This window comes from Lampetra fluviatilis, unplaced genomic scaffold, assembly GCF_964198595.1.
Source record: "Lampetra fluviatilis unplaced genomic scaffold, kcLamFluv1.1 SCAFFOLD_140, whole genome shotgun sequence".
Lineage (NCBI taxonomy): Eukaryota > Metazoa > Chordata > Hyperoartia > Petromyzontiformes > Petromyzontidae > Lampetra > Lampetra fluviatilis.
The window spans coordinates 149414-221502 of NW_027620713.1; the positions used below are offsets into that span (position 1 = coordinate 149414).

Consider the following 72089-nt stretch of genomic DNA (forward strand, 5'->3'; position numbering starts at 1 on the left):
TCAAGGACCATGTGAGACTAGGCTCTAAGGAAAGCAGTCTCGGGTGTGGACCAATCAACTTCAAGGACCATGTGAGACTAGGCTCTAAGGAAATCTGTCTCGGGTGTGGACCAATCAACTTCAAGGACCATGTGAGACTAGGCTCTAAGGAAAGCTGTCTCGGGTGTGGACCAATCAACTTCAAGGACCATGTGAGACTGGGCTCTAGGGAAAGCTGTCTCGGGTGTGGACCAATCAACTTCAAGGACCATGTGAGACTAGGCTCTAAGGAAAGCAGTCTCGGGTGTGGACCAATCAACTTCAAGGACCATGTGAGACTAGGCTCTAAGGAAATCTGTCTCGGGTGTGGACCAATCAACTTCAAGGACCATGTGAGACTAGGCTCTAAGGAAAGCTGTCTCGGGTGTGGACCAATCAACTTCAAGGACCATGTGAGACTAGGCTCTAAGGAAAGCTGTCTCGGGTGTGGACCAATCAACTTCAAGGACCATGTGAGACTAGGCTCTAAGGAAAGCTGTCTCGGGTGTGGACCAATCAACTTCAAGGACCATGTGAGACTAGGCTCTAAGGAAAGCTGTCTCGGGTGTGGACCAATCAACTTCAAGGACCATGTGAGACTAGGCTCTAAGGAAAGCTGTCTCGGGTGTGGACCAATCAACTTCAAGGACAGTGCACATACATTATCAAAGTTGTGTGTTTTGTTTGCATTACGACTGCAGGTATTGTGGTCTATGCAAGCATGACTCCTTGTAAAAAAAGGTGTCAGTTTTGTTGCCAGATAGAAGGGTAATAAAAACAATTATCATATTTTTACTGGCAAATGAGGTTCCAATGGTGTAAATGTCTACCAAGACATGTTTTTGTTAATTTATATTATACTACCAGGACATGTTTTTGTTATTATATTATACTACCAGGCAGAGGTGTGGACTCGAGTCATGTGACTTGGACTCGAGTCAGACTCGAGTCATGAATTTGATGACTTGCGACTCGACTTGGACTTGCATAACAATGACTTTGTCCCACCTCTGCTACCAGGACATGTTTTTGTTATTATATTATACTACCAGGACATGTTTTTGTTTATTTATATTATACTTTCATGGCATGTTTTTGTTATTTATATTATACTACCAGGACATTTTTTGATTTAAAGCTTTCGTGACTGCAGGGATTCATCTTCTTGGTTCTTTCGGTAAAGTCACGTAAAAGGGAAATAATAAAATAATAAAAATAAAACATAACAAAATACAATTCTCACGACGTTTCGGCCACAACGCAAGCAGCCGTCCTCAGGTGAAGAGCAGGTCTGTCGAGAAGACAGAGTCTGAATTATTGTATTATATTTCGATTTAAAGCTTTCGTGGCTGCAGGGATTCATCTTCTTGGTTTTTTCGTTATTTTATTATGTTTTATTTTTATTATTTTATTATTTCCCTTCTACCAGGACATGTTTTTGTTTGCATGTTTCACCACGATGGGCGTGTGTGGTTAATGCGGCAGCAGACGAGATTCCTTGCCCCCAAAAAAAAGATTTCTGTTTGCTGTTTTAACATCTTAACACGAACTGTTTTATTGCCATAAAGGTTAAAACCGACGCTCAGACAATGTTGTTGCCGATGATGTCTCAATGTTGATGCGGCCTATCTACCACTACTGCTACCAATAAGGTCCACATCTCCTCTTGCGTTGGTCTTCAGCATCGTACAATGGTTGCCAAATGTTCATGTGCGGTACCCTCGGAGGCCCGAATCAGTGAAGTGTCGGGAAAGGAGTCTTTGTCATCTCCCACGGAAACTCTCCCAGCGTCTCCCTGCAGTCTCCCACCATCTTCCAGCATCTCAACGCGTCTCCCAGCGTCTCCCAGCGTCTCCCCCAAGTCTCCCAGCGTTTCCCCGCGTCTCCTAGAATCTCCCACCATCTTCCAGCATCTCCCGGCGCCTTTCAAAATCTCCTCGGAGTGTCCCAGCGTCTCCCGGCGTCTCCCCCGCGTCTCCCAGCGTCTCCCCCGAGTCTCTCAGAATCTCCCAGCGTCTCCCAGCGTCTCCTCGGAGTGTCCCAGCGTCTCCCACCATCTTCCAAAATCTCCTGGCTCCTTTCAGAATCTCAACGGAGTGTCCCAGCGTCTCCCGGCATCTTCCAGCATCTCCCGGCATCTGCCAACATCTCAACGGAGTGTCCCAACGTCTCCCGGCATCTTCCAGCATCTCAACGGAGTGTCCCAACGTCTCCCACCATCTTCCAGCATCTCAACGGAGTGTCCCAACGTCTCCCGGCATTTTCCAGCATCTCAACGAAGTGTCCCAGCGTCTCGCACCATCTTCCAGAATCTCCCGGCATCTGCCAGCATCTCAACGGAGTGTCCCAGCGTCTCCCATCATCTTCCAGCATCTCAACGGAGTGTCCCAGCGTCTCCCACCATCTTCCAGCATCACAACGGAGTGTCCCAACGTCTCCCATCATCTTCCAGCATCTCAACGGAGTGTCCCAGCGTCTCCCACCATCTTCCAGCATCTCAACAGAGTGTCCCAACGTCTCCCACCATCTTCCAGCATCACAACGGAGTGTCCCAGCGTCTCCCATCATCTTCCAGCATCTCAACGGAGTGTCCCAGCGTCTCCCACCATCTTCCAGCATCTCAACGGAGTGTCCCAACGTCTCCCACCATCTTCCAGCATCTCAACAGAGTGTCCCAGCGTCTCCCATCATCTTCCAGCATCTCAACGGAGTGTCCCAACGTCTCCCACCATCTTCCAGCATCACAACGGAGTGTCCCAGCGTCTCCCATCATCTTCCAGCGTCTCAACGGAGTGTCCCAGCGTCTCCCACCATCTTCCAGCATCTCAACAGAGTGTCCCAGCGTCTCCCATCATCTTCCAGCATCTCAACGGAGTGTCCCAACGTCTCCCACCATCTTCCAGCATCTCAACAGAGTGTTGCAACGTCTCCCACCATCTTCCAGCATCTCAACAGAGTGTTCCAACGTCTCCCATCATCTTCCAGCATCTCAACGGAGTGTTCCAACGTCTCCCACCATCTTCCAGCGTCACAACAGAGTGTCCCAGCGTCTCCCATCATCTTCCAGCATCTCAACGGAGTGTCCCAACGTCTCCCACCATCTTCCAGCATCTCAACAGAGTGTTCCAACGTCTCCCATCATCTTCCAGCATCTCAACAGAGTGTCCCAGCGTCTCCCATCATCTTCCAGCATCTCAACAGAGTGTCCCAGTGTCTCCCATCATCTTCCAGCATCTCAACGGAGTGTCCCAACGTCTCCCACCATCTTCCAGCATCTCAACAGAGTGTTCCAACGTCTCCCACCATCTTCCAGCATCTCAACAGAGTGTTCCAACGTCTCCCATCATCTTCCAGCATCACAACGGAGTGTCCCAGCGTCTCCCATCATCTTCCAGCGTCTCAACGGAGTGTCCCAGCGTCTCCCACCATCTTCCAGCATCTCAACAGAGTGTCCCAGCGTCTCCCACCATCTTCCAGCATCTCAACGGAGTGTCCCAGCGTCTCCCATCATCTTCCAGCATCTCAACGGAGTGTCCCAACGTCTCCCATCATCTTCCAGCATCTCAACTGAGTGTCCCAACGTCTCCCACCATCTACCAGCATCTCAACGGAGTGTCCCAACGTCTCCCACCATCTTCCAGCATCTCAACGGAGTGTCCCAGCGTCTCCCACCATCTTCCAGCATCTCAACGGAGTGTCCCAACGTCTCCCACCATCTTCCAGCATCTCAATGGAGTGTCCAAACGTCTCCCGGCATCTTCCAGCATCTCAACGGAGTGTCCCAGCATCCCCCACCATCTTCCAGCATCTCAACGGAGTGTCCAAACGTCTCCCACCATCTTTCAGCATCTCAACGGAGTGTCCCAGCGTCTCCCACCATCTTCCAACATCTCAACGGAGTGTCCCAACGTCTCCCACCATCTTCCAGCATCTCAACGGAGTGTCCCAACGTCTCCCGGCATCTTCCAGCGTCTCCCGGCATCTTCCAGCGTCTCAACGGAGTGTCCCAATGTCTCCCACCATCTTCCAGCGACTCAACAGAGTGTCCCAACGTCTCCCACCATCTTTCAGCATCTCAACAGAGTGTCCCAACGTCTCCCATCATCTTCCAGCATCTCGACGGAGTGTCCCAACGTCTCCCACCATCTTCCAGCATCTCAACGGAGTGTCCCAGCGTCTCCCACCATCTTCCAGCATCACAACGGAGTGTCCCAGCGTCTCCCACCATCTTCCAGCATCTCAACGGAGTGTCCCAGCGTCTCCCACCATCTTCCAGCATCTCAACGGAGTGTCCCAGCGTCTCCCACCATCTTCCAGCATCTCAACGGAGTGTCCCAGCGTCTCCCACCATCTTCCAGCATCACAACGGAGTGTCCCAACGTCTCCCATCATCTTCCAGCATCTCAACGGAGTGTCCCAGCATCTCCCACCATCTTCCAGCATCTCAACGGAGTGTCCCAGCGTCTCCCACCATCTTCCAGCATCTCAACGGAGTGTCCCAGCGTCTCCCACCATCTTCCAGCATCTCAACGGAGTGTCCCAATGTCTCCCGGCATCTTCCAGCGTGTCAACGGAGTGTCCCAGCGTCTCCCACCATCTTCCAGCATCTCAACGGAGTGTCCCAATGTCTCCCGGCATCTTCCAGCGTGTCAACGGAGTGTCCCAGCGTCTCCCACCATCTTCCAGCATCTCAACGGAGTGTCCCAATGTCTCCCACCATCTTCCAGCGACTCAACAGAGTGTCCCAACGTCTCCCACCATCTTTCAGCATCTCAACGGAGTGTCCCAGCGTCTCCCATCATCTTCCAGCATCTCGACGGAGTGTCCCAGCGTCTCCCATCATCTTCCAGCATCTCGACGGAGTGTCCCAGCGTCTCCCACCATCTTTCAGCATCTCAACGGAGTGTCCCACCATCTTCCAGCGTCTCCTCGGAGTGTCCCAGCGTCTCCCGGCATCTGCCAGCATCTCCCCTCGCGTCTCCCCAACCACCACAACCACCACCACAACCACCACCACCACCGTAGTCGACATCATCATCACCACCATCATCATCATCTCCCGGTGGGGCGGGGGGCAGGGGGGTGTGGGCAGGGGGGGGGGGGCAGCACCTCCCGTTGCCTTCCAGCATCTCAACGGAGTGTCCCACCATCCCCCACCATCTCCCAGTATCTCCCGGTGCCTTTCAGCATCTCAACAGAGTGTCCCAGCGTCTCCCACCATCTTCCAGCGTCTCCCACCATCTTCCAGCATCTCCCGTTGCCTTTCAGAATCTCAACGGAGTGTCCCAACGTCTCCCACCATCTTCCAGCGTCTCAACGGAGTGACCCACCATCCCCCACCATCTCTCAGTATCTCCCCGCTCCTTTCAGCATCTCAACGGAGTGTCCCAACGTCTCCCACCATCTTCCAGCGTCTCAACGGAGTGTCCCACCATCCCCCACCATCTCCCAGTATCTCCCCGCTCCTTTCAGCATCTCAACGGAGTGTCCCAGCGTCTCCCACCATCTTCCAGCGTCTCCCACCATCTTCCAGCATCTCCCGTTGCCTTTCAGAATCTCAACGGAGTGTCCCAACGTCTCCCACCATCTTCCAGCGTCTCAACGGAGTGACCCACCATCCCCCACCATCTCTCAGTATCTCCCCGCTCCTTTCAGCATCTCAACGGAGTGTCCCAACGTCTCCCACCATCTTCCAGCGTCTCAACGGAGTGTCCCACCATCCCCCACCATCTCCCAGTATCTCCCCGCTCCTTTCAGCATCTCAACGGAGTGTCCCAGCGTCTCCCACCATCTTCCAGCACCTCCCACCATCTTCCAGCGTCTCCCCAACCACTACCACCACCACTACCGTCTTCTCTATTTGAGTTGTGGCCGGCACCACCACCACCACCACCACCATCATCATCATCTCCCGGTGGGGCTGGGGGTGTGGGTGGGGAGGGGAGGGGCAGCGTCTCCCACCGCCGCGTCTCTCAGCGAGGAGGCCCGGGGGGCAGCAGCTGCACGTGGGTGAAGGGGAAGAAGCCGCGTCTCCCGGCCACCTCGCCCTCCCATTGGCCGCTGACGTCCACCCTCACCACCTTGACCACCTCGCCCACCTGGAGGTGGACACAAACAATGAGTGACTCAGAGGGGGGGTGGTAGGTGGACTCAACCACGTGTCTACATTAACACCGAGGTCACAAAATTTCGATTTCGAGCTGTTGGTGACTGCTACGGATTCATTTTCTTGGTTCTTTCGGTGAAGTCATCACAGAGGAAGGCAATTAACAAGTTGGTGCCAGGGTCTCCGTCCCAGTCGCTGGGTCTCTCCCAGAGGTCGCAACCGGGTACCCGATACCCGTACCCTATCCGATACCCGTACCCTACCCATACCCGCACCCTACCCCATACCCGTACCCTACCCCATACCCGGCTACCCGATACCCGCACCCTACCCCATACCCGTACCCTACCCCATACCCGTACCCTACCCCATACCCGTACCCTACCCATACCCGCACCCTACCCGATACCCGCACCCTACCCGATACCCGTACCCTACCCCATACCCGTACCCTACCCCATACCCGTACCCTACCCGATACCCGCACCCTACCCGATACCGGTACCCTACCCGATACCCGCACCCTACCCGATACCCGTACCCTACCCGATACCCGCACCCTACCCGATACCCGCACCCTACCCAATACCCGTACCCTACCCCATACCCGTACCCTACCCGATACCCGCACCCTACCCCATACCCGTACCCTACCCGATACCCGCACCCTACCCGATACCGGTACCCTACCCGATACCCGCACCCTACCCGATACCCGTACCCTACCCGATACCCGCACCCTACCCGATACCCGCACCCTACCCGATACCCGTACCCTACCCCATACCCGGCTACCCGTACCCGGCTGGGTACGGGTACCCGTTTGCGACCCTGGTGCGGCCGGGTAGGGTAAGGAATCAAAACCCGTTTGCGACCTCTGGTTGGTGGGTGAGTAAGTGGGTGCGTGGGTGAGTGAGTGGGTGAGTGAGTGAGTTCGTGAGTGGGTGAGTGGGTGAGTGAGTGAGTGAGTGAGTGAGTTCGTGGGTGGGTGAGTGAGTGAGCGGGTGAGTGAGTGAGTTTGTGAGTGGGTGAGTGAGTGAGCGGGTGAGTGAGTGAGTGGGTGAGTGAGTGAGTGAGTGAGTGAGTTCGTGAGTGGGTGAGTGAGTGGGTGAGTGGGTGAGTGAGTGAGTTCGTGAGTGGGTGAGTGGGTGAGTGAGTGAGTGAGTGAGTTCGTGGGTGGGTGAGTGAGTGAGCGGGTGAGTGAGTGAGTTTGTGAGTGGGTGAGTGAGTGAGCGGGTGAGTGAGTGAGTGGGTGAGTGAGTGAGTGAGTGAGTTCGTGAGTGGGTGAGTGAGTGGGTGAGTGGGTGAGTGAGTGAGTTCGTGAGTGGGTGAGTGGGTGAGTGAGTGAGTGAGTGAGTTCGTGGGTGGGTGAGTGAGTGAGCGGGTGAGTGAGTGAGTTTGTGAGTGGGTGAGTGAGTGAGCGGGTGAGTGAGTGAGTGGGTGAGTGAGTGAGTGAGTGAGTTCGTGAGTGGGTGAGTGAGTGGGTGAGTGGGTGAGTGAGTGGGTGAGTGAGTGAGTGAGTGGGTGAGTGGGTGAGTGAGTGGGTGAGTGGGTGAGTGAGTGAGCGGGTGAGTGAGTGAGTGGGTGAGTGGGTGAGTGAGTGAGTGAGTGGGTGAGTGGGTGAGTGAGTGGGTGAGTGAGTGAGTGAGTGAGTGAGTGGGTGAGTGGGTGAGTGAGTGAGCGGGTGAGTGAGTGAGTGGGTGAGTGGGTGAGTGAGTGAGTGAGTGGGTGAGTGGGTGAGTGAGTGGGTGAGTGAGTGAGTGAGTGGGTGAGTGGGTGAGTGGGTGAGTGAGTGAGTGAGTGGGTGAGTGGGTGAGTGAGTGAGCGGGTGAGTGAGTGAGTGGGTGAGTGGGTGAGTGAGTGAGTGAGTGGGTGAGTGGGTGAGTGAGTGGGTGAGTGGGTGAGTGAGTGGGTGAGTGAGTGAGTGAGTGGGTGAGTGGGTGAGTGAGTGAGTGAGTGGGTGAGTGGGTGAGTGAGTGAGCGGGTGAGTGAGTGAGCGGGTGAGTGAGTGAGTGGGTGAGTGGGTGAGTGAGTGAGTGAGTGGGTGAGTGGGTGAGTGAGTGGGTGAGTGGGTGAGTGAGTGGGTGAGTGAGTGAGTGGGTGAGTGGGTGAGTGAGTGAGTGAGTGGGTGAGTGGGTGAGTGGGTGAGTGGGTGAGTGAGTGAGCGGGTGAGTGAGTGAGTGGGTGAGTGGGTGAGTGAGTGAGTGAGTGGGTGAGTGGGTGAGTGAGTGGGTGAGTGGGTGAGTGAGCGGGTGAGTGAGTGAGTGGGTGAGTGGGTGAGTGAGTGAGTGAGTGGGTGAGTGGGTGAGTGAGTGGGTGAGTGGGTGAGTGAGTGGGTGAGTGAGTGAGTGAGTGGGTGAGTGGGTGAGTGAGTGAGTGAGTGGGTGAGTGGGTGAGTGAGTGAGCGGGTGAGTGAGTGAGTGGGTGAGTGGGTGAGTGAGTGGGTGAGTGAGTGAGTGAGTGGGTGAGTGAGTGGGAGAGTTTGCGACCCTGGTGCGGCCGGGTACGGGCACGGGGGGTAAGGAATCAAAGCCCGTTAGCGGCCTCTGCTCTCTCCGCTCGCCTCGGCTCAATCGCCGGGAGCGGCTTCACCTTGAGCCTGAGGGCGCTCGTGTCGTAGGGAGTCGGAGTGCGATCCTGCACCACCCTCGCGTAGACCGGCACCCTCACCCCCAGCAGGCCTCCACCGTGGCTGCCGCTGTGGCCTCCGCTGACGCCGCCGGCTGCACCGGCTGCACCGGCTGTGGGAGACAGCGGTGGTGGTGTCGGTGGTGGTGGTGGTGTCGGTGGTGTAGGTGGTGTCGGTGGTGGTGGTGGTGTCGGTGGTGTAGGTGGTGTAGGTGGTGTAGGTGGTGTAGGTGTCGTTGGCTGTGAAACGGGGTGTCCGGGAAGGTTCGCGGCGATAACCGCTGCAGCGTCACTCTGTATAGCTCCAACAACAACAACACCAACACCACCACCAACACCACCACCAACACCACCACCAACACCAACACCACCACCACTAACAACACCACCACCAACACCACCACCAACACCACCACCAACACCAACACCACTACCAACACCACCACCAACACCACCACCAACACCACCACCAACACCACCACCAACACCAACACCACCACCACCACCACCAACACCACCACCATCATCACCACCACTGCCTCCGACTCCACCACCTCTTCCGCCACCTCCACCAGCACGCTGCCAGGTTGGCAGTGTAGCGCGCTAACCGCTGCACCGGCACTCCGCATAGCTCCAACACCACCACCAACACCACCACAATCTCCAGCACCTCCTTCAACAACACCACCACCACCTCCTCCAGCACCATCTCCACCACCACCACCACCTCCTCTACCGCCTCCACTACCGCCGCCACCACCTCCACCCCCACCACCTTTACCATCTCCTCCATCTCCTCCACCATCACCACCACCTCTGCCACCACCACCTCCACCACCTCACCACCCAACCTCCCTACCCTCCACACCTCCACCACCTCCACCACCTCCACCACCTTCGCCACCACCACCACCACCACCTCCACCACCACCTCCACCACCACCACCACCTCCACCACCACCTCCACCACCTCCACCACCTCCACCACCTCCACCACCCACCCACCCTCCCCTCCACATCTCACCACCCACCCACCCTCCCAACCTCCACTCTACACCTCCACCACCTCCACCACCACCACCTCCACCACCTCCACAACCACCACCACCACCCACCCTCCCTACCCTCCACACCTCCACCACCACCTCCACCACCTCCACCACCCTCCACACCTCACCACCCACCCACCCTCCACACCACCCACCCTCCCCTCCACACCTCACCACCCACCCACCCTCCCTCCCCTCCACACCTCCACCACCTCCACCACCACCACCACCACCACCTCCACCACCTCCACAACCACCTCCCACCCTCCCTCCCCTCCACACCTCCACCACCACCACCACCACCACCCACCCTCCCTCCCCTCCACACCTCCACTACCACCACCCACCCTCCCTCCCCTCCACACCTCCACCGCCACCTCCACCACCTCTCCCCTCCACACCTCCACCGCCACCTCCACCACCTCCGCGCCTCCATCTCGCTCCCTCCTCCTCCTCGCCCCGCGGCCGGACCGCCTCGCCCGCGGCCCCTTGAGGCGGCGGCGGCGGCAGCGGCAGCAGCTCCACGTAGTTCATGGGGATCTGTCCGACTCGACCGCGCTCGTTAGCGGCGGTCCACCACTGGCCCTGGGCGGGCCCGGCGGCCACCACGGTGAGCGTCTCGCCGCGCCGGAACGCCAGGTCCTCCGTGTCCTTCCCGTCAAAGTCGTAGAGGGCCCGCACCAGACACCCGGGACCGGCCCCAGCGGCCAAGGCTGCCGCTGAACTGGCCGCGACGACACCGCCGCCACCGCCACCGCCGCTGCCACCGCCGGAGTTACATCTCGATCGGCGCGGCAGCGTTGCCTGCTTGCGGGAGACGCTGGCAAGTCCGTCGATGGACTCCAGGTTGCCACCACCAACGCCACCACCGCCACCACCGACGCCACCACCAACGCCGGCAACAACGCCACCACCAACGCCACCACCAACGCCACCACCGATACCGCCGCCAGGCCAGGCACCGTTGTCCCGGCCGCCGTCGTTGAGACCCCTCGGCGGGCCGTAAGCCTGTCGCTCGCCTGGAATGGTGGCGGTGGAGGAGGAGGAGGCAAGGTCGTTGTTGTGGTCGTGGTGCTGCTGCTGGTGCTGCTGGTGGTTGTTGTTGTTGACGGCGGTGGTGGTGGTGGCGGTGGTGGTGCTGCGATGGGGTCGCGCTTTGTTGTGGCGCCGTAGGGTGCCGGAGCCTGCCGTAGGCCGGGGCGAGGCGGCGTGGGGGGAGAGAAGTGAGTGAAGTTGACACCGAGTGGTGATTCTCACCGTGTCGCGATTCATAATAAAACTGCGTTAAAACGAAGTCTCTATTTTCATTATTAATTTTAGCGCGGGGTTTCAGGCCCACTCTGAGTTGCACTTTAATAGAAGCGAGCTTGGCCCAGAGGTCGCAAACGGGTTTTGATTCCTTACCCGTACCTGGCCGCACCAGGGTCGCAAACGGGTACCCGTACCCGTACCCGGCCGTACCCGTACCCTACCCGTACCTGGGTATCGGGTACCCGATTGCGACCTCTGGGATGAAGCCATGTTGCAGGCGCGGGTGGGTTGATTCTAGGAACTTGAATCGTGAGAAGAGACAAGACGTTGGGAAATGAGTGACAAACGGTGACTCACCAGTGACTCACGGTCTACCCGGCTACCCGTACCCGGCCGCACCGGGGTCGCAAACGGGTACCCGTACCCGGGTACGGGTAGCCGGGTATCGGGTAGGGTACGGGTATCGGGTACCCAGTTGCGACCTTTGAGCTGGCCTATCGCAAATCCAAGCAGCTCAATCAAGGGGCTGAAATCATCGTCGTGATCATCACCTCCTGTCACAGGTGCCAGCAAAAGTGGAGCCGTCACCACCGTCACCACCGTCACCACCGTCACCACCGTCACCAACGTCACCACCATCACCACCACCGTCACCACCATCACCACCGTCACCACCGTCACCACCGTCACCAATGTCACCAACGTCACCACCATCACCACCATCACCACCACCGTCACCACCGTCACCACCATCACCACCGTCACCACCATCACCACCGTCACCACCGTCACCACCGTCACCAATGTCACCAACGTCACCACCATCACCACCACCACCACCACCACCGTCACCACCATCACCGTCACCATCTTCACCACCGTCACCAACGTCACAACCATCACCACCGTCACCACTGTCACCACCGTCACCAACGTCACCACCGTCACCACCGTCACCACCGTCACCAACGTCACCACCGTCACCACCGTCACCATCGTCACCACCGTCACCGTCACCACCGTCACCATCACCACCGTCACCACCGTCACCACCGTCACCATCGTCACCATCGTCACCAACGTCACCAACGTCACCAACGTCACCAACGTCACCAACGTTACCACCGTCACCACCGTCACCACCGTCACCAACGTCACCAATGTCACCATCGCCACCACCATCACCACCGTCACAACCATCACCACCGTCACCAACATCACCACCGTCACCACCGTCACCACCACCACCACCGTCACCACCGTCACCACCACCACCACCGTCACCACCACCACCACCACCGTCACCACCACCACCACCGTCACCACCATCATCACCACCACCACCACCACCACCGTCACCACCGTCACCACCGTCACCACCGTCACCACCGTCACCACCGTCACCACCATCACCGTCACCACCACCATCACCGTCACCACCACCACCACCACCGTCACCACCATCACCAACGTCACCAACGTCACCACCGTCACCACCGTCACCACCATCACTAACGTCACCACCATCACCACCGCCACCACCGTCACCACCGTCACCACCGTCACCACCATCACCAACGTCACCACCATCACCACCACCACCACCGTCACCACCACCACCACCGTCACCACCACCGTCACCACCGTCACCACCGTCACCACCACCGTCACCACCACCGTCACCACCATCATCACCATCATCAACGTCACCACCGTCACCACCGTCACCACCATCACCACCATCACCACCATGACCACCGTCACCACCACCACCACCACCACCCACCGGAGCACTCCGACCGCGCCCGCCTCTCTGCCACTTCCTGCACGTTGCTCCCCCCCCCAGCCCCTCCTCCTCCTCCTCCCGCACCGGCACCACCACCCGCACCGGCACCCGGCACAAGCAGCGTGGTGGTGTCCAGCCGGTGACGCCGGTAATGCTCCACCAGCTCGTCCAGGCTGCCGAAACGCCGGTCGCCCATCCGGAGCTCGCCGCCGGCTCGGTTGATGATGTAGTGCGAGATCCGCGCCGTGCGGTGATGCTGCTGCTGGTGGTAGCCGGTGACTGGTCCCGGCTGCACCGGTGACGCTTCGGCGACACTCAGCGCCAGCTCGCCGGGGCAGGAGCGGCTGTCGCGCACCAGGAACGCGCCGGGGACCGCCGGTGCCAACAACGCCTCGGCTTCGGCACGCGACAGCGGGCCCACGTACCACGACATGGTGGTGGTGGTGGTGGTGGTGGTGGTGATGGTGGTGGTGGTGGTGGTGACGGTGGTGGTGGTGGTGGCGGTGGTGGTGGTGGTGGGGGTGGTGGTGGTGGAGGTGGTGGTGGTGGAGGTGGTGGTGGTGACGGTGGTGGTGGTGGTGGCGGTGGTGGTGGTGGGGGTGGTGGTGGTGGTGGTGGGGGTGGTGGTGGTGGAGGTGGTGATGGTGGTGGTGGTGGGGGTGGTGGTGACGGTGGTGGCGGTGGTGGCGGTGGTGGAGGTGGTGAAGGTGGTGGCGGTGGTGGCGGTGGTGGTGGTGACGGTGGTGGGGGTGGTGGTGACGGTGGTGGCGGTGGTGGCGGTGGTGGTGGTGACGGTGGTGGTGGTGGTGGGGGTGGTGGTGGCGGTGGTGGTGGCGGTGATGGTGGTGGTGGTGAAGGTGGTGGTGACGGTGGTGACGGTGGTGACGGTGGTGGTGGTGGTGGTGACAGTGGTGGTGGTAGCGGTGGTGGTGGTTGCGGTGGTGGTGGTGTTGGTGACGGTGGTGGCGGTGGTGGTGGTGGTGGCGGCGGTGGTGGTGGTAATGAAGGTGGTGGTGGTGGTGATGGTGGTGGTGAAGGTGGTGACTGTGGTGACGGTGGTGACGGTGGTGACGGTGCTGACGGTGGTGGCGGTGGTGGTGACGGTGGTGACGGTGGTGACCGTGGTGGTGGTGGTGACGGTGGTGACGGTGGTGGTGGCGGTGGCGGTGGTGACGGTGGTGGTGGCGGTGTTGGTGGTGACGGTGGTGGTAGTGGTGACGGTGGTGACGGTGGTGACGGTGGCGGTGTTGGTGACGGTGGTGACGGTGGTGGTGGCGGTGGCGACGGTGGTGGTGACGGTGGTGATGGTGGGCAGATACCCCCAGCTAACAGATACCAGCTGTTAGCTTCCAGCGACAAGCAGCTACCACCACCTACCACCTACCACCCGCCTACCTACCTACCTGGTGTAGTAGTCCAAACCCCATCCACGCGTGAGCCACCAACTCAAACTAGCACGGACAAAGTAACACAGACAGAGGACGACACAAAGTGGGAATCGCACAGACGGACACGCATAAACAAGCAAAGATCCCCCGTGTAGCCTTAACAGACTGCAGGGGCAAGTGCTGTTAGCGAGCACCTGTTAAGGCCGGAACGGCACACGGGGGGGTGGGTTGCCAGCACCACGCCCGGCCGCCTTTGTCTCCCTCACACATCGCACCAGGGACTCATTTGAGGCTGAGTCGACCTAGGGGAGGCCCAGGGCCGGTTCAGATAATCGTCACTGGTGTTGGCCGTGAGCGGGAATCGAACCCGGGTCGCCGGGTTTGTAGCGCAGCGTAGCGCTAACCGCTACACCACCACTCCCCACTCTCACATAGACAACAACAACAACAACCGCCATTCGCCACTAAGTGGCGGTGACGTCACCACGACGCTTGTGCCAGGCCATGTGCACCCTGAGGCCACGTGAAGTGTCGAACGCCCGCTGACAGGAGGTCACGGGGCAGACCCAGGTGCCACGGGTCGACTGACCGAGATGACCGAGATGACTGGCTGATGCACCACCTGTGCCCCCTACTGTGCCAACTTGCTGTGCTTTAGCCACCCGGCGCTCCGTTCGTTGTTGTGAGCGTCGCTCCTCCGCCCTCCGTTGTTGTTGGAGGGTGACTGCCTCCAACTGCCCAGTAGCGTCCTTCACGAGCCTCCTCCACAGAGGCCGATCTTGACACCGCTGGTACCAGTCATCGGCAAGTCCACTCAGCTCCACGTCCTCCTGTACCACATCACTCCATCTCTTCTCTAGCCCGTGCCGCGCCCGTTTAGCCCCCTCGATCCGGCCGAACAAAAGCTGTTTAGGCATGCGGTGGCTGGGCATGCGGGCTGCATGACCCAGCCAACGCAGCCTTGCCTGCCGGAGGAGCTCACCGATGGGACTTTGCCCAGATCTTTCAAGGACTTGTGAGCTCCTCACACAATCCAGCCTGGTTAAACCCAGGATGGATCGTAGGCAGGCCAGCCTAAATGTTTCTAATTGGCGAAAATGTTGGATTAGGGGGGTCCACGTTTTGCAAGCGTAGAGAATGCAGGGAATTACTGTGGCAGAGAAGACCCGAAGCTTCGTGCGGAGCGACAGACCAGGCAGCTTCCACACAGCAGCATTACGCAACTGATGAAAAGATAATGCCACTCAACTGATTCTGAGTGAGACCTCTGCTGTCAAACCCAAGCAAGTCATGAGCACACTGCCCAGGTATGGGAAACTCTCCACTCTCTCCACAACTGCCCCATCACCAATTGGGAGTTGTGGGGGTGGAGTGTCCGATGGTACAAAATACCCAGTCAGGTGCTTAGTTTTGGTGGGGCTGATGGTAAGGCCCCACCTCTTAGTGGCAAGCTCCAGTCTCAGCAGCAGCGTCTCCAACTCCTCCTCTGAATGAGCAGCTATTACCAGATCATCGGCATACATAACGTGGTTGACCAATAGGGAGCCATCACTTGATCGCACCCGGGCATCGATCAGCCTCCCATTGTATCTGTACCAGATGGAAATTCCTCCAGAACAGCTATGGAAGGCTTCACGAACTACGTGGTCGAAATAGATGTTAAATAATGTGGGAGCCAGAGGACATCCCTGTCGCACCCCAAAGTAAACAGGGAATGGCTCCGACTCCCGGCCACGTAGTTTTACCCGGGCCCGCTCACCGTCATGAAGGTCCTTAATGATTGTTAGCAGAGGGTCAGGGACACCGAAAGCACGAAGAACAACCCAGAGCCCAGGCCTACCGATGGTATCATAGGCCTTGACCAGGTCAATAAAGCAGAGATGTAGGTCTTGTTGGAATTCCCTACACCTCTGCTGTAGCAGACGGACAGAAAATATTGCGTCTGTGCAGGACCGCCCTTTCCTGAAACCGCATTGGGGCTTCGCAAGCCTCTCCTCAGCGTGCCTGGCAAGGCGATGTTGAATAATCCTTGCCAGGACCTTTCCCAACATGCTGAGGAGTGAGATGCCCCTGTAGTTGTTACAGTCTGTGCGGTCCCCCCTCTTGAAGAGGGGGACCACCAGGGCATCCTTCAAATCCTGCAGAACCCGTCCAGTGGTCCAGACTGTTGTTATGATATCACGTAGGGCAGTCTGTGCACAAACGCCACCCTCCCTCAGCATTTCGCTTGGGAGATCATCTCTGCCCGGTGCCTTTCCTGGTCCCAGACTCTGGATCGCCTTCAGTACTTCCTCAACAGATGGCACCTCAGCCAGCCACTCACAGGGGGTGACTTCTTCTTCCAATATTTGAGGCACCGCAGCCTCAGCAGGGTTATCCCCACTTTGCCCCATGATGTTTAACAGGCTGAGGGATTTCCCCTCCCCCAAGACCTCACAGAAATGCTCAGCAAATCTGAAAATCACACACACAACACATCCACACACACACCACACACACACCACACACACCACACACACCACACACACACACCACACACACACCACACACACAGCACACACACCACACACATCCACACATACCACACATACCACACACACACCACACACACACCACACACACACACACACACACACACCCACACACCCACACACACACCACACACACACCACACACACACCACACACACACCCACACACCCACCACACATATGAAAACCTGTTCCTGGGGGTCAGAGATTGGATCACTGTGCTTTCCCCTAATGATGGTGATAGGTGTGGCGCTGCAGGTAACTTTTTTGATGGAGTTAAATAGTGATTTGTGATCGCGGGAGACACTGAGGCAGACTCCATCTCCTCAGCAACCCGCGACCACCACCCATCCTTGCAGCGCCTCACGGCTCTCCGAACCTCCGAGCGAAGGCTGCGGTACAAGCCTCCTCATTCTCTGACGTGGGATGCTGTAGACGATGAGAATGGGCCTGACGCTTTTTCTCAGCCAGCCTGAACACCTCCTCTGTCAGCCAGGGTCTCTGGGGAGGTCTGGTCCGTGTACCCAAAGCAGCCATTGCAGCTGCCTGAGTCACAGTCCTAAACCTCGCCCATTTCCCCTCGACATCAGGAGGAGTGGGGGACGATGCCAACTCCAGCCGCAAGCGATGATGAAATTCTCGCTTGCAACTTTCATCAGCTAACTGAGACCAGGCCACTGTGGGTTTGAATGGGGTCCTGGGTGTACACCCACCACCGGAGTGGAAGAATGGCAGGCGCATCTTACAGATGACAAGTCGATGGTCAGAGGCCAGATCAGCTCCACGGTAGGTCCTGGTGTCAAGGACATGGGCCCGCATCCGCTGGTCCGTCACTACGTAGTCCAGCAGATGTATTTGCTTAGACCCGGCGTGCATCCATGATGTTGTGTGGAAGCGCCGATGCCAGAACAGCGTGTTGGTAATTACAAGCCCATGGGCTACCGTTGTTATTGAGCTGATCTGGCCCATGCCTTCCAATCACTCCAGACCAGGTGCCAGCATCATGACCAACTCGGGCATTGAAGTCACCCAACAGGATGACTCTATCCTGAGGGGCCACTTTAGCCAGCACCTGTGACAGGAGATTGTAGAAGGCATCTGACTCATCGGCCTTGCCTGCATCCCTCCACGGATGTTCGTCTTCGGTGGGGGCATAAGTAACCACGACCACCACTCCTCGCCTCTGGTTAATGGGAAGGCGCGCCCAAAGTAGCCTGGGGCTTACAGCTTCCCACACCTCACCGCCACGCTCCCACGCCCCCTTCATTCTTTTGTTCAGAAGAAGAGCCACTCCCTGTTGTTTGGCAGTCTCCTGCCCCGAGTAGAGGACTGTCCACCCCTCATGGTGGCAGGAGTCAGAACCGGTCCACCGGACCTCCTGAATACCAAAGAGACCCAGGCGGTACCGGTCCAGCTCCCGACAGAGGAGTGGCAGCCTCTAATCCGCAGTGAGCGTTCGAACATTCCACGTGGCCACCCACAGTGGCTTTTCGTTGTTTCTGGAGGAGCCCCGAGGGTGAAGATTCAATCTCTTGGCTCCGCCAAATGGGTTTTGGCCAAGAGACGTCATAGACGCCTGTCCCCCCGGGGCCTCCGGTACAAGCTTATTAATAGGATATTTTCTCTACGGTTTAGTGGTATTTGGATTGAAGGTGGAGGGGTTACCAGCCCCTCACACCCGTCCAAAGCCCTGAGGGGAAAGGTCAATCAACAATTGTCCATATCGCCACGGCACTGCTGCCCACCACAGCGTTGCCGTCTGGCAGCAACGAGGAGGCAGGTGGTTGTTTTGTCAGACCAGACTCACACACACAGACTCAGAAACACACAGACTCACACACACTCAGACTCACACACACAGACAGACTCACACACACAGACTCACACACACACATACTCACACACAGACTCACACACACAGACTCACACACACACACAGACTCACACACAGACTCACACACACACACACAGACTCACACACATACATACACAGACTCATACACAGACTCACACACACACACACAGACACACATACACAGACTCACACACAGACCTACTCACACACAGACACAGACTCACACACACAGACACACAGACTCACACACAAACTCACACACATACAGACTCACACACAGACACACAGACTCACACACACACACAGACTCACACAGGCACACACACACAGACTCACACACAAACTCTCACACACACAGACTCACACACACACAGACTCACACACAGACTCACACACACAGACACACACACACAGACACACACAGACTCACACACACAGACACACACACACACACATACTCACACACAGACTCACACACACAGACTCCCATACACACACACAGACTCACACACACAGACTCACACACACACACAGACTCACACACACACAGACACACACAGACTCACACACACAGACACACACACACACATACTCACACACAGACTCACACACACAGACTCCCATACACACACACAGACTCACACACACACAGACTCACACACAAACTCACACACACACAGACTCACACACACACAGACACACACACACACAGACACACACAGACTCACACACAGACTCACACACACACAGACTCACACACAGACTCTCACACACACAGACTCACACACACAGACTCACACACACACGCACAGACACACAGACACACACACACAGACTCACACATACACACACAGACACACACACAGACTCTCACACACACACACAGACTCACACACAGACTCACACACACACAGACTCTCACACACACACACACAGACTCTCACACACACGCACAGACTCTCACACACACACAGACTCACACACACACACACAGACTCACACAAGCACACACACACAGACTCTCACACACACACAGACTCACACACAGACTCACACACACACAGACTTTCACACAGACTCACACACACACACAGACTCTCACACACACACAGACACACAGACTCTCACACACACACAGACTCACACACACACAGACTCACACAGGCACACACACACAGACTCACACACACAGACTCACACAGACACACACACAGACTCCCACACACACACACACAGACTCTCACACACACACAGACACACAGACTCTCACACACACACAGACTCACACACACACACAGACACACAGACTCTCACACACACACAGACTCACACAGGCACACACACACAGACTCACACACACAGACTCACACACACAGACTCACACAGACACACACACAGACTCACACACACACACAGACACACAGACTCTCACACACACACAGACTCACACAGGCACACACACACAGACTCACACACACAGACTCACACACACAGACTCACACAGACACACACACAGACTCCCACACACACACACAGACTCTCACACACAGACTCACACACAGACTCCCACACACACACACAGACTCACACACACAGACTCACACAGACACACACACAGACTCCCACACACACACACAGACTCTCACACACAGACTCACACAGACACACACAGACTCCCACACACACACACAGACTCACACACACAGACTCACACAGACACACACACAGACTCCCACACACACACCGACTAACACACACACGGACACACACACAGACTAACACACAGACTCACACACACACACAGACTCACACACACACACAGACTAACACACACACGGACACAAACACACAGACTCACACACACACGGACACACACACACAGACACACAGACTCACACAGACACACACACAGACTCCCACACACACACCGACTAACACACACACGGACACACACACACAGACTAACACACAGACTCACACACACACACAGACACACACACACACACAGACTAACACACACACGGACACAAACACACAGACTAACACACAGACTCACACACACACGGACACACACACACAGACACACAGACTCACACACACACACAGACTCTCACACACACAGACTCTCACACACACACAGACTCACACACACACAGACTCTCACACACACACACACAGACTAACACACACACACACACAGACACACAGACTCACTCACACACACACACAGACTCTCACACACACAGACTCTCACACACACACACATACACAGACTCTCACACACACACAGACTCACACACAGACTCACACACACACACAGACTCACACACACACACAGACTCTCACACACACACAGACTCACACACAGACTCACAGACACACAGACTCACACACACACACACAGACTCTCACACACACACAGACTCACACACAGACTCACACACACACAGACTCACACACACACACACAGACTCTCACACACACACAGACTCACACACACACACACAGACTCTCACACACACACAGACTCACACACAGACTCACACACACACACAGACTCACACACACACACAGACTCACACACACACAGACTCACACACACAGACTCTCACACACACACAGACTCACACACAGACTCTCACACACACACACACTGACTCTCACACACACACAGACTCTCACACACACACACACACAGACTCTCACACACACACACACAGACTCTCACACACACACAGACTCACACACAGACTCTCACACACACACACACTGACTCTCACACACACACAGACTCTCACACACACACACACAGACTCTCACACACACACACACAGACTCTCACACACACACAGACTCTCACACACACACACACGGACACACACACACAGACTCACACACAGACTCACACACACACACAGACTCACACACAGACTCACACACACACAGCAAGGGCATTCAGGGGTCGGACATTGGAGGCTCCCCGTAACCTCATTAGCATCAGGATCATCATCAGCAGCATCATCATCAGCAGCAGCATCAGCAGCAGCATCATCAGCATCATCATCAGCAGCATCATCAGCAGCATCAGCATCGGCAGCAGCATCATCAGCATCATCATCATCAGCATCATCAGCATCGGCAGCAGCATCATCGGTAGTAGCATCATCAGCAACATCATCAGCAGCAGCAGCATCATCATCAGCAACATCATCAGCATCGGCAGCAGCATCATCGGTAGTAGCATCATCAGCAACATCATCAGCAGCAGCAGCATCATCAGCAACGGCTGCAGCATTTGATATAAATATAAATCATCTTCATCACCACCATCATCATCCCCACCGTCAGCATCACCATCACCACCATCATCATCACCACCACCATCACCACCATCATCACCATCACCACAAACACCATCATCATCATCACCACCACCATCACCACAAACATCATCATCATCACCACCACCATCCTCATCACTATCATCACCATCATCATCACCACCATCATCACCACTACCACCATCATCCCCACAAACATCATCATCACCACCATTACCACCATCATCATCACCACCATCACCACTATCATCATCAACACCATCATCATCACCACCACCATCATCACCACAAGCATCACCATCATCACCACCACCACCACTATCATCACCATCACTATCACCACCACCACCACCACTATCATCACCATCACTATCACCACCATCATCATCACCATCACTATCACCACCACCATCATCATCATCGGGGTCTCACCTCCGATTGTCAAGGCGCGTGATGTTTCTCTCTCCCCGTGTCTCTCTCCCCCTGCCTCTCTCCCTCCCTCTGCCTCCCTCCCTCCCTCTCTCTCTCCCCGTGTCTCTCTCCCCCAGCCTCTCTCTCTCCCCGTGTCACTCTCCCCGTGTTTGTCTACCCGTGTCTCTCTCTCTCCCCGTGTCTCTCTCCCCCTGCCTCCCTCCCTCCCTCTCTCTCTCCCACTCGCACCCGTGTCTCTCTCTCTCGCTCTCCTCTCTCCCCCTGCCTCTCTCTCTCCCCGTGTCTCTCCCCCCGTGTCTCTCTCCCCGTGTCACTCCCCCCGTGTCACTCCCCCCGTGTCTCTCTCTCCCCGTGTCTCCCCGTCACCCCGTGTCTCTCTCCCCGTGTCTCTCCCCCCGTGTCTCTCTCCCCGTGTCACTCCCCCCGTGTCACTCCCCCCGTGTCACTCCCCCCGTGTCACTCCCCCCGTGTCACTCCCCCCGTGTCACTCCCCCCGTGTCTCCCCGTCACCCCGTGTCTCTCTCCCCGTGTCTCTCCCCCCGTGTCTCTCTCCCCGTGTCACTCCCCCCGTGTCACTCCCCCCGTGTCTCTCTCTCCCCGTGTCTCCCCGTCACCCCGTGTCTCTCTCCCCGTGTCACTCCCCCCGTGTCTCTCTCTCCCCGTGTCTCCCCGTGTCTCTCTCCCCGTGTCACTCCCCCCGTGTCTCTCTCCCCGTGTCTCTCTCTCCGTGTCTCTCTCTCCCCGTGTCACTCCCCGTGTCTCTCTCTCCCCGTGTCTCTCTCTCTCCCCGTGTCTCTCTCGCCATGTCTCACACCGCAGTATATGCACATCACAGACCTTGTGCCAGGCTAGGTGCACTTTGAGGCTGTCACGTGAGAGACCCAGCAGGTGCCAAGGGTTGACTGCTGTGCCAGGCTAGGTGCAGGAGGTGGTCACGTGAGAGACCCAGCAGGTGCCGTGGGTTGACTGCTGTGCCAGGCTAGGTGCAGGTCACGGGACAGGCCCTGCAGGTGCCAAGGGTTGACTGCTGTGCCAGGCTAGGTGCAGGTGGAGGAGGTCACGGGACAGACCCAGCAGGTGCCATGGGTTGACTGCTGTGCCAGGCTAGGTGCAGGTGGAGGAGGTCACGGGACAGACCCTGTCAGTGTTGGGAAATGGAGTCCTCTTAAAGGGACACCCCACCCCAGCACACTATACACTACGCTATACACTACACTATACACTAATATACACTACTATACACTACACTATACACTACTATACACTACTACACTATACACTACACTATACACTACACTCTACACTATACACTCTACACTACACTAGACACTACACTACTATACACTACACTATACACTATACATTACACTATATACTACACTATACACTACACTATACACTACTATACACTACACTATACACTACACTACTATACACTACACTATACTATACACTACTCTATATATTACACTATACACTACACTATACTACTACACACTACACTATACACTACTCTATACACTACACTATACACTACACTACTATACACTACACTCTACACTACACACTACTATACACTACACTACTCTATACACTACACTATACTACTACACTACTATACACTACTTTATACACTACACTATACACTACTCTATACACTACTATACACTACACTAAACACTACTATACACTACACTATATACTACACTATACACTACACTATACACTACACTATACACTACACTATACACTACACTAAACACTACTATACACTACACTATATACTACACTATATACTACACTATACACTACACTATATACTACACTATACACTACACTATATACTACACTATATACTACACTACTATACACTATATACTACACTATACACTACTCTACACTACTATACACTACTCTACACTATACACGACACTACTATACACTACACTACTCTATACACTACTCTATACACTACTCTACACTATACACTACTCTACACTACTCTATACACTACACTATACACTACTATACACTACACTATACTACTACACACTACACTATTATACACTACTCTATACACTACTACACACTACTCTATACACTACTACACACTACACTACTCTATACACTACTACACACTACACTATACACTACACACTACACTATACACTACTACACTATACTACTACACACTACACTACTATAGACTACACTACACACGACACACTATGCACTACACTATACACTACACTACTACTATACACTACTCTACACTACACTATACACTAGACACACTACACTACTATACACACTATACTATATACACTATACACTACATTATACACTACACTACTATACACACTATACTATTATACACTACACTACTATACACACTATACACTACACTACTATATACACTACACTACTATATACACTACACTATACACTACACTACTATACAGGCCACGCTACACTCTAAACAAGTTCAACACGGGGCCCACACAGACTCGCCCACAGAGACAGCTGCCCCTGGGGGTGCCCACAGCCCGTCCGGGCTCAGAAGCCTGTGGCAACATTGCGGAAGCAACGCTTTTAAAGTCGCGTAGAAGGGAAATCATTAAATAAGAAAACATTCAAACGATAAAATTCTGACGTTTTGATTGCAACGCACGCAAATCGTCATCAGGTGTGAAAACCACGGCAATACAAATTTTTTAAAAAACTTGGCCAAATTTGAAAAATAAGTGGCCAATTTTGTTCAAAAAGTGGCCAAATTTGAAAAAAAAGTGTCCAATTTCTTTTTTTAAAGTGGCCAAATTTGAAAAAAATTAACCCGTAAAAACTAAGTTTTTGTTCACTATAAATCCTTTATATGCGTGGCGGCTAGAGTCCTCTCGTCCTCTGGCTTGAGATGGCTGCCACCTATGGGTCAGATGATTGCCTGCCACCATTAAGCAATTGGTAATTACATATAATTTATTTTTTCCTAAAAAGTGTAAAATTTTGGAAACATTCTTTCACGAAAATTAATTGTCACGCACAACGAGTCTGTGTGCAAAATGTCAGCTCGATTGGATCACGGGAAGTGGGTTAAAAAACGACCGAAAGATTTGCACGATCGTAAGCGCGCAAGCAAGCAATTTTGAAAAAAAGTGGCCAAATTTGAAAAGTGGCCAAATTTGAAAAAAAGTGTCCAATTTTGAAAAAAAAAGTCCAAATTTGAAAAAAGTGGCCACATTTGAAAAAAGTGTCCACATGTTATTTTTAAAAAAGTGGCCAATTTTGAAAAAAAGTGGACAATTTTGAAAAAAAATGTCCAAATTTGAAAAATAAGTGGCCAATTTTGAAAAAAAAATGTCCAAATTTGAAAAAAAAGTGGCCAATTTTGAAAAAAAATGTCCAAATTTGAAAAATAAGTGGCCAATTTTGAAAAAAAAATGTCCAAATTTGAAAAAAAAGTGGCCAATTTTGAAAAAAAATGTCCAAATTTGAAAAATAAGTGGCCAATTTTGAAAAAAGTGGCCACATTTGAAAAAAAAGTGTCCACATGTTTTTTTTAAAAAGTGGCCAATTTTGAAAAAAGTGGCCACATTTGAAAAAAAAGTGTCCACATGTTTTTTTAAAAAAAAGTGTCCAATTTTGAAAAAAAAGTGGACAATTTTGAAAAAAAATGTCCAAATTTGAAAAATAAGTGGCCAATTTTGAAAAATAATGTCCAAATTTGAAAAAAAAGTGGCCACATTTTTTTAAAAAGTGGCAAATTTTGAAAAAAAGTCCAAATTTGAAAAAAGTGCCCAATTTTGAAACAAAGTGGCCAAATTTGAAAAAAAAGTGGCCAAATGTTCTTGCTGTGGTTGTCACACCTGATGACGATTTGCGTGCGTTGCAATCGAAACGTCGTGAAAATTTTATCGTTTTATTTTTATTTCCCTTCTACGCGACTTGACCGACAGAACCAACCATATAGATTGCTGCAGCCACGAAAGCTTCCAATCGAAATTTAGATTTCAAATGTATTTATTTTGTCGGTCTTGCGGTTGACCAAAGTTGCCACTTCAAACTCGCGCAGTGCGAGTGGGAACGCAGGGTGCAACACGAGCCCGTTTGGGTCAACTCGGAGGCAACTTGGGTCTGAACGGGCCAAGTTGTAGCAGCTACAGGCAACTCGGAGCAACTGGGGGCAACCTCATGCAACTTGGGTCTGAACGCATCAACTTGGAGCAACTGGAGGCAACCTCATGCAACTTGGGTCTGAACGCATCAACTTGGAGCAACTGGAGGCAACCTCATGCAACTTGGGTCTGAACGCATCAACTTAGAGCAACTGGAGGCAACCTCATGCAACTTGGGTCTGAACGCATCAACTTGGAGCAACTGGAGGCAACCTCATGCAACTTGGGTCTGAACGCATCAACTCGGAGCAACTGGAGGCAACCTCATGCAACTTGGGTCTGAACGCATCAACTTGGAGCAACTCAAGGCAACTTGATGCAACTTGGGTCTGAACGCATCAACTTGGAGCAACTGGAGGCAACCTCATGCAACTTGGGTCTGAACGCATCAACTTGGAGCAACTGGAGGCAACCTCATGCAACTTGGGTCTGAACGCATCAACTTGGAGCAACTGGAGGCAACCTCATGCAACTTGGGTCTGAACGCATCAACTTGGAGCAACTCAAGGCAACTTGATGCAACTTGGGTCTGAACGCATCAACTTGGAGCAACTGGAGGCAACCTCATGCAACTTGGGTCTGAACGCATCAACTTGGAGCAACTCAAGGCAACTTGATGCAACGTGGGTCTGAACGCATCAACTTGGAGCAACTGGAGGCAACTTGGGGTCCGGCCATCTCAAGGAAGCACAGTCACTCGTGTCAACTTGAGGCAACTTTATTGAACTCGTGTCTCCGCTGGAGTCAACTCGGGGCAACCTCGCTCGACTCGCCGGCAACTTTATTCAAATCCAGTCTCGTCCAACGGTCAACCACCCGAGGCAACTCCAGTCAACTGGGAGCAACCTCGTTCAACTCGGGTAAACTTCATTTCGAATCACATCTCAACTAGTCAACTCGGGGCAACTCCAGGCGACTCGGAGCAGCTCGGAGCAACCTTGTTCAACTCACGGGAAACTTGATTCAAATCACGTCTCAGCTAGTAGTGCACGCGCGAGCACGCCAGTCAACTCCGGGCAACCCGAGGCAACCCGCAGGCAACCCGAGGCAACCCGAGGCAACCTCGTTCAACTCGCGGGCAACTTTATTGAACCTCGGGTCGACCCGTGTTGACTTCACTTGGTAACCGCGGTGGGAGGAGAGTGAGAGTGTGAGCGAGTGTGTGTATGAGCGAGTGTGAGTAAGCGAGTGTGTGAGTGTGTGTATGAGCGAGTGTGAATAAGTGTATGAGTGTGTGAGTGAGTGTGGGTATGAGCGAGTGTGAGTAAGTGTATGAGTGTGTGAGTGAGCGAGTGTGAGTAAGCGAGTGTGTAAGCGAGTGTGTGTGAATGAGCGAGTGTGAATAAGTGTACGAGTGTGTGAATGAGCGAGTGTGAGTAAGCGAGTGTGCGAGTGTGTGAATGAGCGAGTGTGAATAAGTGTACGAGTGTGTGAATGAGCGAGTGTGAGTAAGCGAGTGTGTAAGCGAGTGTGTGTGAATGAGCGAGTGTGAATAAGTGTATGAGTGTGTGAGTGAGTGTGGGTATGAGTGAGTGTGTAAGCGAGTGTGTAAGCGAGTGTGTGTATGAGCGAGTGTGAGTAAGCGAGTGTGTAAGCGAGTGTGTGTATGAGTGTGTGTATGAGTGAGTGTGTAAGCGAGTGTGTGAATGAGCGAGTGTGAATAAGTGTATGAGTGTGTGTATGAGCGAGTGTGAGTAAGCGAGTGTGTAAGCGAGTGTGTGAATGAGCGAGTGTGAATAAGTGTATGAGTGTGTGTATGAGCGAGTGTGAGTAAGCGAGTGTGTAAGCGAGTGTGTGTGAATGAGCGAGTGTGAATAAGTGTACGAGTGTGTGAGTGAGTGTGGGTATGAGTGAGTGTGTAAGCGAGTGTGTGTGAGTTTGTGTGTGAGCGTGAGTGTGTGAGAGTGTGAGCAAGTGAGCGAGTGTGAGCGTGAATGAGTGTATGACTGAGTGTACGAGTGAGTGTGTACGAGTGAGTGGTGTATGAGTGAGTGTGAGTGTGAGTGTATGAGTGAGTGTATGAGTGAGTGAGTGTATGAGTGAGTGAGTGAGTGTATGAATGAGCGAGTGTGAATAAGTGTATGAGTGTGTGAATGAGCGAGTGTGTGTAAGCGAGTGTGAGTAAGCGAGTGTGTGTGAATGAGCGAGTGTGAATAAGTGTATGAGTGTGTGTATGAGTGTGTGTATGAGCGAGTGTGAGTAAGCGAGTGTGTGTGAATGAGCGAGTGTGAATAAGTGTACGAGTGTGTGAATGAGCGAGTGTGAGTAAGCGAGTGTGCGAGTGTGTGTATGAGCGAGTGTGAATAAGTGTATGAGTGTGGGTATGAGCGAGTGTGAGTAAGCGAGTGTGTAAGCGAGTGTGTGTGAATGAGCGAGTGTGAATAAGGGTATGAGTGTGTGAATGAGCGAGTGTGAGTAAGCGAGTGTGTGTATGAGCGAGTGTGAATAAGTGTACGAGTGTGTGTATGAGCGAGTGTGAGTAAGCGAGTGTGTGAGCGAGTGTGTGTGAATGAGCGAGTGTGAATAAGTGTATGAGTGTGTGAATGAGTGTGTGTATGAGCGAGTGTGTGAGTGTGTGTATGAGCGAGTGTGAGTAAGCGAGTGTGTAAGCGAGTGTGTGTGAATGAGCGAGTGTGAATAAGGGTATGAGTGTGTGTATGAGTGTGTGTATGAGCGAGTGTGAGTAAGCGAGTGTGTAAGCGAGTGTGTGTGAATGAGCGAGTGTGAGTAAGGGTATGAGTGTGTGAGTGAGTGTGGGTATGAGCGAGTGTGTGAATGAGCGAGTGTGAATAAGTGTATGAGTGTGTGTATGAGCGAGTGTGAATAAGTGTATGAGTGTGTGTATGAGCGAGTGTGAGTAAGCGAGTGTGTAAGCGAGTGTGTGAATGAGCGAGTGTGAATAAGTGTATGAGTGTGTGTATGAGCGAGTGTGAGTAAGCGAGTGTGTAAGCGAGTGTGTGTGAATGAGCGAGTGTGAATAAGGGTATGAGTGTGTGAGTGAGTGTGGGTATGAGTGAGTGTGTAAGCGAGTGTGTGTGAGTTTGTGTGTGAGCGTGAGTGTGTGAGAGTGTGAGAGTGTGAGCAAGTGAGCGAGTGTGAGCGTGAATGAGTGTATGACTGAGTGAGTGAGTGTATGAGTGAGTGTATGAGTGAGTGTATGAGTGAGTGTATGAGTGAGTGAGTGAGTGTATGAGTGAGTGTATGAGTGAGTGTATGAGTGAGTGTATGAGTGAGTGAGTGAGTGTATGAGTGAGTGAGTGTATGAGTGTGTGAGTGAGTGTATGAGTGAGTGTATGAGTGAGTGTATGAGTGAGTGAGTGAGTGTATGAGTGAGTGAGTGAGTGTATGAGTGAGTGAGTGTATGAGTGAGTGAGTGAGTGTATGAGTGAGTGAGTGAGTGTATGAGTGAGTGAGTGAGTGAGTGTATGAGTGAGTGTATGAGTGAGTGAGTGAGTGTATGAGTGAGTGAGTGTATGAGTGTGTGAGTGAGTGTATGAGTGTGTGAGTGAGTGTATGAGTGAGTGAGTGTATGAGTGAGTGTATGAGTGAGTGAGTGTATGAGTGAGTGTATGAGTGAGTGAGTGTATGAGTGAGTGAGTGTATGAGTGTGTGAGTGAGTGTATGAGTGTGTGAGTGAGTGTATGAGTGAGTGAGTGTATGAGTGAGTGAGTGAGTGTATGAGTGAGTGTATGAGTGAGTGAGTGTATGAGTGAGTGTATGAGTGAGTGAGTGTATGAGTGTGTGAGTGAGTGTATGAGTGTGTGAGTGAGTGTATGAGTGAGTGAGTGTATGAGTGAGTGTATGAGTGAGAGTGTATGAGTGTGTGAGTGAGTGTATGAGTGAGTGAGTGAGTGTATGAGTGAGTGAGTGTATGAGTGTGTGAGTGAGTGTATGAGTGTGTGAGTGTATGAGTGTGTGAGTGAGTGTATGAGTGAGTGAGTGAGTGTATGAGTGAGTGAGTGTATGAGTGTGTGAGTGAGTGTATGAGTGAGTGAGTGTATGAGTGTGTGAGTGAGTGTATGAGTGAGTGAGTGAGTGTATGAGTGAGTGAGTGTATGAGTGTGTGAGTGAGTGTATGAGTGAGTGAGTGTATGAGTGAGTGAGTGAGTGTATGAGTGAGTGTATGAATGAGTGAATAAGTGTATGAGTGTATGAGTGAGTGAGTGTATGAGTGAGTAAGTGAATAAGTGTTTGAGTGAGTGTATGCATTGGTCCCCGATTGGCTGTACTCATTCAAAGACAAAGCTCCCCCAGGTAGCCTCTAACAGTGCTGTAGGGGCAAGTGCTGTCAGCAGTAGCAGCGCTGCCTGAAGGCCGCCACTGTGGCCACACACAGAGGGGGTGGGTGACAGCACCACCCACCCACTCACTCAACCACCCACTCACTCAACCACCCACCCACTCAACCACCCACCCACTCAACCACCCACCCACTCAACCACCCACCCACCCACTCAACCACCCACCCACCCACTCAACCACCCACCCACCCACTCAACCACCCACCCACTCAACCACCCACCCACCCACTCAACCACCCACCCACCCACCCACTCAACCACCCACCCACCCACCCACTCAACCACCCACCCACCCACTCAACCACCCACCCACCCACTCAACCACCCACCCACCCACCCACTCAACCACCCACCCACCCACTCAACCACCCACCCACCCACTCACCCACCCACTCAACCACCCACCCACCCACTCACCCAATCACCCACCCACCCACACACTCAACCACCCACCCACCCACCCACTCACCCACTCACCCACACACCCACCCACCCACCCACACACCCACCCACTCAACCAATCACCCACCCACTCACCCACCCACCCACCACCCCTGCTACTGACAGCACTTGTACGTGTGTACGTTCTTGCGTATGTCTTTGTAAATGCGCGTGCGTGTGTACGCGTATGTATGTACACACACACACACGTGTGTATGTGCGCACACACACGCGCGCACAGTGTACGTCAGTGCGCGCGTGTGCGCTACATGCGTGTGCGCTACATGCGTGTGCGTGCGTCAAAACCAACCCCCTCCCCCCCATCTCAAGGCGCCGCCTCCTCGCCAGAGGCCGTCTCCGTTGCGACGGGAGGAGCCGGAGTTTCTCTGGCTTGCTCCGTCGCGCCGGTTGCAGCGGTTGCAGCGGTTGCGGCGGTTGCGGCGGTTGCGGCGGTTGCGGGCGACGATTGCGATGATGGCGATGACGGCGATTTGGGGGATTTCTCCCCCTCATCCCCCTCATCCCCCTCATCCTCCTCCTCTCCCTCCTCCTCCTCCTCCTCCTCCGCCACCTGCAGCTGATGGAGCTTTGCCATCACCTGCAGCGCAATGTCTGCAAGCGCGGGGCAATTAGAATCACTCGGTGAGAAGGTGGGTGAGTGGGTGGGTGGGTGAGTGAGTGGGTGGGTGGGTGAGTGGGTAGGTGAGTGGGTGAGTGGGTGGGTGGGTGAGTGGGTGAGTGAGTGGGTAGGTGAGTGAGTGGGTGAGTGAGTAGGTGAGTGGGTGGGTGAGTGAGTGCGTAGGTGGGTGGGTGAGTGAATGAGTGAGTGGGTGGGTTAGTGAGTGGGTGGGTAGGTGAGTGAGTGGGTAGGTGAGGGAGTGGGTGAGTGAGTGGGTGAGTGGGTGGGTGTGTGGGTGAGTGGGTGGGTGAGTGGGAAGGTAGGTGAGTGGGTGGGTGAGTGGGTGAGTGGGTGAGTGAGTGAGTGGGTGGGTGGGTGGGTGATTGAGTGAGTGGGTGGGTGGGTGGGTGAGTGGGTGAGTGAGTGGGTAGGTGAGTGAGTGGGTGAGTGAGTAGGTGAGTGGGTGGGTGAGTGAGTGCGTAGGTGGGTGGGTGAGTGAATGAGTGAGTGAGTGGGTGGGTTAGTGAGTGGGTGGGTAGGTGAGTGAGTGGGTAGGTGAGGGAGTGGGTGAGTGAGTGGGTGAGTGGGTGGGTGTGTGGGTGAGTGGGTGGGTGAGTGGGAAGGTAGGTGAGTGGGTGGGTGAGTGGGTGAGTGGGTGAGTGAGTGGGTGGGTGGGTGAGTGATTGAGTGAGTGGGTGGGTGGGTGGGTGAGTGGGTGAGTGAGTGGGTAGGTGAGTGAGTGGGTGAGTGAGTAGGTGAGTGGGTGGGTGAGTGAGTGCGTAGGTGGGTGGGTGAGTGAATGAGTGAGTGAGTGGGTGGGTTAGTGAGTGGGTGGGTAGGTGAGTGAGTGGGTAGGTGAGGGAGTGGGTGAGTGAGTGGGTGAGTGGGTGGGTGTGTGGGTGAGTGGGTGGGTGAGTGGGAAGGTAGGTGAGTGGGTGGGTGAGTGGGTGAGTGGGTGAGTGAGTGGGTGGGTGGGTGAGTGATTGAGTGAGTGGGTGGGTGGGTGGGTGAGTGGGTGAGTGAGTGGGTAGGTGAGTGAGTGGGTGAGTGAGTAGGTGAGTGGGTGGGTGAGTGAGTGCGTAGGTGGGTGGGTGAGTGGGTGGGTGAGTGAGTGGGTGAGTGAGTGAGTGGGTGGGTGAGTGAGTGGGTGAGTGGGTGAGTGGGTGGGTGGGTGGGTGAGTGAGTGAGTGGGTGGGTGGGTGGGTAGGTAGGTGAGTGAGTGGGTGGGTGAGTGAGTGTTTGAGTGAGTGGGTGAGTGGGTGGGTGAGTGGGTGGGTAGATGAGTGAGTAGGGGAGTGAGTGGGTGAGTGGGTAGGTGAATGGGTGGGTGAGTAGGCGAGTGAGTGGGTGGGTAGGTGAATGGGTGGGTGAACGGATAGGTGAGTGAGTGAATGGGTAGGTGAGTGGGTAGGTAAGTAGGTGAGTGGGTGGGTGAGTGAGTGGGTGAGTTAGTGAGTGGGTGGGTAGGTGAGTGAGTGGGTACGTAAGTGGGTGAGCGAGTGAGTGGGTAGGTGAGTGGGTGGGTGAGTGGGAAGGTGAGTGAGTGGGTAGTTGAGTGAGAGGGTGGGTGAATAAGCAAATGATTGAGTGTGTGAATTAGTGTTTGGGTGAATGAGTGAGTGGGTGAATGAGTGAGTGAGCGGGTGAGTGAGTGGGTGAATAAGCGAATGAGTGACTGGGCGAGTGAGTGGGTGCATGAGTGGGTGAGAGCGTGAGTAGGTGAATGAGTGGGCGCATTAGTGTATGGGTGAATGAGTGAGTGGGTGAATGAGTGAGTGGGTGAATGAGTGGATGAGTGAGTGGGTGGGTATGTGAGTGGGTGAGTGAGTGGGTGGGCATGTGAGTGGGTGGGTAGGTGAGTGAATGAGTGAGTGGGCGAGTGAATGCATGAGTGGGTGAATGAGTGGTGAACGAGTGGTGAGTGAGTGAGTGTATGAGTGTGTGAGTGAGTGGGTGAATGATTGGGTGAGTGGGTGAATGATTGAGTGTGTGAGTGGGTGAATGAGTGGGTGAATGAGTGAGTGGGTGAATGATTGGGTGAGTGGGTGAATGAGTGAATGATTGAGTGAGTGGGTGAATGAGTGGGTGAATGAATGAGTGAGTGAATGAGTGAGTGGGTGAATGAGTGAGTGAGTGGATGAATGAGTGGGTGAATGAGTGAGTGGGCGAGTGTGTGAGTGAGTGAATGAGTGAGTGGGTGAGTGAGTGAGTGGGTGAATGAGTGGGTGAATGAGTGAGTGGGCGAGTGTGTGAGTGAGTGAGTGGGTGAATGAGTGGGTGAATGAAAGAGTGAATGATTGAGTGAGTGAATGAGTGAGTGGGTGAATGAGTGAGTGGGTGAATGAGTGAGTGGGTGAATGATTGAGTGAGTGAATGAGTGAGTGGGCGAGTGTGTGAGTGAGTGAATGAGTGAGTGGGTGAATGAATGAGTGAATGAATGAGTGGGTGAATGAGTCGGCAGGCTTACCCGAGTGACCGTCATTCTCCTCCTTAAGCATTCTCTGGCACTCCTCAAACTTCAGCTTGAACTTCTGTGCGTCTGTGTTGGGGCGCAACCACAGGAGCGGTGAGCCGGGTAGCCACCCACCCACTCAGCCACTCACCCACCCACTCACTCACCCACTCACTCACCCACCCACCCACTCACTCAGCCACTCACCCACTCGCCCACTCACTCACCCACCCACCCACCCACTCACCCACTCACTCACCCACTCACCCACCCACCCACTCACTCACTCACCCACTCACTCACTCACCCACTCACTCACTCACCCACCCACCCACTCACCCACCCACTCACCCACCCACTCACTCACCCACCCACCCACTCACTCACTCAGCCACTCACTCACCCACTCACTCACCCACTCACTCACTCAGCCACTCACTCACCCACTCACCCACTCACTCACTCACTCACCCACCCACTCACTCACTCACTCACCCACTCACTAACCCACTCACTCACCCACCCACCCACCCACTCACCCACCCACTCACCCACCCACACACCCACCCACACACCAACTCACTCACCCACTCACACACCCACTCACTCACCCACTCACTCACTCACCCACCTACCCACTCACTCACATCACTCACCCACCCACTCACTCAACTACCCACTCACTCGTACACTCACTCACTCACCTACTCACCTACCCACTCACTCACTCACCCACTCACTCACTCAACCACTCACTCACCTACTCACCCACTCACCCACCCACTCACTCACTCACACACTCACACACTCACTCACCCACTCGCCCACTCACCCACCCACCCGCCCACTCACCCACCCACCCACCCACTCACTCACCCACTCACTCACCCACTCACTCACCCACTCACCCACACACTCACCCACCCACTCACTCACTCACTCACCCACCCACCCACCCACTCACTCACCCACTCACTCACTCACTCAGCCACTCACTCACCCACTCACCCACTCACTCACCCACCCACTCACTCACCCACCCACCCACTCACCCACCCACTCACCCACCCACACACTCACCCACTCACTCACCCACTCACTCACCCATTCACTCACTCACCCACCCACTCACTCACTCACCCACTCACTCACTCACCCACTCACTCACTCACCCACTCACTCACTCACCCACCCACCCACTCACCCACCCACTCACCCACCCACACACCCCACTCACACACCCACTCACTCACCCACTCACTCACCCACTCACTCACCCATTCACTCACTCACCCACTCACTCACTCACTCACCCACCTACCCACTCACTCACATCACTCACCCACCCACTCACTCAACTACCCACTCACTCGTACACTCACTCACTCACCCACTCACCTACCCACTCACTCACTCACCCACTCACTCACCCACTCACCCACTCACTCACTTACTCACTCACCCACCTACCCACTCACTCACATCACTCACCCACCCACTCACTCACCCACCTACCCACTCACTCACATCACTCACCCACCCACTCACTCAACTACCCACTCACTCGTACACTCACTCACTCACCCACTCACCTACCCACTCACTCACTCACCCACTCACTCACTCAACCACTCACTCACCTACTCACCCACCTACTCACTCACTCACCCACCCACTCACTCACTCACCCACCTACCCACTCACTCACTCACGTCACTCACCCACCCACTCACTCACTCACCCACCCACTCATACACTCACTCACCCATTCACTCACCCACTCACTCACTCACCCACTCACTCACTCAGCCACTCACTCACCCACTCACCCACTCACCCACTCACCCACCCACTCACTCACTCACTCAGCCACTCACTCACCCACTCACCCACTCACCCACCCACCCACTCACTCACTCACTCACCCACCCACTCACTCACTCACCCACTCACTAACCCACTCACTCACCCACCCACCCACCCACTCACCCACCCACTCACCCACCCACACACCCACCCACACACCCACTCACTCACCCACACCACACACCCACCCACACACCCACTCACTCACCCACCCACTCACTCAACTACCCACTCACTCGTACACTCACTCACTCACCTACTCACCTACCCACTCACTCACTCACCCACTCACTCACTCAACCACTCACTCACCTACTCACCCACTCACCCACCCACTCACTCACTCAGCCACTCACTCACTCACACACTCACTCACCCACTCGCCCACTCACCCACCCACTCACTCACTCACCCACTCACTCACCCACTCACCCACCCACCCACTCACCCACCCACCCACTCACTCACTCACTCACCCACTCACTCACCCACCCACCCACCCACTCACTCACCCACTCACTCACCCACTCACTCACACACTCACCCACCCACTCACTCACTCACCCACCCACCCACTCACTCACTCAGCCACTAACTCACCCACTCACTCACCCACTCACTCACTCACTCAGCCACTCACTCACCCACTCACCCACTCACTCACTCACTCACCCACCCACTCACTCACTCACTCACCCACCCACCCACTCACCCACCCACTCACCCACCCACACACCCACTCACACACCCACTCACTCACCCACTCACACACCCACTCACTCACCCACTCACTCACCCATTCATTCACTCACCCACTCACTCACTCACCCACCTACCCACTCACTCACATCACTCACCCACCCACTCACTCAACTACCCACTCACTCGTACACTCACTCACTCACCCACTCACCTACCCACTCACTCACTCACCCACTCAACCACTCACTCACCTACTCACCCACTCACCCACCTACTCACTCACTCACCCACCCACTCACTCACTTACTCACCCACCTACCCACTCACTCACTCACGTCACTCACCCACCCACTCATACACTCACTCACCCATTCACTCGTACACTCACTCACTCACCCACCCACTCTTACTCACTCAACCACTCACCTAACCACTCTCACTCACCCACTCACCCACTCACTCAACCACTCACTCACTCACCCACTCACCTACCCACTCAACCACTCACCTAACCACTCTCACTCACTCTCAACCACTCACTCACTCACCCACTCACCCACTCACTCACCAAACCACACACTCACCCACTCGTACACACACCCACTCACTCACTCACACATTTACTCACTCACTCACCCACCCCCCCACTCACTCACCCACTCACCTACCCACAAATTCACACACTCACTCACCAACTCGTACACTCACTCACCCCCTCACCAACTCGTACACTCACTCACACACTCACCTACCCACATATTCACCCACTCACTCACTCACCTACCCACACATTCACCCACTCACTCACTCACCTACCCACACATTCACCCACTCACTCACTCACCTACCCACACATTCAACCACTCACTCACTCACCCACTCACCCACTCACTCACCAAACCACACACTCACCCACTCGTACACACACCCACTCACCCACCCACACACCCACTCACACACCCACTCACTCACCCACCCACCCACCCACTCACCCACCCACCCACCCACCCACCCACTCACTCACCCACTCACTCACTCACTCACCCACTCACCCACTCACTCACCCACCCACACACCCACTCACACACCCACTCACACACCCACTCACTCACCCACTCACTCACCCATTCACTCACTCACCCACCTACCCACTCACTCACATCACTCACCCACCCACTCACTCAACTAGCCACTCACTCGTACACTCACTCACCCACTCACCTACCCACTCACTCACTCACTCAACCACTCACTCACCTACTCACCCACTCACCCACCCACTCACTCACCCACCCACCCACTCACTCACTCACCCACCTACCCACTCACTCACTCACGTCACTCACCCACCCACTCACTCACTCACTCACCCACTCACTCACTCACCCACCCACTCATACACTCACTCACCCATTCACTCGTACACTCACCTACCCACTCACTGGCTCATCGACTCACTCACTCACTCACCCACTCACTCACTCACTCACCCACTCACTCGCCCAGTCACCCACCCACTCACTCACCCACCACTCACCAACCCAAACATTAACCTACTCACTCACCAACTCGTACACTCACTCACCCCCTCACCAACTCGTACACTCACTCACACACTCACCCACTCACCTACCCACATATTCACCCACTCACTCACTCACCTACCCACACATTCACCCACTCACTCACTCACTCACCTACCCACACATTCACCCACTCACTCACCAACTCATACACTCACTCACCCCCCCACTCACTCACTCACTCACCTACCCACACATTCACCCACTCACTCACTCACTCACCCACTCACTCACTCAACCACTCACTCACCTACTCACCCACTCACCCACCCACTCACTCACTCAGCCACTCACTCACTCACACACTCACTCACCCACTCGCCCACTCACCCACCCACTCACTCACTCACCCACTCACTCACCCACTCACCCACCCACTCACTCACTCACCCACCCACTCACCCACCCACCCACTCACTCACTCACTCACTCACCCACTCACTCACTCACTCACCCACTCACTCACACATTCACCCACCCACTCACCCACCCACTCACTTACTCACCCACCCACCCACTCACTCACTCAGCCACTCACTCACCCACTCACTCACCCACTCACTCACTCACTCAGCCACTCACTCACCCACTCACTCACCCACTCACTCACTCACTCACCCACTCACTCACTCACCCACTCACTCACTCACCCACCCACCCACTCACCCACCCACTCACCCACCCTCAAACCCACTCACTCACCCACTCACACACCCACCTACCCACTCACTCACATCACTCACCCACCCACTCACTCAACTACCCACTCACTCGTACACTCACTCACTCACCCACCTACCCACTCACTCACTCACGTCACTCACCCACCCACTCACTCACTCACCCACTCACTCACTCACCCACCCACTCATACACTCACTCACCCATTCACTCGTACACTCACCTACCCACTCACTGGCTCATCGACTCACTCACTCACTCACCCACTCACTCACTCACTCACCCACTCACTCGCCCAGTCACCCACCCACTCACTCACCCACCACTCACCAACCCACACATTAACCTACTCACTCACCAACTCGTACACTCACTCACCCCCTCACCAACTCGTACACTCACTCACACACTCACCCACTCACCTACCCACATATTCACCCACTCACTCACTCACCTACCCACACATTCACCCACTCACTCACTCACCTACCCACACATTCACCCACTCACTCACCAACTCATACACTCACTCACCCACTAACTCACCCCCCACTCACTCACTCACCTACCCACACATTCACCCACTCACTCACCAACTCATACACTCACTCACCCCCCCACTCACTCACTCACCTACCCACACATTCACCCACTCACTCACCAACTCATACACTCACTCACCCCCCCACTCACCCACTCACCTACCCACTCACTCACTCACCCCCCCACTCACCTACCCACACATTCACCCACTCACTCACCAACTTGTACACTCACTCACCCACTCACTCACTTCCCCACTCACACACGCACTCACTCCCCCCCCCCCCCCCAAACACTCACCCATTCACTCGCCCACACACCTACCCACACATTCACCCACTCACTCACCAACTCACTCACCCACTCACCTACCCACACACTCACCCCCCCCACTCACCTACCCACACATTCACCCACTCACTCACCAACTTGTACACTCACTCACCCACTAACTCACACACTCACCCACTCACTCAACTACCCACTCACTCACTCACTCAACCACTCACTCACCCAGTCACCCACCCACTCATCTACCCATTTACTCACTCAACCACTCATACACTCACTCCCCTACCCACTCACTCACTCGCCCACTCACCCACTCACCTACCCACACATTCATCCACTCACTCACCAACTCACTCACCCCCCCACTCACACACGCACTCACTCCCCCCCCCCCCACTCACCTACCCACACATTCACCCACCCACTCACTCATCCACCCACTCGGACACTCACTCACCCACTCACTCACTCACTCACCCACCCACTCGGACACTCACCTACCCACTCACCTACCCACACATTCACCCACTCACTCACCAACTCATACACTCACTCACCCCCCACTCACTCACTCACTCACCCACTCACCTACCCACACATTCACCCACTCACTCATCAACTCGTACACTCACCCACTCACTCACTCACTTCCCCACTCACCCACTCACTCACCTACCCACACATTCACCCACTCACTCACCAACTCATACACTCACTCACCCATTCACTCGCCCACTCACCCACACACCTACCCACACATTCACCCACTCACTCACCAACTCACTCACTCACCCACTCACCTACCCACACACTCACCCCCCCACTCACCTACCCACACATTCACCCACTCACTCACCAACTTGTACACTCACTCACCCACTCACTCACTTCCCCACTCACACACGCACTCACTCCCCCCCCCCCACTCACCCATTCACTCGCCCACTCACCCACACACCTACCCACACATTCACCCACTCACTCACCAACTCACTCACTCACCCTCTCACCTACCCACACACTCACCCCCCCACTCACCTACCCACACATTCACCCACTCACTCACCAACTTGTACACTCACTCACCCACTAACTCACACACTCACTCAACTACCCACTCACTCACTCACTCAACCACTCACTCACCCAGTCACCCACCCACTCATCTACCCATTAACTCACTCAACCACTCATACACTCACTCCCCTACCCACTCACTCACTCGCCCACTCACCCACTCACCTACTCACACATTCATCCACTCACTCACCAACTCACTCACCCCCCCACTCACCTACCCACACATTCACCCACTCACTCACCAACTTGTACACTCACTCACCCACTAACTCACACACTCACTCAACTACCCACTCACTCACTCACTCAACCACTCACTCACCCAGTCACCCACCCACTCATCTACCCATTAACTCACTCAACCACTCATACACTCACTCCCCTACCCACTCACTCACTCGCCCACTCACCCACTCACCTACTCACACATTCATCCACTCACTCACCAACTCACTCACCCCCCCACTCACACACGCACTCACTTCCCCCCCCCACTCACCTACCCACACATTCACCCACCCACTCACTCATCCACCCACTCGGACACTCACTCACCCACTCACTCACTCACCCACCCACTCGGACACTCACCTACCCACTCACCTACCCACACATTCACCCACTCACTCACCAACTCATACACTCACTCACCCCCCACTCACTCACTCACCCACTCACCTACCCACACATTCACCCACTCACTCATCAACTCGTACACTCACCCACTCACTCACTTCCCCACTCACCCACTCACTCACCTACCCACACATTCACCCACTCACTCACCAACTCATACACTCACTCACCCATTCACTCGCCCACTCACCCACACACCTACCCACACATTCACCCACTCACTCACCAACTCACTCACTCACTCACCCACTCACCTACCCACACACTCACCCCCCCCACTCACCTACCCACACATTCACCCACTCACTCACCAACTTGTACACTCACTCACCCACTCACTCACTTCCCCACTCACACACGCACTCACTCCCCCCCCCCACTCACCCATTCACTCGCCCACTCACCCACACACCTACCCACACATTCACCCACTCACTCACCAACTCACTCACTCACCCTCTCACCTACCCACACACTCACCCCCCCACTCACTCACTCAACCACTCACCCAGTCACCCACCCACTCATCTACCCATTTACTCACTCAACCACTCATACACTCACTCCCCTACCCACTCACTCGCCCACTCGCCCACTCACCTACCCACACATTCATCCACTCACTCACCAACTCACTCACCACCCCACTCACCTACCCACACATTCACCCACTCACTCACCAACTCATACACTCACTCACCCCCCACTCACTCACTCAACCACTCACCTACCCACACACTCACCCCCCCACTCACCTACCCACACATTCACCCACTCACTCACCAACTTGTACACTCACTCACCCACTCACTCACTTCCCCACTCACACACGCACTCACTCCCCCCCCCCCCCCACTCACTCACCCCATTCACTCGCCCACTTCACCCACACACCTACCCACACATTCACCCACTCACTCACTCACCCACTCACCTACCCACACACTCACCCCCCCACTCACCTACCCACACATTCACCCACTCACTCACCAACTCACTCACTCACCCACTCACCTACCCACACACTCACCCCCCCACTCACCTACCCACTCACTCACTCAACCACTCACTCACCCAGTCACCCACCCACTCATCTACCCATTTACTCACTCAACCACTCATACACTCACTCCCCTACCCACTCACATCGCCCACTCACCCACTCACCTACCCACACATTCATCCACTCACTCACCAACTCACTCACCCCCCCACTCACCTACCCACACATTCACCCACTCACTCACCAACTCATACACTCACTCACCCCCCACTCACTCACTCAACCACTCACCTACCCACACATTCACCCACTCACTCACCAACTCACTCACCCCCCCCACTCACCTACCCACACACTCACCCCCCCCACTCACCTACCCACACATTCACCCACTCACTCACCAACTTGTACACTCACTCACCCACTCACTCACTTCCCCACTCACACACGCACTCACTCCCCCCCCCCCCACTCACTCACCCATTCACTCGCCCACTCACCCACACACCTACCCACACATTCACCCACGCACTCACCAACTCACCCACTCACCTACCCACACATTCATCCACTCACTCACCAACTCACTCCCCTCCCCACTCACCTACCCACTCACTCACTCACCCCCCCCACTCACCTACCCACACATTCACCCACTCACTCACCAACTCGTACACTCACCCACTCACTCACTTCCCCACTCACCCACCTACACACTCACTCACTCACCCACTCACCTACCCACACATTCACCCACTCACTCACCAACTCATACACTCACTCACTCACCCCCCACTCACCCCCCCACTCACCCACTCACTCACCCCCCCCCCCCACTCACTCACTCACCTACCACACATTCACCCACTCACCAACTCGGACACTCACCCACTCACCCTCCCACACATTCACCCACTCACTCACTAACTCGTACACTCACTCACCCACTCACTCACCTACACACTCACTCACCCACTCACCTACCCACACATTCACCCACTCACTCACCAACTCATACACTCACTCACTCCCCACTCACCCCCCCACTCACTCACCCCCCCCCCCCCCCACTCACTCACCTACCACACATTCACCCACTCACCAACTCGGACACTCACCCACTCACTTCCCCACTCACCCTCCCACACATTCACCCACTCACTCACTAACTCGTACACTCACTCACCCACTCGACTCACCTACACACTCACTCACCCACTCACCTACCCACACATTCACCCACTCACTCACCAACTCATACACTCACTCACTCCCCACTCACCCCCCCACTCACCCACTCACTCACCCCCCCCCCCCACTCACTCACTCACCTACCACACATTCACCCACTCATCAACTCGGACACTCACCCACTCACTTCCCCACTCACCCTCCCACACATTCACCCACTCACTCACTAACTCGTACACTCACTCACCCACTCACTCACCTACACACTCACTCACCCACTCACCTACCCACACATTCACCCACTCACTCACCAACTCATACACTCACTCACTCCCCACTCACCCCCCCACTCACCCACTCACTCACCCCCCCCCCCCCCACTCACTCACTCACTCACCTACCACACATTCACCCACTCACCAACTCGGACACTCACCCACTCACTTCCCCACTCACCCTCCCACACATTCACCCACTCACTCACTAACTCGTACACTCACTCACCCACTCACTCACCTACACACTCACTCACCCACTCACCTACCCACACATTCACCCACTCACTAACTCGTACACTCACTCACCCACTCACTCACCTACACACTCACTCACCCACTCACCTACCCACACATTCACCCACTCACTCACCAACTCGTACACTCACACACTCACCCACTCACTCACTTCCCCACTCACCCACCTACACACTCACTCACTCACCCACTCACCTACCCACACATTCACCCACTCACTCACCAACTCATACACTCACTCACTCACCCCCCACTCACCCCCCCACTCACCCACTCACTCACCCCACTCACTCACCCCCCCCCCCACTCACTCACTCACCTACCACACATTCACCCACTCACCAACTCGGACACTCACCCACTCACTTCCCCACTCACCCTCCCACACATTCACCCACTCACTCACTAACTCGTACACTCACTCACCCACTCACTCACCTACACACACACTCACTCACTCACCTACCACACATTCACCCACTCACCAACTCGGACACTCACCCACTCACTTCCCCACTCACCCTCCCACACATTCACCCACTCACTCACTAACTCGTACACTCACTCACCCACTCACTCACCTACACACTCACTCACTCACCCACTCACCTACCCACACATTCACCCACTCACTCACCAACTCATACACTCACTCACTCACCCCCCACTCACCCCCCCACTCACTCACCCCCCCCCCCCCACTCACTCACTCACCTACCACACATTCACCCACTCACCAACTCGGACACTCACCCACTCACTTCCCCACTCACCCTCCCACACATTCACCCACTCACTCACTAACTCGTACACTCACTCACCCACTCACTCACCTACACACTCACTCACCCACTCACCTACCCACACATTCACCCACTCACTCACCAACTCATACACTCACTCACTCACCCCCCACTCACCCCCCCACTCACTCACTCACCCCCCCCCCCCACTCACTCACTCACCTACCACACATTCACCCACTCACCAACTCGGACACTCACCCACTCACTTCCCCACTCACCCTCCCACACATTCACCCACTCACTCACTAACTCGTACACTCACTCACCCACTCACTCACCTACACACACACTCACTCACTCACCTACCCACACACTCACCCACTCACTCACCAACTCGTACACTCACTCACCCACCCTCCCTCCCCCTCCCCCCCACGTACTCTCAGCGTTGAGGAATCTCAGGGCGAGCATCTCGGGCCGCGCCTCGTTGTCCGTGAAGTCGGCGAGAGTGCTCCAAACCCAAGCACGGTCACTCCCCACGTTCGGCTTCAGCTCCATCAGCGGCGTGACTACGGCAAGAGGAGTCAGGGCAGAGGAGTCAGGGCGGAGGAGTCAGGGTGGAGGAGTCACTCACTCACACTCACCCACCCACTCACCCACCCACCCACTCACCTACACCACACATTCACCCACTCACTCACCCACTCACTCACCAACTCACCCACCCACCCACCCACTCACCCACCCACTCACCCACCCACTCACCCACCCACTCACCCCCCCACTCACCCCCCCCACTCACCCCCCCACTCACCCCCCCACTCACCCACTCACCTACCCACACATTCACCCACTCACTCACCAACTCACCCACTCACCCACCCACTCACCCACCCACTCACCCCCCCACTCACCCACTCACCTACCCACACATTCACCCACTCACTCACCAACTCACCCACTCACCCACCCACTCACCCCCCCACTCACCCCCCCACTCACCCCCCCACTCACCCCCTCACCTACCCACACATTCACCCACTCACTCACCAACTCGTACACCCCCCCCACTCACCCACTCACCTACCCACACATTCACCCACTCACTCACCAACTCACTCACCCACTCATTCACCCAGGGTAGGGGTGTCAGGGCAGAGGAATCAGACGGAATCTCTCTCCAGCGAATCAGACGGAATCTCTCTCCAGCGAGCCAGCGAACCAGTGAGTCAGACGGAATCTCTCTGCAGCGAGCCAGCGAACCAGTGAGTCAGACGGAATCTCTCTGCAGCGAGCCAGCGAACCAGTGAGTCAGACGGAATCTCTCTCCAGCGAGCCAGCGAACCAGTGAGTCAGACGGAATCTCTCTGCAGCGAGCCAGCGAACCAGTGAGTCAGACGGAATCTCTCTCCAGCGAGCCAGCGAACCAGTGAGTCAGACGGAATCTCTCTCCAGCGAACCAGTGAGTCAGACGGAATCTCTCTGCAGCGAGCCAGCCAACCAGTGAGTCAGACGGAATCTCTCTCCAGCGAGCCAGCGATCCGTGCGTGCGTGCGCTCACTGTAGTGGTTGGCGCAGATCTTGAGGGTCTTGTCCCGCCGCATGAGCAGGCGTACGGTACGACGCTGCTTGTGCTGCAGCAGCTTCACGTCGCCCGTGCCTCGCTCCTTCCACTCGCCCGGCTCCGACTCGCTGGCGTAGCGGAACAGCTTGGCTCGCCTGGACACGCGGAGACACGCGGAGACACGCGGAGACACACGGAGACACACAGAGACACACAGAGACAGAGACACAGAGAGAGACACACAGAGAGACACACGGTGAGGGTTGGGTAGGTGAGTAAGTAACGGAACAGCTTGGCTCGCCTGGACACGCGGAGACACGCGGAGACAAGCGGAGACACACGGAGACACAGAGAGAGAGACACAGAGAGAGACACACAGAGAGAGTAGGTGAGTAGGTAGCGGAACAGCTTGGCTCGCCTGGACACGCGGAGACACGGAGACAGAGAGAGGCACACAGAGAGAGACAGACACAGAAAGACACATGGTGAGGGTTGGGTAGGTGAGTAGGTAGCGGAACAGCTTGGCTCGCCTGGACACGCGGAGACACGGAGACACACAGAGAAAGAGACACGCAGAGACAGAGACACAGAGAGAGAGACACACACGGAGAGAGAGAGACACAGAGAGACACATGGTGAGGGTTGGGTAGGTGAGTAAGTAGCGGAACAGCTTGACTCTCCTGTACACGCGGAGACACGCGGAGAGAGACAGAGAGAGAGACACGGAGACACACAGAGACACGGAGACAGAGACACAGAGAGACACACAGAGAGATACACAGAGAGACACACAGAGAGATACACAGAGAGACACACAGGCACAGAGACACGGAGACAGACAGAGAGAGACACGGCGACAGAGACACACAGAGAGAGACGCACAGAGAGAGACACACAGAGAGAGAGAAAGAGTCACGGAGACAGAGACACACACAGAGACACACGGAGACACACAGAGACACGGAGACACAGAGAGAGAGGCACACAGAGACACGGAGACAGAGACACACAGAGAGACACACAGAGAGACACACAGAGAGACACACGGTGAGGGTTGGGTAGGTGAGTAGGTAACGGAACAGCTTGGCTCTCCTGTACACGCGGAGACACGCGGAGACAAGCGGAGACACACAGAGAGACACACAGAGAGACACACAAAGAGAGAGACACGGAGACATACAGAGACACGGAGACACAGAGAGAGACACGGTGACACACAGAGAGAGACAGAGACACAGAGAGAGACACGGAGACACACAGAGAGACACACGGTGAGGTTGGGTAGGTGAGTAGGTAGCGGAACAGCTTGGCTCGCCTGGACACGCGGAGACACGCGGAGACACACAGAGACATGGAGACAGAGACACACAGAGAGAGAGACACAGAGAGAGAGACACAGAGAGAGAGACACAGAGAGACACACAGAGAGACACACAGAGAGACACACGGTGAGGGTTGGGTAGGTGAGTAGGTAACGGAACAGCTTGGCTCTCCTGGACACGTAGAGACACGCGGAGACACGGAGACACACAGAGAGACACACAGAGAGACACACAAAGAGAGAGACACGGAGACATACAGAGACACGGAGACACAGAGAGAGACACACAGAGAGACACACACAAAGAGAGAGACACGGAGACACACAGAGACACGGAGACACAGAGAGAGACACGGAGACACACAGAGAGACACACAGAGAGACACACAAAGAGAGAGACACGGAGACACACAGAGACACGGAGACACAGAGAGAGACACGGAGACACAGAGAGAGACACACAGAGAGACACACAAAGAGAGAGACACGGAGACACACAGAGAGACACACAGAGAGACACACAAAGAGAGAGACACGGAGACACACAGAGAGACACACAGAGAGACACACAAAGAGAGAGACACGGAGACACACAGAGAGACACACAGAGAGACACACAAAGAGAGAGACACGGAGACACACAGAGAGACACACAGAGAGACACACAAAGAGAGAGACACGGAGACACACAGAGAGACACACAGAGAGACACACAAAGAGAGAGACACGGAGACACACAGAGAGACACACAGAGAGACACACAAAGAGAGAGACACGGAGACACACAGAGAGACACACAGAGAGACACACAAAGAGAGAGACACGGAGACACACAGAGAGACACACAGAGAGACACACAAAGAGAGAGACACGGAGACATACAGAGACACAGAGAGAGACACGGAGACACACAGAGAGAGACAGAGACACAGAGAGACACGGAGACACAGAGAGACACGGAGACACAGAGACAGACACAGAGACAAAGAGAGAGACACGGAGACACAGAGACAGACACACAGAGAGAGACACGGAGACACAGAGAGACACGGAGACAGAGACAGACACAGAGAGACACGGAGACGCAGAGAGAGACACGGAGACACAGAGAGAGACACGGAGACATAGACAGACAGAAACAGAGAGAGACACAGTGAGTGGGTGAGTAGAGGGACAGCTTGGCTCTGCTGTACACAGAGACGTACGGAGACAGACAGACAGAGAGACACGGAGACAGAGAAACACAGAGACAGAGAGACACACAGAGACACAGAGAGACACACAGAGACACACAGAGACAATGTGTGAGGGGTGAGTAGGCAGAGGAACAGCTTGGCTCTCCTGTACACGTAGACACACGGAGACAGAGAGACACAGCGACAGACGGAGACACAGAGAGAGACACGGGGACACACAGAGAAAGACACACGGAGACAGAGACACGGAGACACACAGAGAGAGAAACAGAGACACAGAGAAAGACACACGGAGACAGAGACACGGAGACACACAGAGAGAGAAACAGAGACACAGAGAAAGACACACGGAGACAGAGAGACACAGCGACAGACGGAGACACAGAGAGAGACACGGAGACACACAGAGAAAGAGACACGTGGAGACAGAGACACAGAGAGAGACACGGAGACACAGAGAAAGACACACGGAGACAGAGAGACAGAGAGACACAGTGAGTGGGTGAGTCGAGGGACAGCTTGGCTGTACACACAGACACGGAGACAGAGAGAGAGACAGACACGGAGACAGAGGGACACCCATGTGACAAGTGGGTGGGTGGACGGTGAGTGGGTGAGCAAGTGGGTGAGCGTGCAGGCGACGGGTGAGGAGGTGAAGAGTAGGAAGGCTGGATGAGGGGCTGGGTGAGGGGCTAGGTGAGGGGCTGGGTGAGGGATTAGGGGCTGGGTGAGGGGCTGGGTGAGGAGCTGGGTGAGGAGCTGGGTGACGGGCTGGGTGACGGGCTGGGTGACGGGCTGGGTGACGGGCTGGGTGACGGGCTGGGTGACGGGCTGGGTGACGGGCTGGGTGAGGGGCTGTGGAGGGGCTGGATGAGGGGCTGGGTGAGGGATGAGGGGCTGGGTGAGGGGCTGGGTGAGGAGCTGGGTGAGGAGCTGGGTGAGGAGCTGGGTGAGCAGCTGGGTGAGCAGCTGGGTGACGGGCTGGGTGACGGGCTGGGTGACGGGCTGGGTGACGGGCTGGGTGACGGGCTGGGTGACGGGCTGGGTGACGGGCTGGGTGACGGGCTGGGTGACGGGCTGGGTGAGGAGCTGGGTGACGGGCTGGGTGACGGGCTGGGTGACGGGCTGGGTGAGGGGCTGGGTGAGGGGCTGGGTGAGGGGCTGGGTGAGGAGCTGGGTGAGGAACTGGGTGAGGAGCTGGGTGACGGGCTGGGTGACGGGCTGGGTGAGGGGCTGGGTGAGGGGCTGGGTGAGGAGCTGGGTGAGGAGCTGGGTGACGGGCTGGGTGACGGGCTGGGTGAGGGGCTGGGTGAGGGGCTGGGTGAGGGGCTGGGTGAGGGGCTGGGTGAGGGGCTGGGTGAGGAGCTGGGTGAGGAGCTGGGTGACGGGCTGGGTGACGGGCTGGGTGAGGGGCTGGGTGAGGGGCTGGGTGAGGTGTGGGGTGAGGGGCTGGGTGAGGGGCTGGGTGACGGGCTGGGTGACGGGCTGGGTGAGGGGCTGGGTGAGGGGCTGGGTGACGGGCTGGGTGACGGGCTGGGTGACGGGCTGGGTGACGGGCTGGGTGACGGGCTGGGTGAGGAGCTGGGTGAGGAGCTGGGTGAGGGGCTGGGTGACGGGCTGGGTGAGGGGCTGGGTGAGGAGCTGGGTGAGCAGCTGGGTGACGGGCTGGGTGACGGGCTGGGTGACGGGCTGGGTGACGGGCTGGGTGACGGGCTGGGTGAGGGGCTGGGTGACGGGCTGGGTGACGGGCTGGGTGACGGGCTGGGTGACGGGCTGGGTGAGGAGCTGGGTGAGGAGCTGGGTGACGGGCTGGGTGACGGGCTGGGTGACGGGCTGGGTGAGGGGCTGGGTGAGGGGCTGGGTGAGGAACTGGGTGAGGAGCTGGGTGACGGGCTGGGTGACGGGCTGGGTGAGGGGCTGGGTGAGGGGCTGGGTGAGGGGCTGGGTGAGGAGCTGGGTGAGGAGCTGGGTGAGGGGCTGGGTGACGGGCTGGGTGACGGGCTGGGTGAGGGGCTGGGTGAGGGGCTGGGTGAGGGGCTGGGTGAGGAGCTGGGTGAGGAGCTGGGTGACGGGCTGGGTGACGGGCTGGGTGAGGGGCTGGGTGAGGGGCTGGGTGAGGTGTGGGGTGAGGGGCTGGGTGAGGGGCTGGGTGACGGGCTGGGTGAGGGGCTGGGTGAGGTGTGGGGTGACAGGCTGGGTGACGGGCTGGGTGAGGGGCTGGGTGAGGGGCTGGGTGAGGGGCTGGGTGAGGGGCTGGGTGATGGGCTGGGTGAGGGGCTGGGTGAGGTGTGGGGTGAGGGGCTGGGTGAGGGGCTGGGTGAGGAGCTGGGTGACGGGCTGGGTGAGGGGCTGGGTGAGGGGCTGGGTGACGGGCTGGGTGAGGTGTGGGGTGACGGGCTGGGTGACGGGCTGGGTGAGGGGCTGGGTGAGGGGCTGGGTGAGGGGCTGGGTGATGGGCTGGGTGAGGGGCTGGGTGAGGGGCTGGGTGAGGGGCTGGGTGAGGTGTGGGGTGAGGGGCTGGGTGAGGGGCTGGGTGACGGGCTGGGTGACGGGCTGGGTGACAGGCTGGGTGAGGGGCTGGGTGACGGGCTGGGTGAGTGGGTGAGGGGCTGGGTGAGGTGTGGGGTGAGGGGCTGGGTGGGTGAGGGGCTGGGTGATGGGCTGGGTGAGTGACTGAGTGTGTGAGGAGCTGGGTGAGGGGCTGGGTGAGTGACTGAGGGGCTGGGTGAGGGGCTGGGTGACGGGCTGGGTGAGTGACTGAGTGTGTGAGGAGCTGGGTGAGGGGCTGGGTGAGGTGTGGGGTAAGGGGCTGGGTGAGTGACTGAGGGGCTGGGTGAGTGACTGAGTGAGTGAGTGGGTGGGGGGCTGGGTGACGGGCTGGGTGCCGGGCTGGGTGAGGTGCGGGGTGAGGCGTACATTTTGAAGAGCTCACTCTCATCCTCCTCGAGTGTGCGAACTTCCTGCTCTGGCAGAGACACGATGGGGTCGAAGTGGGGGTCGTGGTTTTCATCAATGTCCTCCTGAAGGTGGTGGTGGGGGGGGGGTGGGGAGGGGGTCACACATGGTCAACGAGGGGGTCCCAAGGGGGGTTACCAAGGGGACACACAAGGGGTTCCAAAGGAGTGAATGAGTGAGTGGAGTTTGTGTGATCTCCCCCTGTTCTACAGAGAGAGTGGAGTTTGTGTGATCTCCCCCTGTTCTACAGAGTGAGTGGAGTTTGTGTGATCTCCCCCTGTTCTACAGAGAGTGGAGTTTGTGTGATCTCCCCCTGTTCTATAGATAGAATGGAGTTTGTGTGTTCTCCCCCTGTTCTACAGAGTGAGTGGAGTTTGTGTGATCTCGCCCTGTTCTACAGTGGAGTTTGTGTGATCTCCCCCTGTTCTACTGAGTGGAGTTTGTGTGATCTCCCCCTGTTCTACAGAGAGAGTGGAGTTTGTGTGATCTCCCCCTGTTCTACAGAGTGAGTGGAGTTTGTGTGATCTCCCCCTGTTCTACAGAGTGGAGTTTGTATGATCTCCCCCTGTTCTACAGAGTGAGTGGAGTTTGTGTGATCTCGCCCTGTTCTACAGAGTGGAGTTTGTGTGATCTCCCCCTGTTCTACTGAGTGGAGTTTGTGTGATCTCCCCCTGTTCTACTGAGTGGAGTTTGTGTGATCTCGCCCTGTTCTACAGAGTGGAGTTTGTGTGATCTCCCCCTGTTCTACAGAGTGGAGTTTGTGTGATCTCCCCCTGTTCTACAGAGTGGAGTTTGTATGATCTCCCCCTGTTCTACAGAGTGAGTGGAGTTTGTGTGATCTCGCCCTGTTCTACAGAGTGGAGTTTGTGTGATCTCCCCCTGTTCTACAGAGTGAGTGGAGTTTGTGTGATCTCCCCCTGTTCTACAAAGTGGAGTTTGTGTGATCTCCCCCTGTTCTACAGAGTGAGTGGAGTTTGTGTGATCTCCCCCTGTTCTACAGAGTGAGTGGAGTTTGTGTGATCTCCCCCTGTTCTACAGAGTGGAGTTTGTGTGATCTCCCTCTGTTCTATAGAGAGTGGAGTTTGTGTGATCTCCCCCTGTTCTACAGAGTGAGTGGAGTTTGTGTGATCTCCCCCTGTTCTACAGAGAGAGTGGAGTTTTTGTGATCTCCCCCTGTTCTACAGAGTGGAGTTTGTGTGATCTCCCCCTGTTCTACAGATAGAATGGAGTTTGTGTGATCTCCCCCTGTTCTACAGAGTGAGTGGAGTTTGTGTGATCTCCCCCTGTTCTACAGATAGAATGGAGTTTGTGTCATCTCCCCCTGTTCTACAGAGTGGAGTTTGTGTGATCTCCCCCTGTTCTACAGAGTGAGTGGAGTTTGTGTGATCTCCCCCTGTTCTACAGAGTGAGTGGAGTTTGTGTGATCTCCCCCTGTTCTACAGAGAGAGTGGAGTTTGTGTGATCTCCCCCTGTTCTACAGAGTGGAGTTTGTGTGATCTCCCCCTGTTCTACAGATAGAATGGAGTTTGTGTGATCTCCCCCTGTTCTACAGAGTGGAGTTTGTGTGATCTCCCCCTGTTCTACAGAGAGAGTGGAGTTTGTGTGATCTCCCCCTGTTCTACAGAGTGAGTGGAGTTTGTGTGATCTCCCCCTGTTCTACAGAGAGAGTGGAGTTTGTGTGATCTCCCCCTGTTCTACAGAGTGGAGTTTGTGTGATCTCCCCCTGTTCTACAGAGTGAGTGGAGTTTGTGTGATCTCCCCCTGTTCTACAGAGTGAGTGGAGTTTGTGTGATCTCCCCCTGTTCTACAGAGAGAGTGGAGTTTGTATGATCTCCCCCTGTTCTACAGAGTGAGTGGAGTTTGTGTGATCTCGCCCTGTTCTACAGAGTGGAGTTTGTGTGATCTCCCCCTGTTCTACTGAGTGGAGTTTGTGTGATCTCCCCCTGTTCTACAGAGTGAGTGAAGTTTGTGTGATCTCCCCCTGTTCTACAGAGTGGAGTTTGTATGATCTCCCCCTGTTCTACAGAGTGAGTGGAGTTTGTGTGATCTCGCCCTGTTCTACAGAGTGGAGTTTGTGTGATCTCCCCCTGTTCTACTGAGTGGAGTTTGTGTGATCTCCCCCTGTTCTACAGAGTGGAGTTTGTGTGATCTCCCCCTGTTCTACAGAGTGAGTGGAGTTTGTGTGATCTCCCCTGTTCTACAGAGAGTGGAGTTTGTATGATCTCCCCCTGTTCTACAGAGTGAGTGGAGTTTGTGTGATCTCCCCCTGTTCTACAGAGTGAGTGGAGTTTGTGTGATCTCCCCCTGTTCTACAGAGAGAGTGGAGTTTGTGTGATCTCCCCCTGTTCTACAGAGTGGAGTTTGTGTGATCTCCCTCTGTTCTATAGAGAGTGGAGTTTGTGTGATCTCCCCCTGTTCTACAGAGAGAGTGGAGTTTGTGTGATCTCCCCCTGTTCTACAGAGTGGAGTTTGTGTGATCTCCCCCTGTTCTACAGATAGAATGGAGTTTGTGTGATCTCCCCCTGTTCTACAGAGTGAGTGGAGTTTGTGTGATCTCCCCCTGTTCTACAGATAGAATGGAGTTTGTGTCATCTCCCCCTGTTCTACAGAGTGGAGTTTGTGTGATCTCCCCCTGTTCTACAGAGTGAGTGGAGTTTGTGTGATCTCCCCCTGTTCTACAGAGTGAGTGGAGTTTGTGTGATCTCCCCCTGTTCTACAGAGAGAGTGGAGTTTGTGTGATCTCCCCCTGTTCTACAGAGTGGAGTTTGTGTGATCTCCCCCTGTTCTACAGATAGAATGGAGTTTGTGTGATCTCCCCCTGTTCTACAGAGTGGAGTTTGTGTGATCTCCCCCTGTTCTACAGAGAGAGTGGAGTTTGTGTGATCTCCCCCTGTTCTACAGATAGAATGGAGTTTGTGTGATCTCCCCCTGTTCTACAGAGAGAGTGGAGTTTGTGTGATCTCCCCCTGTTCTACAGAGTGGAGTTTGTGTGATCTCCCCCTGTTCTACAGATAGAATGGAGTTTGTGTGATCTCCCCCTGTTCTACAGAGTGGAGTTTGTGTGATCTCCCCCTGTTCTACAGAATGAGTGGAGTTTGTGTGATCTCCCCCTGTTCTACAGAGTGAGTGGAGTTTGTGTGATCTCCCCCTGTTCTACAGAGAGAGTGGAGTTTGTGTGATCTCCCCCTGTTCTACAGAGTGAGTGGAGTTTGTGTGATCTCCCCCTGTTCTACAGAGTGAGTGGAGTTTGTGTGATCTCCCCCTGTTCTACAGAGTGGAGTTTGTGTGATCTCCCCCTGTTCTACAGAGTGGAGTTTGTGTGATCTCCCCCTGTTCTACAGAGTGAGTGGAGTTTGTGTGATCTCCCCCTATTCTACAGAGTGAGTGGAGTTTGTGTGATCTCCCCCTGTTCTACAGAGAGAGTGGAGTTTGTGTGATCTCCCCCTGTTCTACAGAGTGAGTGGAGTTTGTGTGATCTCCCCCTGTTCTACAGAGTGAGTGGAGTTTGTGTGATCTCCCCCTGTTCTACAGAAAGAGTGGAGTTTGTGTGATCTCCCCCTGTTCTAGAGTGAGTGGAGTTTGTGTGATCTCCCCCTGTTCTACAGAGTGAGTGGAGTTTGTGTGATCTCCCCCTGTTCTACAGAGAGAGTGGAGTTTGTGTGATCTCCCCCTGTTCTACAGAGTGAGTGGAGTTTGTGTGATCTCCCCCTGTTCTACAGAGTGGAGTTTGTGTGATCTCCCCCTGTTCTACAGAGCGAGTGGAGTTTGTGTGATCTCCCCCTGTTCTACAGAGTGAGTGGAGTTTGTGTGATCTCCCCCTGTTCTACAGAGTGAGTGGAGTTTGTGTGATCTCCCCCTGTTCTACAGAGTGAGTGGAGTTTGTGTGATCTCCCCCTGTTCTACAGAGTGAGTGGAGTTTGTGTGATCTCCCCCTGTTCTACAGAGCGAGTGGAGTTTGTGTGATCTCCCCCTGTTCTACAGAGTGAGTGGAGTTTGTGTGATCTCCACCTGTTCTACAGAGTGAGTGGAGTTTGTGAGATCTCCCCCTGTTCTACAGAGTGGAGTTTGTGTGATCTCCCCCTGTTCTACAGAGTGGAGTTTGTGTGATCTCCCCCTGTTCTACAGAGTGAGTGGAGTTTGTGTGATCTCCCCCTGTTCTACAGAGTGGAGTTTGTGTGATCTCCCCCTGTTCTACAGAGTGAGTGGAGTTTGTGTGATCTCCCCCTGTTCTACAGAGTGGAGTTTGTGTGATCTCCCCCTGTTCTACAGAGTGGAGTTTGTGTGATCTCCCCCTGTTCTACAGAGTGAGTGGAGTTTGTGTGATCTCCCCCTGTTCTACAGAGTGGAGTTTGTGAGATCTCCCCCTGTTCTACAGAGTGAGTGGAGTTTGTGTGATCTCCCCCTGTTCTACAGAGTGAGTGGAGTTTGTGTGATCTCCCCCTGTTCTACAGAGTGGAGTTTGTGTGATCTCCCCCTGTTCTACTGAGTGGAGTTTGTGTGATCTCCCCCTGTTCTACAGAGTGAGTGGAGTTTGTGTGACCTCCCCCTGTTCTACAGAGTGAGTGGAGTTTGTGTGATCTCCCCCTGTTCTACAGAGTGGAGTTTGTGTGATCTCCCCCTGTTCTACAGAGTGAGTGGAGTTTGTGTGATCTCCCCCTGTTCTACAGAGTGAGTGGAGTTTGTGTGATCTCGCCCTGTTCTACAGAGTGGAGTTTGTGTGATCTCCCCCTGTTCTACTGAGTGGAGTTTGTGTGATCTCCCCCTGTTCTACAGAGTGAGTGAAGTTTGTGTGATCTCCCCCTGTTCTACAGAGTGGAGTTTGTATGATCTCCCCCTGTTCTACAGAGTGAGTGGAGTTTGTGTGATCTCGCCCTGTTCTACAGAGTGGAGTTTGTGTGATCTCCCCCTGTTCTACTGAGTGGAGTTTGTGTGATCTCCCCCTGTTCTACAGAGTGGAGTTTGTGTGATCTCCCCCTGTTCTACAGAGTGAGTGGAGTTTGTGTGATCTCCCCTGTTCTACAGAGAGTGGAGTTTGTATGATCTCCCCCTGTTCTACAGAGTGAGTGGAGTTTGTGTGATCTCCCCCTGTTCTACAGAGTGAGTGGAGTTTGTGTGATCTCCCCCTGTTCTACAGAGAGAGTGGAGTTTGTGTGATCTCCCCCTGTTCTACAGAGTGGAGTTTGTGTGATCTCCCTCTGTTCTATAGAGAGTGGAGTTTGTGTGATCTCCCCCTGTTCTACAGAGAGAGTGGAGTTTGTGTGATCTCCCCCTGTTCTACAGAGTGGAGTTTGTGTGATCTCCCCCTGTTCTACAGATAGAATGGAGTTTGTGTGATCTCCCCCTGTTCTACAGAGTGAGTGGAGTTTGTGTGATCTCCCCCTGTTCTACAGATAGAATGGAGTTTGTGTCATCTCCCCCTGTTCTACAGAGTGGAGTTTGTGTGATCTCCCCCTGTTCTACAGAGTGAGTGGAGTTTGTGTGATCTCCCCCTGTTCTACAGAGTGAGTGGAGTTTGTGTGATCTCCCCCTGTTCTACAGAGAGAGTGGAGTTTGTGTGATCTCCCCCTGTTCTACAGAGTGGAGTTTGTGTGATCTCCCCCTGTTCTACAGATAGAATGGAGTTTGTGTGATCTCCCCCTGTTCTACAGAGTGGAGTTTGTGTGATCTCCCCCTGTTCTACAGAGAGAGTGGAGTTTGTGTGATCTCCCCCTGTTCTACAGATAGAATGGAGTTTGTGTGATCTCCCCCTGTTCTACAGAGAGAGTGGAGTTTGTGTGATCTCCCCCTGTTCTACAGAGTGGAGTTTGTGTGATCTCCCCCTGTTCTACAGATAGAATGGAGTTTGTGTGATCTCCCCCTGTTCTACAGAGTGGAGTTTGTGTGATCTCCCCCTGTTCTACAGAATGAGTGGAGTTTGTGTGATCTCCCCCTGTTCTACAGAGTGAGTGGAGTTTGTGTGATCTCCCCCTGTTCTACAGAGAGAGTGGAGTTTGTGTGATCTCCCCCTGTTCTACAGAGTGAGTGGAGTTTGTGTGATCTCCCCCTGTTCTACAGAGTGAGTGGAGTTTGTGTGATCTCCCCCTGTTCTACAGAGTGGAGTTTGTGTGATCTCCCCCTGTTCTACAGAGTGGAGTTTGTGTGATCTCCCCCTGTTCTACAGAGTGAGTGGAGTTTGTGTGATCTCCCCCTATTCTACAGAGTGAGTGGAGTTTGTGTGATCTCCCCCTGTTCTACAGAGTGGAGTTTGTGTGATCTCCCCCTGTTCTACAGAGTGAGTGGAGTTTGTGATCTCCCCCTGTTCTACAGATAGAATGGAGTTTGTGTGATCTCCCCCTGTTCTACAGAGTGAGTGGAGTTTGTGTGATCTCCCCCTGTTCTACAGAGAAAGTGGAGTTTGTGTGATCTCCCCCTGTTCTACAGAGTGAGTGGAGTTTGTGTGATCTCCCCCTGTTCTACAGAGTGAGTGGAGTTTGTGTGATCTCCCCCTGTTCTACAGAAAGAGTGGAGTTTGTGTGATCTCCCCCTGTTCTAGAGTGAGTGGAGTTTGTGTGATCTCCCCCTGTTCTACAGAGTGAGTGGAGTTTGTGTGATCTCCCCCTGTTCTACAGAGAGAGTGGAGTTTGTGTGATCTCCCCCTGTTCTACAGAGTGAGTGGAGTTTGTGTGATCTCCCCCTGTTCTACAGAGTGGAGTTTGTGTGATCTCCCCCTGTTCTACAGAGCGAGTGGAGTTTGTGTGATCTCCCCCTGTTCTACAGAGTGAGTGGAGTTTGTGTGATCTCCCCCTGTTCTACAGAGTGAGTGGAGTTTGTGTGATCTCCCCCTGTTCTACAGAGTGAGTGGAGTTTGTGTGATCTCCCCCTGTTCTACAGAGTGAGTGGAGTTTGTGTGATCTCCCCCTGTTCTACAGAGCGAGTGGAGTTTGTGTGATCTCCCCCTGTTCTACAGAGTGAGTGGAGTTTGTGTGATCTCCACCTGTTCTACAGAGTGAGTGGAGTTTGTGAGATCTCCCCCTGTTCTACAGAGTGGAGTTTGTGTGATCTCCCCCTGTTCTACAGAGTGGAGTTTGTGTGATCTCCCCCTGTTCTACAGAGTGAGTGGAGTTTGTGTGATCTCCCCCTGTTCTACAGAGTGGAGTTTGTGTGATCTCCCCCTGTTCTACAGAGTGAGTGGAGTTTGTGTGATCTCCCCCTGTTCTACAGAGTGGAGTTTGTGTGATCTCCCCCTGTTCTACAGAGTGGAGTTTGTGTGATCTCCCCCTGTTCTACAGAGTGAGTGGAGTTTGTGTGATCTCCCCCTGTTCTACAGAGTGGAGTTTGTGAGATCTCCCCCTGTTCTACAGAGTGAGTGGAGTTTGTGTGATCTCCCCCTGTTCTACAGAGTGAGTGGAGTTTGTGTGATCTCCCCCTGTTCTACAGAGTGGAGTTTGTGTGATCTCCCCCTGTTCTACTGAGTGGAGTTTGTGTGATCTCCCCCTGTTCTACAGAGTGAGTGGAGTTTGTGTGACCTCCCCCTGTTCTACAGAGTGAGTGGAGTTTGTGTGATCTCCCCCTGTTCTACAGAGTGGAGTTTGTGTGATCTCCCCCTGTTCTACAGAGTGAGTGGAGTTTGTGTGATCTCCCCCTGTTCTACAGAGAGAGTGGAGTTTGTGTGATCTCCCCCTGTTCTACAGAGTGAGTGGAGTTTGTGTGATCTCCCCCTGTTCTACAGAGTGAGTGGAGTTTGTGTGATCTCCCCCTGTTCTACAGAGTGGAGTTTGTGTGAAACAGCGGGTACCCACAGCTACACACACCCTGAGCCCGAAACCCCCTCAGTGAACCCCCTCAGACACAGTGACCCCCTCAGTGAACCCCCTCAGACACAGTGACCCCCTCAGTGAACCCCCTCAGACACAGTGACCCCCATCTCTCTCTCTCTCCCCACGACCAAAAATCCCGCCAAAAAAACCCGCCTGCGGCCTACTCGGGCGAGGAGGCGTCACGGGCCCCCCCTCCTCATCCTCCTCCTCCGCCCAGTTCCGAGGGGGGTACCCGGGGGAGGGTAACCGGTGGGAGGGGGGGGGAGACCCCTTCGATGCTTTCCGACGACCAATTTCTCCGCCGTCGCTTCGCAGAGACTCCCCCCGATGCCGTGACACCCGCGTACCTTGACGTCGGCCATCGTAGCGAGGGGATGCGAGTGGATGGCGAGCGGGGATGGCGAGAGACGCGAACAGAACAAAAATGTCCCCCCTCGTTGACTCCCGCTTGAGGTCTCCACTGGCGCGCGCGCAAGCGGTTGGGTGGGGGAGGGTGGGGGGGGGGGAGGGAATCGATTCCTCTTGACGGTGTCGGCGCGTTACGACGCGGAATCGATTCCTTTTGCCACACACACACCGGCAATTACCGATAGCTTTGGCGGGGAATCGATTTATTTGAGGAGAACCACTCGGGAGAATCGATTTCCCTGTCTCCGCCCAGGGAATCGATTCTTCTTTAGACTCTCCAACCGGGTAATCGATACCCTTTTCACGCCCCCACCCACAGTTTTGACCGGGAGTCGATTACCTTTTGTCACCCGCCCCTAACGGGGAATCGATTTCTTGTCACCAGCCGTTTACCAGGAATCGATTCCTTTCATCACGCACCCTTTACCAGGAGTCGATTACTTTAGTCACCGACTGATTACCGGGAATCGATTCTCATAGCGGAAAAGCGATTGCCTCGAAAACGTGGTTGGGGAGAATCAACGTTGGAATCGATAAAAATTATTAACACGATTCCGATTCGCGGGTGGGTGGTGGAATCGATTACTGAGGAATCGATTGTTCTAACCCCCCCCCCACCCACCAGCCCCCACCAACGTCCCTCGCGTTCGCGCGCTTTTTTTCCCTCGTGGCCGGGGGATGAGGGGGGGGGGGGACATCTGACGTCACGTCCGGTTCCTGTTGCGTTGTTGAATATTTTTTTTTACATTTTTTAAAATAACGATTTAAAATTTAAGGCGCGTTAATTAATATTATTATTAATTATTACAATTAATTAACAGCCGTCCTCGTCTTGATTAAAACGACTCGAATTGCATTCGATTACTCATTAATTTTTTAAAAATAATTACGCGTGCGCATTGTGACGTCACCCGGCCCGCCATTAATTTGAACGTCCGTTTCGCTGGAATTTTCATCGGGAAAAATCTGATGGCCTGTAAAGCTCTTCGCTCGCACACTGCACCGGTAGAGCACCTCCTGTGCGGTTATCGACCCGAGTTCGATTCCCGCTCACGGCCAACACCGAGCAGGTCCCGGGCCTCCCCTAGGTCGACTCAGCCTCAAATGAGTTACTAGGTGTAGCGCTAATTGGTTTTTATTACCCTTCTATCTGGCAACAAAACTGACACCTTTTTACAAGGAGTCATGTTTGCGCCTTTTGGCGTCATCTGGTCCAACACCATGTGAGACTAGGCTCTAAGGAAAACTGTCTCGGGTATGGACCAATCAACTTCAAGGACAGTGCACATACATTATCAGAGTTGTGTTTTGTGTTTGCATTATGACCGCAGGTATTGTGGTCTATGCAAACATGACTCCTTGTAAAAAAGGTGTCAGTTTTGTTGTCAGATAGAAGGGTAATAAAAACCAATTAGCATATTTTTACTGGCAAATGAGGTTCCCATAGTGTAGATGCTTGCCCCGAGCTCTCATACTCTGATGGTGCATCTCATACTCTGATGGTGCATTGTCTTTGAGTTGTGCGCCTTTTGGTCCAACCCATGTGAGACTAGGCTCTAAGGAAAGCTGTCTCGGGTGTGGACCAATCAACTTCAAGGACAGTGCACATACATTATCAGAGTTATGTTCTTTTGTTTGTATTACGACTGCAGGTATTGTGGTCTATGCAAACATGACTCCTTGTAAAAAAGGTGTCAGTTTTGTTGCCAGATAGAAGGGTTAAAAAAACCAATTATCATATTTTTACTGGCAAATGAGGTTCCCATAGTGTAGATGCTTGCCCCGAGCTCTCATACTCTGATGGTGCATTGGCTTTGAGTTGTGCGCCTTTTGGCGTCATCTGGTCCAACACCATGTGAGACTAGGCTCTAAGGAAAGCTGTCTCGGGTGTGGACCAATCAACTTCAAGGACAGTGCAAGTACATTATCAGAGTTGTGTATTGTGGTCTATGCAAACATGACTCCTTGTAAAAAAGGTGTCAGTTTTGTTGCCAGATAGAAGGGTTAAAAAAACCAATTATCATATTTTTACTGGCAAATGAGGTTCCCATAGTGTAGATGCTTGCCCCGAGCTCTCATACTCTGATGGTGCATTGGCTTTGAGTTGTGCGCCTTTTGGCGTCATCTGGTCCAACACCATGTGAGACTAGGCTCTAAGGAAAGCTGTCTCGGGTGTGGACCAATCAACTTCAAGGACAGTGCAAGTACATTATCAGAGTTGTGTATTGTGGTCTATGCAAACATGACTCCTTGTAAAAAAGGTGTCAGTTTTGTTGCCAGATAGAAGGGTTAAAAAACCAATTATCATATTTTTACTGGCAAATGAGGTTCCCATAGTGGTGTAGCGGTGTGTAGTAAACATCGCTAGCACTGGGGAGACAAAGGCGGCCGGGCGTGGTGCTGGTCACCCACCCACCCACCCACCTCGTGTGCCGTTCCAGCCTTCATAGGATCCCGGCTAGCAGCACTTGCCCCTACAGCCCGTGAAGGCTACACGGGGGATCTTTGTCTTTGATTGTGCCTTCATCAAATCTCGCGACGTCTTAAGGCGACGTGGCTTCGAAAGGTGACTTGCAGAATAACACGTGGGAGGCGTTCGCGAGCAAAGTTCTTCATAATCAAACGTTTCTGGGTTTTTTCGGTAAAGTCACGTGTAGGTAAAAACAATAAAAAGTAAAATAAAATAAAAATCACGACGTTTCGGAGGCAACACAAGCTTCCGTCAGGTGGTACCGTCACAGCTTGTGACGCCTCCGAAACGTCGTGATTTTTATTTTTTATTTTACTTTACTTTTTAATGTTTTTACCTACACGGTGACTTTACCGAAAACAAACTAAGAATATGAATCATTGCAGTCGCGAAAGCTTCAAATCTAGAACGTTTCTGGGTTTAGATCGCCGCGTTATTTAGAAATGTGTCGTAACCCTCCACCACCCGGCACGGCCAATCAGCGTGAAAGTGTCACGTGGAACAAAAGACAAAATGGTTCACTGCTTTAGCCCCACACCCGTGTGTTGAAGCGTGAAACCACAACATTTTTAAAATAAAAGATGGTAAATGTTGTGGTTTCACGCTTCAACCTACGGGTGTGGGGCTAAAGCAGTGAACTATTTTGTCTTTTGTCCACGTGACACATTCACGCTGATTGGCCGTGCCGGGTGGTGGAGGGTTACGACACATTTATAAATAACGCGGCGATCTAAACCCAAAAACGTTGATTATGAATTTGCAGAATCTTCAGAATACGGTTTGACAGCGGAGGTCTCGCTCCGAATCAGTCGAGCGTCATTCAATATCTTTTCATCGGTTGCGTAACGCTGCTGTGTGGAAGCTACCTGGTCTGTCGCTCCGCACGAAGCTTCAGGTCTTCTCGGCCACGGTCATTCCCTCCCTTCTCTACGCTTGCAAAACGTGGACCCCCCTAGTGGAGCATCTTCGCCGGTTGGAAACATTTAGGCTGGCCTGCCTACGATCCATCCTGGGTTTAACCAGGCTGGATTGTGTGAGGAGCTCACAAGTCCTTGAAAGATCTGGGCAAAGTCCCATCAGTGAGCTCCTCCGGCAGGCAAGGCTGCGTTGGCTGGGTCATGTAGCCCGCATGCCCAGCCACCGCATGCCTAAACAGCTTTTGTTTGGCCGGATCGAGGGGGCTAAACGGGCGCGGCACGGGCTAGAGAGGAGATGGAGTGACGTGGTACAGGAGGACGTGGAGCTGAGTGGACTTGCCGATGACTGGTACCAGCGGTGTCAAGATCGGCCTCTGTGGAGGAGGCTCGTGAAGGACGCTACTGGGCAGTTGGAGGCAGTCGCCCTCCAACAACAACGGAGGGCGGAGGAGCGACGCTCACAACAAAGAGCGGAACGCCGGGTGGCTAAAGCACAGCAAGTTGGCACAGCAGGTGGCACAGGTGGTGCATCAGCCAGTCATCTCAGTCAGTCGATCTGTGGTACCCGCTGTGTGAGTCGGGTCTCTGTGTGAGTCTGTGTGAGTGAGTCTGTGGGTCTCTGTGTGAGTCTGTGGGTCTCTATGTGTCTGTGGGTATCTGTGTGAGTCTGTGGGTCTCTGTGTGAGTCTGTGGGTCTCTGTTTGAGTCTGTGGGTCTCTATGTGTGTCTGTGGGTATCTGTGTAAGTCTGTGGGTTTCTGTGTGAGTCTGTGGGTCTCTGCGTGAGTCTGTGGGTCTGTGTGAGTCTGTGGCTCTCTGTGTGAGTCTGTGGCTCTCTGTGTGAGTCTGTGGGTCTCTGTGTGAGTCTGTGGGTCTCTATGTGTCTGTGGGTATCTGTGTGAGTCTATGGGTCTCTGTGTGAGTCTGTGGGTCTGTGTGAGTCTGTGGGTCTCTATGTGTGTCTGTGGGTATCTGTGTGAGTCTGTGGGTCTCTGTGTGAGTGTGTGGCTCTCCGTGTGAGTCTGTGGGTCTCTGTGTGAGTCTGTGGGTCTCTATGTGTCTGTGGGTATCTGTGTGAGTCTGTGGGTCTCTGTGTGAGTCTGTGGGTCTCTGTTTGAGTCTGTGGGTCTCTGTGTGAGTCTGTGGGTATCTGCGTGAGTCTGTGGGTCTCTATGTGTGTCTGTGGGTATCTGTGTGAGTCTGTGGGTCTGTGTGAGTCTGTGGGTCTCTATGTGTGTCTGTGGGTATCTGTGTGAGTATGTGGGTCTCTGTGTGAGTCTGTGGGTCTGTGTCAGTGAGTCTGTAGCTCTCTGTGTGAGTCTGTGGGTCTATGTGTGAGTCTGTGGGTCTCTGTGTGAGTCTGTGGCTCTCTGTGTGAGTCTGTGGGTCTCTATGTGTCTGTGGGTATCTGTGTGAGTCTGTGGGTCTCTGTGTGAGTCTGTGGGTCTCTGTTTGAGTCTGTGGGTCTCTATGTGTGTCTGTGGGTATCTGTGTGAGTCTGTGGGTTTCTGTGTGAGTCTGTGGGTCTCTGCGTGAGTCTGTGGGTCTGTGTGAGTCTGTGGCTCTGTGTGAGTCTGTGGCTCTCTGTGTGAGTCTGTGGGTCTCTGTGTGAGTCTGTGGGTCTCTATGTGTCTGTGGGTATCTGTGTGAGTCTGTGGGTCTCTGTGTGAGTCTGTGGGTATCTGTGTGAGTCTGTGGGTCTCTGTGTGAGTCTGTGGGTCTCTGTGTGAGTCTATGGGTCTCTGTGTGAGTCTGTGGGTATCTGTGTGAGTCTGTGGGTATCTGTGTGAGTCTGTGGGTCTCTGTGTGAGTCTGTGGGTATCTGTGAGTCTGTGGGTATCTGTGTGAGTCTGTGGGTCTCTGTGTGAGTCTGTGGGTCTCTGTGTGAGTCTGTGGGTATCTGTGTGAGTCTGTGGGTATCTGTGTGAGTCTGTGGGTCTCTGTGTGAGTCTGTGGGTCTCTGTTTGAGTCTGTGGGTCTCTGTGTGAGTCTGTGGGTCTCTGTGTGAGTCTGTGGGTATCTGTGTCTGTGGGTCTCTGCGTGAGTCTGTGGGTCTCTGCGTGAGTCTGTGGGTCTCTGTGTCAGTGTGGCTGTGTGAGTCTGTGGGTCTCTGTGTGAGTCTGTGGGTCTCTGTGTGAGTCTGTGGGTCTCTATGTGAGTGAGTGTGTGGGTCTCTGTGTGAATCTGTGGGTCTCTGTGTGAGTCTGTGGCTCTCTGTGTGAGTGAGTCTCTGTGTGAGTGAGTCTGTGGGTCTCTGTGTGAGTGAGTCTGTGGGTCTCTGTGTGAGTCTGTGGGTCTCTGTGTGAGTCTGTGGGTCTCTATGTGAGTGAGTGGGTCTCTGTGTGAATCTGTGGGTCTCTGTGTGAGTCTGTGGCTCTCTGTGTGAGTCTGTGGCTCTGTGTGAGTGAGTCTGTGGGTCTCTGTGTGAGTGAGTCTGTGGGTCTCTGTGTGAGTCTGTGGGTCTCTGTGTGAGTGGGTCTGTGGGTCTCTGTGTGAGTGAGTCTGTGGGTCTCTGTGTGGCGAGTCTGTGGGTCTCTGTGTGAGTCTGTGGGTCTCTGTGTGAGTGGGTCTGTGGGTCTCTGTGTGGTGAGTCTGTGGGTCTCTATGTGAGTCTGTGTGAGTCTGTGGGTCTCTGTGCGAGTTGGCACGAGGATGACAACGTGGGTCTCGGGAGAATCGAGTTTATTTTTTTCCGTCTTGAGAAAGCAGAAATTCATCGCGTTTTGATTTTTTTTTTAACGGACCGGCTCACGATTACCACACACTCACACAAACCCACAACCCACACTCACAGACTCACACACAAAGAGACCACACAGAGACTCACACAGAGACTCACACAGAGAGACAAACTCACACACAAAGACACTGACACAGACTCACAGACAGAGACTCACACACAGACACAGACTCACACACAGACTCACAGAGAGATTCACACACAGACACAGACAGAGACTCACACACAGACTCAGAGAGACTTACACAGACACCCACACAGACTCACAGAGAGACTCACACACAGACACACACAGAGACTCACACACAGACACACACAGAGACTCACACACACAGAGACTCACACAGAGACACACACAGAGACTCACACACAGACACACACAGAGACTCACACAGAGACACACACAGAGACTCACACACACAGGCACACACAGAGACTCACACACAGAGACTCACACACACAGAGACTCACACAGACTGAAATTCAGAGACCCATACAAGAGGCCCGTGTAGCCTGCAACAGAACATTTAAGAAACACAGACACACACACAGACTCACACACAGAGACCTACACACACACAGACACACAGACACACACTAACACAGACAAAGATCCCCCTCCGTATAGCCTGCACGCAGAGCTGGGACAAGTGCTGTAAGCGAACAGCACCCATCGTCATGCCGAGGCTGACGATGGTCACCGTGATGGTGGTTGTGGTGATGATTGTGATGATGATTGTGGTGATGATTATGGTGATGATTATGGTGATGATTGTGGTGATGATTGTGGTGATGATTGTGATGATGATTATGGTGATGATTATGGTGATGATTATGGTGATGATTATGGTGATGATTGTGGTGATGATTGTGATGATGATTATGGTGATGATTATGGTGATGATTATGGTGATGATTATGGTGATGATTGTGGTGATGATTATGGTGATGATTATGGTGATGATTGTGGTGATGATGATGATGATGATGACGAAGGTGGTGCTGCTGATGGTCACCGTGATGATGATGATGATTGTGGTGATGATTGTGGTGATGATGATGATGATTGTGGTGATGATTGTGGTGATGATGATGATGATGATGATTGTGGTGGTGCTGCTGCTGATCATAATGATGACTGTGGTGGTGGTGCTGCTGATGATGATGACTGTGGTGGAGGCAGTGGTGCTGCTGCTGATGCTGAGTGGAGGTGATGATGATGATGATCACGATGACTGTGGTGGTGGTGCTGCTGATGATGATGGCTGTGGTGGAGGCAGTGGTGCTGCTGATGATGATGCTGAAGATGCTGATGCTGCAAAATCCGAAGCCGCGCTGGTCCAACATTATTGAGAATGAAATCACTCAACCCCACAGATCACCCCCCCCCCCGTCTCCCATCGCATCTACCACGTGTCTACCACCACGTGTCTCCCACGTGTCTCCCCCACGTGTCTCCCACGCGTCCCCCACGTGTCTCCCACCACGTGTCTCCCATCGCATGTACCACGTGTCTCCCACCACGTGTCTCCCCCCCCCCCCACGTGCCTCCCATCACGTGTCTCCCCCCCCCCCCCCCCCCCGTGTCTCCCATTGCATGTCCCACGTGTCTCCCCCCCCCCCCACGTGTCTCCCATCACGTGTCTCCCCCCCCCCCCCCCGTGTCTCCGATGGCATGTCCCACGTGTGTCCCCCGTGTCTCCCCCCACGTGTCTCCCATAATTTCCCCCCCCCCCCCCATATCTCCCATCACGTGTCTCTCCCCACCACGTGTCACCCACCACCACGTGTCACCCACCACGTGTCACCCCTCACATCTCCCCCCCCCCATCACGTGTCTCCCATCACCACGTGTCTCCCATCATCACCACGTGTCTCCCCCCCCCCACGTGTCTCCCATCACCACGTGTCACTCCACGTGTGTCCCCTCACATCTCCCCCCCCCCCCACGTGTCTCCCATCACCACGTGTCTCCCATCATCACCACGTGTCTCCCATCATCACCACGTGTCTCCCATCATCACCACGTGTCTCCCATCATCACCACGTGTCTCCCATCATCACCACGTGTCTCCCATCACCACGTGTCTCCCATCACCACGTGTCACCCCTCACATCTCCCCCCCCCCCCATCACACGGGCAGCAGCTGAGGAAACAGCTGAGCGGCCAGCTCCTCCACCCAGTCGGCGGGTGTCTCCGCGGGGGTCTCAGCGGGGGTCTCAGCGGGGGTCAGGAGGGGACCACCTTGCCCCACCCCCCCCCAGGGGTAGCCCAGGAGGGGGTCCGTCAGGGTGTAGCTCTCGCCACCCAGAATGCCGCCCAATCCCAGCTCCCACAGAAGGCCGCAACCATCGCCACCACCACAACCACCGCCACCACAACCACCACCATCACCACTGTCATTACAGCCACAAAAACCACCACCACCACTGTCATTACAGCCACAAAAACCACCACCACCACCACTACCACTGTCACTAAAGCCACCACCACCACTACTACCACCACCACTACTACTACCACCATCACTGCAGCCACCACCGTCACCACAGCCACAACCACCACCACTGTCACCACAACCACAACAACCATCACCACCACCGCCACCACCGCCGCCATCAGCGGCTATGAGCTGAAAGGCCGTGGCAAATCCATCATCGGCAAAAGTAGCATCACCATCGTCATCACTAGCGTCACCACCATCACCACCATCACCACCATCACCACCATCACCACCATCACCACCATCACCACCATCACCACCATCACCACCATCACCACCATCACCACCACCAACAACAACACAACTGTCCATGTGATGGCTGCTGTTGCTGCTGCTGATGTTGCTGCTGCTGATGCTGCTGCTGCTGATGTTGATGTTGTTGCTGCTGATGCTGCTGCTGCTGCTGATGCTGCTGCTGCTGTTGTTGCTGATGCTGCTGCTGCTGTTGTTGCTGATGCTGCTGCTATGGTTGTTGACAACAGCCTCTTCACCACTCTGTCCACAACACCCATCCATCTCCTCCACCTCTTCAACCACAACCACCTCCACCTCCTCCACCACCTCCTCCACCACCTCCTCCACCTCCTCCACCTCCTCCACCTCCTGCTCTAGACGCTTAGTGTAGCGGTGGTCCAGCCGCACCCACCGGCTCCCCAGGGACGCTCCCCGCTCTTCCGCGGGCTCGAGACGTAGGCGATGGAGTTGTGGTGGTGGTGGTGGTGGCGGCGGCGGTGGTGGTGGGGCGGTTGTGGTGGCGGTGGCGGTTGTTGTTGTTGTGCCCGGTGGGACGATGGCACGGGACGGACCGAGTTTGTGATGAGCGCGGAGCGATGATGCGGCAGCAGCAGTGGAGAGAGCACGGCACTGCGCGGAGGGGCGGCGCGGGGGAGAGATGGTGGTTAGGGTGGTTAGGGTGGTGAGGGTGTGGTGTGTGTGGTGTGTGGTGTGTGTGTGGTGTGTGGTGTGTGTGGTGTGTGTGTGTGGTGTGTGTGGTGTGAGGGGCGTGGGGGAGAGATGGTGGTTAGGGTGGTGAGGGTGTGGTGTGTGGTGTGTGTGGTGTGTGTGTGGTGTGTGTGGTGTGTGTGTGGTGTGTGTGTGGTGTGTGTGGTGTGTGTGTGGTGTGTGTGGTGTGAGGGGCGTGGGGGAGAGATGGTGGTGAGGGTGGTGAGGGTGGTGTGTGTGGTGTGTGTGTGGTTGTGTGTGTGTGTGTGGTGTGTGTGTGGTGTGGTGTGTGTGGTGTGTGTGTGGTGTGTGTGTGTGGTGTGTGTGTGTGGTGTGTGTGGTGTGAGGGGCGTGGGGGAGAGATGGTGGTGAGGGTGGTGAGGGTTGTGTGTGTGGTGTGTGTGTGGTGTGTGTGGTGTGTGTGTGGTGTGTGTGTGTGTGGTGTGTGCTGTGTGTGTGTGTGTGGTGTGCTGTGTGGTGTGTGTGCTGTGTGTGTGTGCTGTGTGTGTGCTGTGTGTGTGCTGTGTGTGTGCTGTGTGTGTGCTGTGTGTGTGCTGTGTGTGTGTGCTGTGTGTGTGTGTGCTGTGTGTGTGTGCTGTGTGTGTGCGCTGTGTGTGTGCGTGTGTGGTGTGTGTGTGTGCTGTGTGTGTGCTGTGTGTGTGTGCTGTGTGTGTGCTGTGTGTGTGCTGTGTGTGTGTGCTGTGTGGTGTGTGCTGTGTGGTGTGTGCTGTGTGTGTGTGCTGTGTGGTGTGTGCTGTGTGTGTGTGCTGTGTGTGTGTGCTGTGTGGTGTGTGCTGTGTGTGTGTGCTGTGTGTGTGCTGTGTGTGTGCTGTGTGTGTGCTGTGTGTGTGTGCTGTGTGGTGTGTGCTGTGTGGTGTGTGCTGTGTGGTGTGTGCTGTGTGGTGTGTGCTGTGTGGTGTGTGCTGTGTGGTGTGTGCTGTGTGGTGTGTGCTGTGTGGTGTGTGCTGTGTGTGTGCTGTGTGTGTGGTGTGTGTGTGGTGTGTGTGTGCTGTGTGTGTGCTGTGTGTGTGCTGTGTGTGTAGTGTGTGTGTAGTGTGTGTGTGCTGTGTGGTGTGTGTGCTGTGTGGTGTGTGTGTGTGCTGTGTGTGTGCTGTGTGTGTGCTGTGTGTGTGTGTGTGGTGTGTGTGTGTATGTGCTGTGTGTGCTGTGTGTGTGCTGTGTGCTGTGTGTGTGCTGTGTGTGTGCTGTGTGTGTGCTGTGTGTGTGCTGTGTGTGTGCTGTGTGTGTAGTGTGTGTGCTGTGTGTGTGCTGTGTGTGTGTGCTGTGTGTGTGCTGTGTGTAGTGTGTGTGCTGTGTGTGTGCGGTGTGTGCTGTGTGTGTGCTGTCTGTGTGCTGTGTGTGCTGTGTGTGTAGTGTGTGTGCTGTGTGTGTGTGTGTGCTGTGTGGAGTGCTGTGTGGTGTGTGCGATGCGATCAACCACCGCCCATTCCAAACTCACGTCAGCACCGCCAACGCCAGCCTCACCATCATCACCATCACCGCCACCATCATCATCATCATCATCACGACCGCCACGCCGGCTGGCACCACGGTGGTTCTGCCGGTTGTTGTTGTGGCGGCGGTTGTGGCGGTTGTTGTTGTGGTTGTTGTGGTGGTGAAGCTGAGTGGAAGCTGGGCCTGTGCCTTCTGCTGAGGCTCACTTAGCTTGAGTTCTGCTGACTCAAAGGACCCGTTACACTCACCGTCACCACCACCACCGTCATCATCATCACCATCACTACCACCATCGTTGTCAGGTGCCTGGACACACACACACACAGACACACACACAGACACACACACACAGACACACACACACACACAGACACACACACACACACAGACACAGACAGACACACACACACAGACAGACAGACAGACACACACACACACAGACAGACACACACACACACACACAGACAGACACACACACACACACAGACACACACACACACACACAGACAGACACACACACACACACACACAGACACACACACACACACACAGACAGACACACACACAGACACACACAGACACAGACACACACACAGAC

The 72089-nt window shown here is 54.6% G+C and overlaps 3 protein-coding genes across 4 annotated transcripts in view; all 3 read right to left on the reverse strand.

The window, feature by feature from the left end:
* Positions 1-1555: 1555 nt before the first annotated feature.
* On the reverse strand, positions 1556-13343 carry LOC144954297 (adapter molecule crk-like). 2 transcript variants are annotated; one of them, XM_078884821.1, is made up of 4 exons: positions 12839-13343; positions 10209-10985; positions 8717-8865; positions 1556-6116 (listed from the first exon to the last, which is right to left on the reverse strand). In XM_078884821.1, the coding sequence occupies exons 1-4, from the start codon at positions 13269-13271 to the stop codon at positions 5991-5993; spliced, it is 1485 nt and encodes a 494-aa protein (XP_078740947.1). In that variant the 5' UTR covers positions 13272-13343; the 3' UTR covers positions 1556-5990. The 2 variants fall into 2 exon arrangements, with proteins under 2 accessions (XP_078740947.1, XP_078740946.1); XM_078884820.1 differs by having other exon boundaries at positions 10203-10985.
* Positions 13344-31411: 18068 nt separating this feature from the next.
* On the reverse strand, positions 31412-60563 carry RANBP1 (RAN binding protein 1). Its single transcript, XM_078884819.1, has 6 exons — positions 60404-60563; positions 52222-52325; positions 46786-46943; positions 45665-45793; positions 34385-34456; positions 31412-31910 (listed from the first exon to the last, which is right to left on the reverse strand). The coding sequence occupies exons 1-6, from the start codon at positions 60416-60418 to the stop codon at positions 31624-31626; spliced, it is 765 nt and encodes a 254-aa protein (XP_078740945.1). The 5' UTR covers positions 60419-60563; the 3' UTR covers positions 31412-31623.
* A 9111-nt stretch (positions 60564-69674) lies between these two features.
* Positions 69675-72089, reverse strand: part of LOC144954294 (uncharacterized) — an 8015-nt gene continuing 5600 nt past the window's right edge. The window contains exons 4-5 of the mRNA XM_078884816.1: positions 71496-71797; positions 69675-69958 (exon numbers count right to left, since the gene is read on the reverse strand). Coding sequence (XP_078740942.1) covers positions 69703-69958; positions 71496-71797 — 558 coding nt within the window. The 3' untranslated portion in view covers positions 69675-69702. The remainder of the gene's footprint in view (positions 69959-71495; positions 71798-72089) is intronic.

Bases quoted from the DNA above. Each gene is read 5' to 3' on its own strand.
- LOC144954297 (XM_078884820.1), bottom strand. From the start codon at position 13,271: ATGTCGTGGTACGTGGGCCCGCTGTCGCGTGCCGAAGCCGAGGCGTTG. The intron at 10,986-12,838 runs GTGGGTGGTGGT...GGCCTACGGCAG, and splicing joins GGCGCGGTCGGAGTGCTCCG to GCTCCGGCACCCTACGGCGC. The intron at 8,866-10,202 runs GTGTGGAGGGGA...TGTCTCCCACAG, and splicing joins TGGTGGAGGTGGCGGTGGAG to CCGGTGCAGCCGGTGCAGCC.
- RANBP1 (XM_078884819.1), bottom strand. The intron at 34,457-45,664 runs GTACGTGGGGGG...GCCCCAACACAG, and splicing joins GAGATTCCTCAACGCTGAGA to ACGCACAGAAGTTCAAGCTG. The intron at 31,911-34,384 runs GTAAGCCTGCCG...CCGCGCTTGCAG, and splicing joins GGAGAATGACGGTCACTCGG to ACATTGCGCTGCAGGTGATG.